Consider the following 72,089-nt stretch of genomic DNA (forward strand, 5'->3'; position numbering starts at 1 on the left):
ACTGGTGCAAGGTGGTATCTCAATGTGGTTTTAATTTGAATCTCACTGATGGCTAGTGATGATGAATATTTTTTCATGTGTCTGATAGCCATTTGTATGTCTTCATTGGAGAAGTGTCTGTTCATATCTTCTGCCCATTTTTTGATATGATTATCTGTTTTGTGTGTGTTGAGTTTGAGAAGTTCTTTATAGATCCTGGATATCAACCTTTTGTCTGTACTGTCATTTGCAAATATCTTCTCCCATTCCATGGGTTGCTTTATTTCAACTTTAGCATTTTGAGGTCCACACTCTTCTAAGGAGAATTCCTACTGATATGTCAATGGTTAATCTATCATTCTTCAAAGATAATCTTTCTTTTCCCTCTGACTGCTTTAGGGTTTTTGTCTCTGGTTTTCTTAAGTTTTCCTATGACTGGAGAGGTGGATTTGTTTTTATTTAACCTCCTTGAGATTGAGTGAACCTTTTGAATCTGTGCATTGGGTGTTTCATCAATTCTCACTCATATTCCCTTCAAATATTTTCTTTGGCCCATTTATTCTCTCCATTCATTCTAGGATTCTGATCAAGTGGACTCAAATTCTATTTTCTACATCTCTCATCCTCTCTACATTTCCTATATTTTTACATATTTGTGCTGTGCTCTCCAGTATTTTTTTTTCTGTTCTATCTTCCAAGTCACAAATTCTGTCTTTTGTTTGTATTCAATCTTTTACTGAATTAAAGTTTTTAACTTCAGTTTTTGCTTTTTTTCATCTCTAGACATTATTTGGTTCTTTTAAAGTTTGTGATTTTTTTCTTTTATGATTTCCTATTCCTGGTAGAAACTTTAAAGTTTATGATTTACTTTTATATCATGGTAAGCATAGTTGATAGTTGATCTAAAACACGTGTCTGAAAAGTCTTGTCTGGAACCGCTATTAGGCTTGTTGTCAATTTCTGTTGCTTAGAGAGTTCCAGGACCTGGTTCAATATTACAGAGAGATTTTGAGCTTGCTTCTCTCGGTTCTCTATAGTATGTTTGATTGGGATGACTTCAAGCCAGTTTAAGTTCTGAGGGTCACTAGTCCATCTAGACCTTGTTTAGCTGGTGTGCAAAGACATGGGAGGTTTGCTCTGTTATCACAACAACATGAGGAGGTTTCCTTTTGCTTTTCTTATTCATTTTCCTTTCCTAATTGGTTCAAAACCACAGCATTCCATTCTTTAGTTATCAGAGGTTAAAGTAACTATAGGGCATCAAGCTCTGGTTTGTTCTGACGGAGGGTGGGGTTCAATATAAAGGTCTTCCACATGATTCCTCCCACCTATAATGGTTTGTCCTGACAAAGAATCAAAAGACAAGTATTTGCGATAGTAGTTCATACTTTCTTAACATAGGTAATGTTGGTGCTCTAATATTCCATTCTGTTTGCTTATTACTAGAACTACAACTTCTATTACTGTTCTTAAATCTACACCCCTGTTTACCCCGTTCACCATGTTAAGTCTAGGTGTGATTTTCTTTTTTTTTTTTCTTCATGAAAGTAGTTCATTTGACTTTTCATTTGTGGATTGCATCTTTCACCAGTTCTGGAATATTCTCAATTATGACTTCAAGTATTATGTCTACTATGCTTTGTATATCCTCTTTCCAGAACTCCAGTTACACTTATGTTATACTATAACTCTGTCCTCATCATTTCTTAATCTGGCATTCATGTTTCTCACTCCTTCTATGTGCTACTATATTACTATCCTAGAGCTGTTGGAATAAAGCTCCACAATTTGTTGGCTTCAAACAAGAGAATCATTCTCTCATGATTTTGAAGGCTAGAAGTCCAAAATCAACATGTCTCCGGGTGTTGGTTCCTTCTGGACACCCTGAGGAAGAATTTGTCCCATGTTATTCTCCTACCTTCTGGTAGTTCTTGGCAATCCTGTGTTTCCTGGCTTTAGACACATTGTTCCAATCTCTGCCTCTGTCTTCACATGGCCTTGCCCTATGGGTCTTCTCTGTATCTGAGTTAAAAATATCCCTCTCTTTTCTCTTATGAGGACATAAAACATTGTATTTAGGGCTCACCCTAAATATAGGATGATCTCACCTCAATATTACTAATTTAATCACATCCACAAGGACCCTATTTCTAAATAAAATTTTATTTACTAGTACTGGGGACTAGTACTAGAATTTGGACATAAAATTTTTGGGACTAAGTTCAACCCACTATAGCTACATTCTAATTAATTTATTCATATAAATCTTCCCATTTATTAATTTTGCTTTACTTGTATCAAATTTGCTTTCAAATTGTTAATTTAAATTTCAAAAATTTCAACCACTGTATTTTCTTCTTTCAAAATGATTACTCTTTCTTTCAGTTATTCTCTGCACATATTTTAAAGCTGTTCTTTGTTTTCTTAAATATAAAAAAATGGCTATATATTTGTTTTGAGTAAGTAAGTATAATATCTGAAGTTTTATGGGTCCATTGCTATTGTTTGTTGTTTCCCTAGGCTTGTAGTTCCTTGTTTTCTCATATTTTTAGTGAATTTTAATTGTGAGTAGTTCAATTTATCTAAAAATTTGCTTCTTGAGATTCATGGAGACCAGGTATTATTATTACTATTATTATTATTATTATTATTATTATTATTATTATTATTAATTTTTCCAAGTTTTAATTTAAATTCCAGTTAGTTAACATACAGTGTAATATTAGTTTCAGGTGTAGGATTTAATTTTTTTAATTTACTTATTTTTCAGAGAGAGAGAGAGAGAGAGCACACAGGCAGGCAGAGAGGCCCGCAGAGGCAGAGGGAGAAGCAGGCTCCTTGCTGAGCAAGGAGCCCGATGCAGGACTCGATCCCAGGACACCAGGATCATGACCTGAGCCGAAGGCAGCTGCTTAACCAACTGAGCCATCCAGGCATCCCAGGTATAGGATTTAATGATTCATCACTTACATACAATACCCAGTGCTTATGACAACAGACCTGATATTAGCGTGGACTAATTCAGAAAGTGTGTGCATTTTGCTTCTGCCAGAGCCTAGGGTAACTTCTTGTTTGGACTACTTTAAACTAAATTTTAGTTGAGATTTTGCAGATGAATCAGACACTTTAAGTTTTCACTTTGAGTCAATGTAATGGCCAGATTATGGATGCAGCTTTTTAGGGATGTTGCTTTCCTCTGCTATATTGCCAAGTTGCAGACAGATTTTCATGCAATCTTTTGAGAAAATGAGTGGTATTTCTAGTTTACTCTTATACTAAGGTATAGCAATTTGGTGCCTCAGACTTAAAAGAGGAAAGATCTCTGCTTAGACTCTCCACCTTAGACCCTGAAATTTGCCATGTACCCTATGTGCCATGAAAACTGAAATCCAAGTTCACCTAGTTTGACAAATGTCCTCGAATTTCTCTTACCCCTCTGGTTCCCATCATCTCAAAGTTTCTGGCTCTAGTATTCCTTACTTTCATTCCACCTCAACAGTTCTCATAATATATTGTTTTAAAGCTTTTATCTAGCACTTTAGTTGTCTATAGTTGGAAGTTTAGTCTATCTTATCAGAAACAGAAATCTTCTTTTTCTATTTGAGTCAATTTGGATGGTTCCTATTATTTTAGAAAAATGTTTATAGCAAGTACAGCTTCTTTTCAAAATGATTGGCCTAGATTTTTTTTATCATGTAGTTTTATGGGTTTTAAAATTTGAGCTGTATTGTGGTTATGGCACAATCTTTATTTATAGTTAATTTTTTTCTTTTCTCATTGTTTCTAACTTAGGCCAATAATTAATAGAGACAAATTAATAGCAATTAAAATAAAATGTAATAAGATCCGTGAAGTTTCTATGAGTGCATTATGGAGGTATTCACAAAAGACATTTTGTCAAGATTTAAATGGGGAGATGTGTGGAAAGCTCTTAGCACTCTATCTCTTACTTGTAAAGACCTCAATAGATGCTAAACTTAATACCAGGGAAACCTTCCTTAGGGCAAAGGAATTATCCAGAGTGATCATTGGATGAATGGGAAAAATAAGTCTGTATAAATAAAGCTCAGAGCAAGTAAATAAACTTCAATAGAACTAAAGTTAGAATAAAACAGCAAGAACTGGAGGGCTAAGGGTGGGACATATCATATAGGTCCTGGTAGACATAATAAGGAATCTGAATTTTATCCCAAGAGAAACATAGTATTGAAGATTTCCCTATAACTACCACTAAAATGACCAATTTTCCTTAAACAGAGGTGAAAGATCCCACACAAAACTTGAAGAACAAAACCCAGTTCTTCTGTCCTTTTCTCTGCCTTCTCTACATTTGATTCTGTATTTAGGTATGTTCTGATTTTATGCCTTATTACATATGGTTATTAGATAATTTAATTTAGCTTATAGAAAATCCTATTAAGCTTTTCCTGCCCAAAAGACATGTGGCTGGTAACCTCTAAAATGACCCCCAATGATTTCTGCTCTCTGGTAACCTCCTGACCCTGAGTATGGGCTGAAATTTTGACTCACTTCTAAGGAATATAATATGGCAGGATTGATGTGATGGCACTACTGAGTTAGACTGTAAAAGGATTGTGGCTTGTTTGGGGCGCTGTATTTCATGTTCTCTCTTGGATGTTTTGTAATGGGGGAAATCAACTGTGATGTCATAAGGCAACCCTGTGGAAGGTGGCATGTGGCAAAGAACTGAGGCCTACCAAGAGGCATATGAAAGATCTTGAATGTATATCATTTTCCAGTTGAGCCTTCAGATGAATGTAGCCCTGGTTGACAGGGCTGATTGATTAATTGGTTGATTGTAGTCATGTGAGAGACTATGAACCAGAATCACTCAGCTAAGCTGCTCCCAGATTCATCACACACAGAAAATGTAAGATAGTAAGTACATGTTCTCAGCCCCTAAGTTTTGGAATAATTTCTTATGCAACAATGGATAACTAATATATCCAGCTTGCTGGCAGGGCAATCAGTCCGAGTCACAGAAAACATTTGAGATATAGGAATGAGAATGTAATGATTGAGATCATAAGCTGTTTTATTTATTGAAGAGATAAAATAGTACATTAACAAAACCTTATTTGATAGAAAAATAATACCAGAACTCTTACAAATGTGATTATCAGCTAAACCACTAGAGATGCCAATCCTGCTAAGTTCTTCCATAGCTATGTAACTCAAAGGCTAAGAGACTGGCTGAAGTCAGGGTATGAATCACTGGGCAGTTACTTCTGGAAAGACAAAGAATCAATAAGGTCCTTTAATAAGGAAGTTGCAAAGTTTCTCTTTGGAGAAAGAGTACTCTGTCATTCCTATAGTGAAGGCCCAGGCCCAGCCAAAAGGAAGCAGAGGGTCGTGACAACGATCCAAAGAGTCTGGCCCCAGAGCTCCCTTCAGCTTCTCTTTTGCTTGGCTTTGGAGAGTGGACTGGGCATGATTTAGAGGCTGGAGCCTTATTTGACAACAAGCAGATGCAAAAATTCAAGTCCCAAACTCATCCTTTGATCTTGAGCCATTAGTGCAGGTTCTTTTGTCTTCTCATGTCCAAAAAATGCTCAGGTATTAGTGTCACCACCTTGAGGGACATAGCTGCCTCATGAGTGGGTAAATCATTGTTCTGGTGTTCGAGATGGGAAATGTCTGGCTAATACCTTCTTTTCTGGTTTTATGATACAGGGACCAAAACAGGGAAAAGATGAGAAGGGGACAAAGACACCAGGCCAAGAGGTGACCATTTAAGCCTTCATGGTAATAACTGATTTTGGGTTTCCAAAGATGAAATAAGCCTCTCCAGCACAAGGCAGTATCATGTCACAGCCCTAGGGCCTGGCTGGTTTTATCAATCTGGCAGTTCAAGGTCAGCGCAAAGGACATCCCCAACACCTGAGAAAAGAGTTGAGAAAATGTGAAGTCTTCATAGGAGGAGCCATGTCTCCCACACCCCTGGGATTAGCCCCAAAAAAGAGTGTCCATCACACTGGAACCACCCTTCATGCCATTATTCCCCAATTCCTTCTCTATTCTCTCCTTTTGCTTTAGAATGGTAGTGGGGGTGATGGTGTCAGAACAGTAGAGGATAGAGTGTTGGGGCATCTTCATCTCCTTAAGAAGTCACTTTTGTAGTCAAGTACTGCACAAGTCAAAACTTTGTGCAATGAGTCATCTCTCCCTGTGCCCTGAGATTCCCTAGTTTCCAAGCAGAGAAAAATTATTTCCCTCTGAGCTTCTTGATTACATCTTAGCTCTTCTGTGACATACCCAAAATACTTGAGTATAAAATTAGTAGAAATGTCACATAATAAAAAAGAAGACAAAACTATCCCCAATTCACCCCTGACTTACCATGCTAAGCAGAGAAATTATGATGATGATTTTTATCATCAGCTCCTGCTTGGCATACAAGGCCAGTTACTCACAAAGAATGCTATTCTATCACAAGCTTTTACACACCAGCTCAGTGAATGACCAAAGTAGAGGTCTGCCTGATTATTTTTAATTTGACTATGAAGCACTCATATCTCTTAGTGATAAGTTGACCAGATCTTGCAGCATATTTTCTGTATGCCTTAAATTGGTAATGACATCATTTGCTACCTGCCTGGGGAAACTCACATTTATTGAGCATGTACTATGTATCTGGTACTGTTCTAAAACTTTACTTGACTTACCTAATTTAATCTTCACAATAGTCCCATGATTAAGTTCTTACCTGAATCACACATACACAGATAGTGATGATTCCAATGTGCAGGAAGTTGGAGTGAAACCACAGTTTTGCTTGTGCATAGCAACCCTAGAAAAAATTACAATTACAAAGGATACCAGTCTATTATTTGACTTGATAAGGAACCTAATTTCAGAAGATAGTTCATATTTTGCTTTATGCCAAAAGACTTAGGCCATTTTTATTTTCTTTCTGTGTATGGAGAAACATGCATAAAGCAAAGAATATTAAACTACAGACTTTTCTGGTCCTGTTATCATCATAGTAGCACCTAACGCCGAAGTCCTAGATTTCTACATACAGAGTTAAACTGGCTCCTGAGAGGCATTTCAGCAATAGATGTCCTTATGTTCTTTAAACATCCCCTGCTGACTTGGGACAAATAAATGGGGAGATAGCCTATGCAATTCTAGGGTTGGTTGCATTTCAGCTTCTGCTGAAATCTGAATCTATCATGGCCCTATACCAAGCTCCAGGCCAGGGCTAGTTGGTGAGTATCTCAATCTTTCTTCATAGACCTAAAAATTTCTGGAGATTTTCAAACAACCCTAAGGTGGATAATACCAGGTAACAGGAATTTAGGAACTTAATCTTGGAATATAATCTTGGCTTCTTCTCTCACCCTAGTCTGGAGGTCTAACATTACACAATGAAAAAAAAATAAGTGGGCAGGTTGTTTCAATAGTTCTACCAACTCTCTCTCCCCCAACTCCAGACTCTTTTACTAATGATTCATTTTACCAAGAGGCTGGATGTTGCCATTTCCAAAGAAGAAAAGCAGAGAAACAGGAAAAGGGGGAGGTTTTCTACCTCAACTTTATAATTTTCACTTTCAACCATAAGACCTACTTCTTGCTCAAGAAAAATGTAGATACAATCCTCTGCCACTATCACATAAACTTTTCCCATCTAATGTAATAGTTTAGGGTAGCAAGATTTGTGATGGCATCTCTAGTCTAATGAGCTTTTTCCTTTCTTTCCTTTTGTCTAGTTATCTGGACAACTTTTGTCTAATTTGTCTAGTAACCTGGGTTTTCTCCCTGGCCTCTATTTTATCCAAGGTTCCTTGTTTCTGGCTGGGAGGACTAAGTCCTGTATGACTGGAGTTTCTAAGATAACTGAAAGTTTAACCAAAGAGGATAAAACAGAAAAGTTGCCAAAAAATTACCTGAACTTGTGGATTTGAGGGACAAGATGCTGGTGGGTGACCGCCCCAATCACTTGTGCCATTTACACCACAACATTGCAGCTAAAAGCCAAACCCCCCAAAAACATGATGGTTAGAAAGTTAGCAGAAGGACAACTGTAACTTGGAGAAAAGGTGGGCCCTTCAGATCTGACTGTAGTGGAAAATACAGAATTAGCTTACTACTATGGCTCCTTAGAACAAAATATTCAGATCCATTATACCATTTCATTCACATAAATCTTCAAGTAGAAAGGTCATGTTTAACTTATTCACATTTTACAGATGAAAAATTAAGTACACAGGGGATTCAGTCTGACATGTTTGGGTCTTCCTTAGATCTTAGTAGGGCTTAGACAGTGAGCCTACCTGAGAATGTGAAGGATGAGAGAATGTAGAGAACTTTGTACCAATCAGACAGATTCGTGTTTGTGACCGCTAAACATTCTTTTGGACCTAGGGGCTGCAGACATTAGATTCTGGACCTTTCAAGAAAGGAAGTTCCTTTAGCCTCCAGGCACTGAGGTTGGAAAATTAAGTCTGGGCTAAGCTGAGGAGGATTCCATATGTACTCACAAATGACTGGATGGAATCCCATGTTGCTTTGGTGCTGTTGTTCGAGTGGTATTGCTGGAAGCTCTCAGTCAGGCTCGTAGACACATAATTATTCAGCTGAGTGGGGCATATTCCAGCAGAGAAGACATAAAATGCAGGTGAATTCAAGGAACAAGCAATTTCTAATAATGGCTGGTGGTTCCATTTGATCCTCCCTTCCAAAAGATCTCCTCAAAGCTAAGGAAGTGAGGAGCGGGAGTTTATATACAGGGAAAAGTGCCTCGACTAAAATAGCATTGCAGGAAGAAGTTCATAGTAGCCTCTTGTCTTTCCAGAACTCTAGTTTTTCAGAGGAAGACAATCAAAGCATGGGCTCTCTTAGGCATGGAGACAGACATTTTCTACTGCCAGACACATGGAGGGAAGGAAGTAGGTGGAGGATAAACTATTTACTTTTCTTCCTATTCATCCTTCAAAGCATGAATCAATTGCAATCTTTCTTGAAATTCCTCCCCCCGCTCCATTTACAGTTAATTTCTTTCTTCCATCCTTCCACTTTGCCTCTATCTCTATTACAGGACTTCTTCTCCCCAGTCAGAAATACAACAATTTGTTCTTTATAGCTTACCTTCTGATCATACACGAAGAGCAGGATGGCCATGGTCACCTCAGCAAGGAGGATAATCAGCAGCAGGAAAAAGAACTGAGGCAAAATAGAGACATGCTCATAGCACTGATCCTAGTTGTTCCCTCACTCCCACTGCACCCTGGGAGCATCCAGACGTGTCTCCACACGTGTACAGAAGTTCCTATTTCTGCTTCCTCAGGCCTTCATAAGCCTTTTGTTTTGTGAGGGATATGTGTCATTCTTGTACAACTAGACTCCAAGTCTTTAGAGGGCAGATCAGCTGTCTTCTAACTTTATTCTCCTCTTTGCATGTGCCTATACGGCTCCATGCACATAACGAGTATGCAATATTATTTGTTGAATCAGTGAAGCAATTTTGACATCAGCTTTTTGAAACAGTTGAGCAAAAGAGCAGTAAACTAAACTATATGTCTTTAGTTTGGGGCCTGGTCCTTTCTGCAAGATCAGGGCTAGTTTAGGGTTGGGATCAGGTGATGGTGGAAGTTGAGAGGAGCCCTGTACAGATGTGGAGAAGAGGTATTCTAATCACAGTCCTAATACTTAGTTATCCCTAGCTGTAGATGCTTACTCCCTTTAAGCTAATCACACACAGCAGAAAACATATTGTCACTTATTCTACTTCACCTTTTTAATCCCAACATTAATTTTGACTACTTAAACCTGTTTAATCTTTTCCCTATGTCTATCAGCTCCCATCTTTTGCCATTAATCTGGGAACTAAGAACAGGAACTTTTTATTCTATGTCTTGGTTCCAGTTTAAGAGTTGACCCATAAGGGAAAGAAAATTAACCAGATAACCTAAGGAAGAACCAAGGTGACTGGGAACCCTTACTAAGGATGGGGTACTACTGTTATATCAAGCACTGTTCTGGGTCCACTTAGAGATACAAGGAGCTCTTCTTTCATAGAGCTTACAGGTAAAACCTAGGCCTAAATGTGCTCTTCAGGAGTCTTAACTGACAGGGAACAACAGAAGAGCTCTAGCATCTCTCATGTTAGATCACCTAGGTCCTCACTTAAGCTGGATCATCATACCATCATGTATCCTGTGCAGATCTGAGATAGAGAAGCATCTTCTGTCATTTTAGGAGGGTCACAATACTCAGAAGAATCTAGAGACTATATTTTCCATTAGTAGTGACTCTGATTCAGATCCTAAAAATACATACTGATGTGAAAGCATTTAGGCAGATGCATAACACTTGATTTCAACCAAACATGGAGAAATAAAATGTCATAAAGGGAAATTATGACAAGGGTCATTATTAACACTGTACAATGAATCCCAAGGAGGATAGCAATGTCCTCTTCCATGTATCCCTAGGACCCCAGTCAGAAACAAAATACTATTGCTCTAGACAGATTTGGCCAGCTTAAAGTGCCAATCCTATGTTCCTATGATTTCCCTGTGCCCATAGGTTAGCTACCAAGGAATGTCTTGCCTGGGACTTAAGGTATCATGTTTCTCTACTTAGGGTACCACATCTGCTGCAAGATACTCACCGACATAAGCAGGCACTTGTTCTCCTTGATGGAGCCCATGCAGCCCAGGAAGGCAACCACCATGATAATGGAGCCCACGATGACAAATGCATTGCCCAGTGTGAGGGAGGGGAACAGGTTGAAATTGTTGTGGATCAGGAAATAGATCCCAAAGCCCAAAATGCAGCAGCCACAGAACTGAAAGAAAGAATCCCACAACATTCTTGAATATCTGCTCACATTTTCACTTGAGATTAGGGTGGGGGGGTGGGGTAACCACATGATGGGTATTAAGGAGGCACATGTTGTTATGAGCACTGGGTCTTCTGTGGAACAAATGACTTGTTGAACACTACATCAGAAACTTATGATGTACTATATGTTGGCTAATGAACATAAAAAAATTTTTTTTAACTTTCCCACCAAAGAATAAAAAAAAATCTATCAAGATTCTCATGAAGAACCTCTTTACCCAGCTTTCCCCTGCGCCTAGAAAAGAAGTGATCCTACTTTCCTCCTGTGATGTCCCACTCATGCTTCGTCTTACCCATATAAGAAACCAAGGGAAGCTCACTGTGAGTAATATAGTATCTTCAAGCTTCAGCTGTCCTACTCCTTGTTCCCACAACATCTTACACATGGTCTTCCCTTTGGAAACCACAACAATATAGAGGGGATGCCTGGTTGAGAAGTTTATCTTGCTAGGCAGAAAACTAGAGAAGCCAAACTTTTCAGAATCTTCTCATAGACACATGAGTGCAAACTTGATCCTATGTTTGAAATTCAATTGCTAAATTTGGTGCGGTGAAACCTTCCCAGAAAAGGTGACCTCCCTTTCAATCAGTTATTCATCCAAGGGATTAAGGGAGGGAGGGGAGCAGGAAAGTGTTATTTATTCACAGAATAGAGGGTCTCAGGTTTCTCACCCATAGATGTCAGCAGTGAGCAGTAGTAGCCTAAAGTCCCCAGAGAGAGGAATAGCATGCCAATAGATCTGCACTGGATAATGATGTGGTACATATACACAATGGAATATTATTCAGCTATCAGAAAGGATGAATACCCACCATTTGCATTGACATGGATGGAACTGGAGGGGATTATGTTAAGTGAAAAAAGTCAAACAGAGAAAGACAATTATCATATGATTTCACTCATATGAGGAACATAAGGAATAGCATGGAAGAAGACCATAGGGGAAGGGAGGGAAAATTGAAGTGGTGGGGGGAATCAGAGAGGGAGATGAACCCTGAGACTATGGACTCTGCGAAACAATCTGAAGGTTTCAGAGGGCACAGGTATGGGGAGATGGGGCAGCTGGGTGATGGGTATTAAGGAGAGCATAGGTTCTGATGAGCACTGGGTGTTATATGCAACTACTGAATCATTGAACATTACACCAAAAACTAATTATGTACTATATGGTGGCTGACTGAACATAATTTTAAAAAGATAACTGCATGGTACTTTTCAATTTTACAGACTTATACAATGGCAGGATGGGAAGAGGGGAAATTATTACTCTCTTGTTTTAAGCTGGGTATGCCATGTGGACATGCATGGGTTGCTCTCCATACCAGGATCTTCAGTAGAGGAGAGAGAAATAAAATGGAGCCGGGAGGAGATGAGCTCCTCATGCTCAGAAGAGGCACACTCACCCAAAAGAGCAGGTTGAAGAAAAACAGAACGTACTTCAGCAACTTCAAGCCACTCATGCCCATGCTGGGATATTTTTACCCTAAAAAGTGAAAGGAAAAAAAGGGGAAATAAGTTACCTGGCTCTATAAGGTGGCACCGGTGAGCAGACAGCATAAATGTTCAGAGTTCAAGATCTGCAGCATGACCTTGGGTTTGAGCTGTGAGTATCCTCTGGGAAGTTTCCCCAAACTCCCTGTTTTTTCAGTCTCTGAACTAAGGTACCAATTGGTTTATCTTAGACACTCACTTTTGCTTCAATTCGCAAGCCAAGAATACTTATCACTGAATTAAGCACTGTAGAGGAAAGCAATAGAGTTGCTTTTGGAGGAGTGAGTCATAGTAACACAATCTAGGCCAATGATCAGAGAAGAGTGCTTGGATATTTACTCAAGAAAGCAGGCTAGGGGTCAGGAATTAATCAGCTGTGGAGGACAGTGACTTGATCAACCAGTTCCTTAAATGTCCTGAGATGTATATATATACTACATTTGGTTTATAAAACTCTCCACATGAAAGTGGGGGAACATACATATGTATGATTCATTCTTCTACTGAAGAAGCATTTATGATGTTTTTTATTCTAGATACTGTGGGAGATATAACTGACTAAGTAGTAGCTATCATCCAGGAGATGTCAATCTTATAGTAGAGATAAAACTAGCTATCAAATATCCAATGGAGAAATGAAGAGATAGCAATGTGAGCTTGATTTAAAAAAAAATATATATATATATATAATTTCATTTTCTCAGCAAGGCATTAATGTGCAAACCCTCACCCTCAATTCTAGAGATCTGAATACACAATTTTGAATTTTCTCTCAGACACAATTTGGCTTTATAGAGTAACTCATATTTTAAAACCACACATAAACCTGCTATATAAAGCAGAATGCTATTTTATTGGGGTTTTTTTCCTGTTAGAGATATGCCTTTTCTAGTATATAGATTGCTTACACAATCTATTGCCTGTACTCTTAATAGTATCAAGCTATCCAGAAATCAGATGGTCTTGAGGGATAGGTCATCTAGGCTATTAATAAGCCTGATGAGCTATTTGTGTTCCACAAGAAAATAATTTCTGTTGAAAAGACCAAATATATATTTATCTCATATTATTTTCCTTTTATTTTGTCCTTCTCCTTCCCTTTCCCCTTCTTATTTGACCCTCAGTATTATTCTTAATTCTTCACCAATATTTTAGCCAAGTTAAAGTAAAATTGATTATATTATAAGTGTGTTTGTATATACTTGGGAAGTTAATATGATGACTTACTACATAGGCTTTGAGGTCAAACTTGAATTCAACTCTCACATATGCCACTAAAGAGCTACATGAGATTTGGAAATTTACTTAACATTTCTAGTCACAGTTTATTCCTATGTAAAATGAGGGGAAATACTTACACCTCCTAGGGTGGATGGGAAAATGAAATGATCTTACAACAGAGACTGATATACCACTGTACTCAGTAAATGGAACCCATGATTATTTTGTCTTAAAGGAACTCTCTGGGAAGGGAGAAATGGAAGTATACTATAAAATTCCATTATGTGGTATGGTAATGTTATTTGAAGATAGACTTGTGATGAATTTATGATGTACAGTATAAACCATAAGGCAGCCTCTAAAATAGCAAAATGGGGAATTAATAAGTCACCAAAGGACTAATAAATAAAACTTAAAAAAAATAAGCCAGCAAAGGAGATAAAAAAATTTTTAAATACTGGATTAGTTGAAAGAAGCCTGAAAAAAAAAGAGGAAAAGGAAACTGCTACGGTCTGAATGTTTGTGTTCCCACAACATTTACATGTTGAAATCCTAATGCCCATGATGGTGTAGGGACATAAGGTTTTGGGACACAGTTAGGTTATGAGGGTGGAACTCTCCTAAATGGGATTAGAGATCTTATAAAAGAGACCCCAGAAAGCTTCCTAGCTCCTTCCATCTTGTGAGGATACAACAAAAAGTCTGCAACCCAAAAGAGTGGTCTCACTTGACCACATTAGCATCATGATCTTAGAATTCCAGCCTCCAGAACTGTGGGAAATATATTTCTGTTGTTTATAAATTACCCAGTCTGTAGTATATTGTGCTTCAGCAACCTGCAAAGACTAAGACAAAAACAAAGAACAGAAAACAAATAGAAAACAGAAAACAAATAGAAAGATGGGACAAAGAGAAAACAAATATGCTCAACTCTATCCATATTAATAGCAAGTAAATGAAATAGTCTAAGTACTCCAGGTGTGCCCCAAGATAGCCAATTGGGTTAAAGAATATTCAGTAATGAATTATCAGAAAAAGAAGAAAACAATCCCATTTAAAAACAGCATGAAAAAGAATAAATGCTTAGGAGTAAGTTTAAACAAAGTGGTAAAAGATCTAGACACTGAAAACTAGACATTGATGAAAGAAATGTAAGAAGACACAAATAAATGGAAAGATATTCCATGCTTCTGGATTGAAAGAATATTGTAATGTAAGGGCCTACTTAATCAGAGGGAGCCATTTTGTTGTTTATACAGTAAACTTAGATTGACCCTATGCAGTAAACTTAGATTGACCCTGCCCCTCCCAGAGGAACTTACTTGCAAAGCCCAGATAAGGGGCGGGTCAGGCCAGGAAGAGACAACCAATCAGTGGGGTGTGCATACTGTTTCCCTAGCTACCAGTCCCAGGTAGCAAAGCCCGGATACAAGGGCGGGTCAGGCCAGGTGGAGACATCCAATCAGTGGGGCACGCATATATCTACTAGGGTGAATTGTAATTCAATTGGCCACCTGTGTGTGACCTAACATGACTGTGCAGTTTTCTCTGTGGATTGTAATCTCATTGGCCACCTGTGTGTAGCCAGGCTCAACCCACATGGCCTTTACTCTTTAAAAGTTAGCCTGTGAGGCAGGGAGGGGTTGCCTCTTTGCAAGAGACAGCCCTGATTGGTCAGTTTGATTCTCAATGCTTGGCGCGATATAAAGATTTGCTTGACCTTCGCTTTGTATCAGTCTCGCTCCTTTGATTACCAACCCTAACAATTGTTAGTCTATACTACCCAAAGTGATCCACAGATTAAATGCAATATGTGTAAGCATTTCAGCGGAATTTTTCACAGATACAGAATAAACTATCCTAAAATTTATGTAGGATCATAGAAGACCCTGAATAGCCAAAGGTATCTTGAGGAAGAAAAACAAAACTAGAAACATTACACTTCCTGATTTCAAATTATATTACAAAGCTGTACTAATCAAAATAATATGACATTAGCATAAGAACAAACACATAAACCAATAGAACAGATTAGGATGCCCAGAAATAAATCCATGCATAAACAGTTAATTTATTTATAGCAAAGGAGCCAAGAATATATGGTGGGGAAAAGACAGTTTCTTCAATAAATGGTGTTGGGAAAGTGGTCAAGCACAAGCAAATGAATGAAATAAAACCACTGTCTTACACCAATCACAAAAATAAAATCAAAATGGATTATAGACTTGATACAAAAATAGTGATTTGAAGGGGGCACATGTACCCCAATGTTTATAGCAGCAATATCCACAGTAGCCAAAATACGGGAAGATCCTAAATGTCCATCAAGATATGAATGGATAAAGAAGATATGGGAGAGATATACAATGGAATATTACTCAGCCATCAAAAAGAAGGAAATCTTACTATTTGTAACGATGTGGATGGAACCAGATGACATTATGCTAAGTGATATAAGTCAGTTGGAGAAAGACAAATACCATATGATTTCACCTATACATGGAATTTAAGAAACAAAACAGATGAGTATAGGTGAAGGGAAAAAAAATAAAATAGGATAAAAACAGAAAGGGAGGCAAACCATGAAAGATGCTGAACTCTAGGAAACAAACAGGGTTGCTGGAGGGGAAGTGAGTGGGGGGATAGGATAATTTGGGGATGAGCATTAAGGAGGGCACTTAATGTAATGAGCACTAGGTGTTATATGCAACTGAAGAATGACTAAATTCTATACCTGAAATTAATGCACTATATGTTACTTAATTGAATTTAAATAAAAAACTAAAAAATGGATTATAGACTTGAATGTAAGACTTGAAACAACAAAACTCCTGGAAGTAAACATAAAGTGTAAGCACCTTGACATTGGCCTTGGCAAGAATTTCTTGGATATAACACCAAAAACAAATGAAACAAATGCAAAGATAAATAGATGGGTCTGCACAGCAAAGGAAACCATCAACAAAATGAACAGGCAACCTATTTAGTGGGAGAAAATATTTGCAACATATATCTGATAAGAGATTAATATCCACAATATATAAAGAACTTATACAATTCAATAACAGGAAGCAAAAACAAATGTATGGTTTACAAATGGGCAGGGGAAGTGAATAGACATTTTTCTGAAAAAAGCCATACAAGTGGCCAGCAGGTATAAAAAAGATGCTTAACATTACTAATCATCAAGATGGAAAATGCAAGTCAAAACTGCAATGAGTTATCACCTCATACCTGTTAGGACAGTTATCAGCAAAAAGATATAACAAGTGGTGAGAGGATATGGAGAAAGACAACCCTCATGCACCATTGGTGGGACTGTAAATTGGTTACAAGCACTATGGAAAACAGTATGGAGGTTTCTCAAAAAATTAAAAATAGAACTATTCTACAACTCAGCAATTCCACTTCTGGGCCTACATCCAAAGGAAAGGAAATCATGGTCTCAAAAAGATATCTGCACCCCCATGTTTATTGTAACATTACTTACACTAGCCAAGACATGGAAACAATGTATGCCTATTGACATTTCAGTTTTCAAAAATGTGGTATAGGTTGCCTGGGTGGCTCAGTTGTTTGGGTGTCTGCCCTCGGCTCTCATTGTGTTACGGGATCCTGGGACTGAGTCCCGCATTGGGCTCCTCACTCAGCGGGCAACTTGCTTCTCCCTCTGCCTGCTGCTCCCCGTGCTGCACTCTCTCTCTCTCTGACAAATAAATAAATAAAATCTTTTAAAAATGTTGTATAAATATACATAAGAGTATTATTCAGCCATGAGAAAGAAGGAAATCCTACCGTTTGTGACAACATCGATGGACCTTGAGGGAATTCTCTCAAAATCCAGAAGACAAACAATCCCATTTGAAAATGGACAAAAGAATAAAAAGGACAAAAGACCTGAACAGATAGTTCACCAAAGAAGATACACAGATGGAAAATATGTACATGAAAAATAACTCTACTTCATTAATCATTAGGGAAATGTAAATTAAAACCAAAATGAGATACCGCTGTCTCCCTCCCAGAGTGGCTAAAATTAGAAGAAAAAGACAAAAAAATGACTATACCAGGGGTTGATAAGGATGTGGTTAGTGAGAGTCCAAAATGGTATATCCATTTTGAAAAACATTTTGCCAGTTTTGTGAAAAGTTAAACATATACTTACATGATTCAGCCATTCCACTCCAAGGTATTTATCAAGAGAACAAAAAGCATATGACCATACAAAGTCTTGTACAGGAATGTTCATTGCAGTTTTATTTGTAATAGCCAAAATCCGGAAACAGCCAAAAGGGCCATCAACAGATAAATGGAAAAACAAATGGTGATATACCTATCAAACGGTATACTACTCAGGAATGAATACAAGTGAACTGCTGATATACAACACAGCATAGATGAATCTCAAAATAAGTTTGGTGGATGAGCAAAACTAGACAAAGAAAAGAGTACATACTGTATGACTCCAGGTATATAAATTTTAGAGATGAAATGAAAACTAATGTATAGCAACAGAAAGCAAATCAATGATTAGGGACTGAGGCAGAGGAAAGCAGTGGTGGTGGTGGGGGTTAGGTAAATAAAAGGAGAGAAGGGACAGACAGGAGAAAGGGATTACAACAGACCATGACTGATCTTTTGGAAGTGATGAATGTTTGTTATCTTGATGTAGTGATGGTTTTATGTATGTATGTGTACACAAAATGTCCTTTCTAATTTGCCCCTGTCCATCTCTCCAAATTCATGGCAATATACTCTGGCTTATATTTTATTTTTAAAATTTTTTTTTAATTTATAAAAGCACTTTAGATATGCATGCCATGTAAAAATGCTGTACATACTAACATATACAACTCGATGAGTTTGGGATAAGTGTACACTCATGAAACCATCACCACCATCCAAACCATAGACATACCTATCATTTCTTGAAGTTTCCTTCCATCACATTATTATTATTTTTATTTTTTGTGGTAGTAATACTTAATATAAATCTACCCTCTTAGCAAATTTTGAATGTACAATACTGTATTGTTAGCTATAGTCACTATATTGTAGAGTATATTTCCAGAACTTACTTATTTTGGGTAACTAAAACTTTGTGCCCTTTGACCATCACCTCCCTATTCACCTCTCTCCCAAACTGGTAGCAACCACCATTTGACCCTATGCTTTCGTGAGTTTGACTATCTTATATTCCACATAAGTGACACCATACAGTATTTGTCTTCCTCTGTTGTGCTTGTTTCACTTAGCATAATGTCTTCCAGGTCCATCTATGATGTCACAAGTGTCAAGAATTCCTTCTTTTTTAAGATTAAATAATATTCCATTGTGAGTATGTACCACATTTCCTTATGCATTCATACATTAATGAACATTTAGATTGGCTTCATAATATTCATATTATGAATAATGCTGCAAAATGAGAATGCAGGTGTCTCTTTGGGATACTGATTTCAGTTCACTTGATTATATATCCAGAAGTGGGATTGCTGGATCATATTCTATTTTGAACTTTTCGTGGCTCCATAAGAGCTCTACCTATTTATATTTCTACCAACTGTGTGCCAGGCTTCATTTTCTCCACATCCTTGCCAACACTTCTTTTAAAAAAATTATTCATTTGTTTACTTATGGTGGTAGAAGAGCAATTACTATTTTTGTTTGTTTCAAGTTTTTTTTTTAATGTTATGTTAGAAACCACACAGTACATCATTAGTTTTTGATGTAGTGTTCCATGATTCATTGTTTGCATATAACACCCATGGCTGAGTGCAATACATGTCCTCCTTAATACCCATAACCAGTCTAATGCATTTCCCCCTCCTTTATAAAGCCCTCACTTTGATTTCCAGAGTCCATAGTCTCCCATGATTCATCTCCCCCTCTGATTCACCCCTTCATTTTTCCTTTGCTTCTCCTAATGTTCTCCATGCTATTCCTTATGTTCCACAAATAAATGAAACCATATGATAATTGACTTTCTCTGCTTGACTTATTTCACTTAGCATAATATCCTCTAGCTTCATCCATGTTGACGCAAAAGTTGGGTATTCATCCTTTCTGATGAGTAATATTCCAGTGTATATATGGACCACATCTTCTTTATCCATTTGTCTGTTGAAGGGCATCTTGGGCTTTTCCACAGTTCAGCTATTGTGGACATTTCTCCTATGAACATTGGGATGCATGTGGCCCTTCTTTTCACTACATCCGTATCTTTGGGGTAAATACCCTGTAGTGCAATTACTGGGTCATAAGGTAGCTCTGTGGTTAAATTTTTGAGGAACTTCCCCACTGTTTTCCAAAATGGCTGCACCAATTTGCATTCCCACCAACAGTGTAAGAGTGTCCCTTTCTCCACATCCTCTCTGACATTTATTGTTTCCTGCCTTGTTAATTTTTGCCATTCTAACTGGTGGAAGGTGGTATCTCAATGTGGTTTTTATTTGAATTTCCCTAATGGCTAATGATGTTGAATATTTTTTTCATGTGTCTGTTAGCCATTTGTATGTCTTCTTTGGAGAACTGTTTGTTCACGTCTTCTGCCCATTTCTTGGCTGGTTCATTTGTTTTTTGGGTGTTAAATTTGAGAAGTTCTTTGTAGATCTTGGATACCAGCCCTTTATCTGTAGTGTCATTTGCAAACATCTTCTTCCATTTTGTGGGATGCCTCTTAGTTTTGTTGACTGTTTCCTTTGCTGTACAGAAGTTTTTTATCTTGATGAAGTCCCAAAAGTTCATTTTCACTTTTGTTTCCTTTGCCTTTGGGGATGTGTCTTGAAAGAAGTTGCTATGGCCAGTGTCGAAGAGGTTACTACTTATGCTCTCCTCTAGGATTTTGATGGATTCCTATCTCACATTGAGGTCTTTCATCCATTTTGAGTTTATCTTTATATATGGTGTAAGAGAATGATCAAGTTTCATTCTGTATACAGCTCTCCAATTTTCCCAGCACCATTTATTGAAAAAACTGTCTTTTTTTCACTGGATATTTTTTCCTGATTTTTTTGAAGATTAGTTGACCATAGAGTTGAGGATCTATATCTGGGCTGTCTATTCTGTTCCATTGACTAATATGTCTGTTTTTGTGCCCATACCATGCGGTCTTGGTGATCACAGCTTTGTAATATAGCTTGAAACCAGGCAACATGATGCTCCCAGCTTTGGTTTTTTTCCCCCCAACATTTCCTTGGTGATTCAGGGTCTTTTCTGGTTCCATACAAATTTCAGGATTGTTTGTTCCAGCAGTTTGAAAAATGCCATTGGTATTTTGATTGGGATGGCATTGAAAGTGTAGATTGTACTGGGCAGCATAGACATTTTAAAAATGTTTATTCTCCTGATCCATGAGCATGGAATGGTTTTCTGTCTTTTTGTGTCTTCAGTTTCTTTCATGAGTGTTCTGTAGTTTCTAGAATATAGGTCCTTCACCCCTTTGTTTAGGTTTATTCCAACCTTTTGGTTTTTGGTGCTATTGTAAATGGAATCAAGTCCCTAATTTATCTTTCTACAGTTTCATTATTAGTGGATAGGAAAGCAACTGATTTCTGTACATTGATTTTTTTATCCTGTCACATTGCTGAATTGCTGCATGAGTTCTGGTAATTTAGGGATGGAGTCTTTTGGGTTTTACACATAAAGTATCATGTCATCTGAGAAAAGAAAGAGTTTGATATGCCACAACAGAATGACTAGGAGGAGGAATTCCCAACAAAGAAAAGAACAAAAGAGACAATGGCCTCTCCCACAGATGCAAGGGATATAAGCAAGATGTCAGAAATAGACTACAGGGTAACAGTTATGAAGACAATAGTTAGGCTGGAGAAAACCATTAATAACCACATAGATTCTCTAAGGACAGAAATGAGAGCTCATCAGGCTGAACTTAAAAATGCTACAAATGAGATGCAGTCAAAACTATATACTCTAACAGCTAGGGTAAATGAGGTAGAAGAAAAATTAGTGATCCAGTAGACAAACTGATAGAGAGGAAGGAGCAGAAGGAGGCCTGGAACAAACACCTTAAAATCCATGAAAACAGAATTAGATAAATAAATGACACCATGGAACACTCCAGTGTCAGAATTATTGAGATCCCTGAGGGCATGGGGGGGGGGGACTAGAAGATATATTTGAACAAACCCTGAGAACTTCCCTTACCTGGGGAGTGAAACAAGCATTTATGTCCTAGAGGCAGAGAGGACCCCTCCCAAGATCAAGAAGAGCAGACTGACCCCAGGCATGTAATAATAAAACTTGCAGGTCTTAGAACCAAGGAAACCACCTTAAGGGCAGTTAGAGGGGAGAGATTCCTTACATACAGAGGAAGGAATATCAAAATAATGTCAGACCTGTCCACAGAGACCTGGCAAGCCAGAAAGGGCTGGCAAGACATATTCAGGGTACTAAATGAGAAGAATACGCAGCCATGAATACTTTATCAGGCAAGGCTGTCATTCAGAATAGGCAGAGAGATAAAGAGCTTCCAGGGCCAGCAGAAACTGAAAGAATATGTGACCAGTTAGCCGGCCCTGCAAGAAATATTAAGGGGGGGGTTCTGTAGAAGGAGAAAGACCCCAAGAGTGATATGGAACAGAAATTTACAGAGACAATCTACAAAAACAAGTACTTCACAGGCAACATGATGACAATAAAATCATATCTTTCAATAATCACTCTCAACATGAACAGCCTAAATGCTCCCATGAAATGGCACAGGGTTACAGATTGGATAAAAAGACAGGACCCATCCATATGCTGTCTTAAAGAGACTCATTTTGAACCTAAAGATACATCTAGACTGAAACTAAAGGGTAGAGAACAATTTTGCATACCAATGGACCTCAAAAGAAAGCTGAGGTAGCAATTGTCATTTCAGACAAATTAGATTTTAAGCTAAGGACTGTAGTTAGATAAGAAGGACACTATATCATTCTTTTTTTTTTTTTTTGACACTATATCATTCTTAAAGGGTCTATCCATCAAGAGGATCTAACAACTATAAATATCTATGCCCCCAACATGGGAGAAGCCAACTACATAAGCCAACTGTTAACCAAATAAAGAGACATATTGATAATAATATGTTAATAGTAGGACACCTCAGCACTCCACTCAGCAACAGACAGATCATCTAAGCAGAAAATCAACAAAGAAGAGCTTTGAATGGCACACTGGACCAGATGGACCTCACAGATACATACAGAACATTCTACCCTAAAGCAACAGGATACTCATTCTTCTTGAGTGCACATGGAACTTCCTCCAGAATAGACCACATACTGGGTCACAAATCAGGTCTCAACCTATAGTAAAAAACCGAGATTATTCCCTGCATATTCTCAGACCACAATGCTTTGAAACTGGAATTCAATCATAAGAAAAAAATTAGGGGGTGCCTGGGTGGCTCAGTGGGTTGATCCTCTGCCTTTGGCTCAGGTCATGATCTCAGGGTCCTGGGATCGAGCCCTGCATTGGGCTCTCTGCTCAGCAGGGAACCTGCTTCGACCTCTCTCTCTGCCTGCCTCTCTGCCTACTTGTGATGTCTGTCAAATAAATGCATAAAATCTTTAAAAAAATTGGAAGAAATTCACACACTTGGAAGCTAAAGATCATCCTGCTTAAGACTGTTTGGGTCAGGGATGCCTGGGCGGTTCAGTCGGTCGGACAGCTGCCTTTGGTTCGGGTCATGATCGGGGTTCTGGGATTGAGCCCCACATCAGGCTCCCTGCTCAGTGGAGAGCCTGCTTCTCCCTCTCCCTTTGCCTGCTGCTCTGCCTACTTGTAGTCTCTTTCTCTGGGTCAAATAAATAAAAGTCACTTTAAAAATCTTCTAAAAAAGAATGGGTCAACCAGGAAATCAAAGAAGAACTTAAATAATTCATGAACACCACAGAGAATGAAAACACATTGGTCCAAAACCTATGGGATACTGCAAAGGTGGTCCTAAGAGGAAAATACATAGCCATCCAAGCCTCAGTCAAAAAAATAGAAAAACCCCGAATTCACCAACTAACTTTACACCTTAAAGAACTGGAGAAATAACAATTAAGCCTAACCCACACACAAGAAGTGAAATAATTAAGATTAGAGCAGAGCTCAATGAATTAGAAAACAGAAACACAGTAGAACAGATCAAGGAAATAAGAAGCTTGTTCTTTGAAAGAATTAGTAAGATTGATAAACCTCTGGCCAGACTTATCCAAAAGAAAAGAGAAAGGACCCAAATTAATAAAATTATGAATGAAAGGAGAAAGATCATGACTAACACCAAGGAAATAGAAACAGTTATCAGAAATTGTTCTCAACAACTATATGTTAATAAATTAAGCAAACTGGAAGAAATGGATGCCTTCCTATAAACCTATAAACTACCAAGACTGAAACAAGAAGAAATTGACAAACTGAATATAGACCAATAACCAAAAATGAGATTGATGTAGAGTTCAGTTATTCATCAGTTGCATATAACACCCAGTGCTCATCATATCACATGCCCTCCTTAGTGTCCTTCATCCCAAAGATTTCATTCTTTTTGATGGCTGAGTAATATTCGATTGTACCTATACACCACATCTTCTTTATCCATTCATCAGTTGAGGGACACTTGGGTTCTTTCCATAATTTGGCTATTGCTGATGGTGCTGCTATCTTAAAACCTAGCAATCAACATTGACTATTTCAGTGCCTCCTTTTTCACTTGTGCTCATGGGGTTCTTTGCTGAAATTTGCTGTTTTCTCTCCCTCAGAACCCTTAATTTAGTAAGCCACTATTCATCCTGACATTCAACCCCAGTGTCACTCTTCCAGGAAACCCTCTTTGATTATATCTGTTTCTCTGCACCCAAACCCATTCCCCACAAGGAGTGCCCCTAATACCTGCACATCCCAGTTACTGCCCTCGGCTCTTCGTTTTATAATTATCTCTTCCCTCTCTAGAATGTGAGCTCCTTGAGAGTAGGAGCTAGTTTATTCATTTTTTAATCCTTGAGATCTAATACAGTCCCCTGATTACACTAAAAAGAGTAAGATTGTTCAATAAGCCTGTGTCAATTAACTGAATAATCTGGTATGGTGGAATGAACATGACACTACAGCATCAGAGGCCTTGAGCTTGAAAATTATCCTACCGATAGACCCATCTTTTGGATGTGGGCAGATGACTTACACAGAAGCTTGGGCTAGATGCCTCCTAGGGTCACCACAGCCCCAACCTCCTGGGATCCCAAGATCACCTCTTCAGATCCCTGTAATCAAATGGTCTACAGAGAACCAACAAATGAAGTGCCCACAGACCTGTGGGTATCCCTACTGAATTTTCCCCTCACAGATAGGAAGAAGAACCTCTTCTTTCTCCTTCCCTTATTTTCCATTTGCTCAGACTCCCACTGGTTGAAAGAGAAACCTGCCCATTTGGTGAAGATTGTCACTACTTTTACCACGTGCATGGCCCTAGTTTTCTTATTAACCCAGACAGAATGAGACTCCATTTCCCCTTCCTTTCTTCACTGTGACTGCATCAGCTATTGGGCTCTTGCCCCTGCCAACCCAACTGCCTGGAAGAACTGACACCTCTTTGCAGTCAAAATCTGCTCCATGACTCATGGCTCTGTGAAGAAAGTCCCTGACGTCAGCTTCCAGGAAACCCCTGTGACCAAACTCCAGTTAACTGTGGCCAGGGATGAAGTTCACTTTTCAGTTCCCTCCAAGCAAATGTCTTTGGCTAGTAAACTGTCTTGTGGATTTCTAGCTCAATCCCTCCTTTTTTTTTTTTTTTTTTTGGCCCATCCTTGCAGGGCCATCATACCTAGTCCTGAATTAATTTTTTAGAAGTAGCTAAGGTTGGGAAAGAAACTTCAGGAAGCTATCAATTCAATCCAGTCTTATGCGATCCAATCTTGGAGCCACAGCAAGACAGCTTTGGTGTTATGCAGACTATTATATTTATGAGATGTTAATACATGTTCCCCGAATGAAAACAAGCAAACAAAACCATAAAGAATCACTATATTGTGCACCTGAAACTAAAATTATGCTGTATGGTAACTAACCAAAAAAAAAATCCTTTTTTCAAAAAAAATTTTTTAAAAGATTTTATTTATTTATTTGACAGACAGAAATCACAAGTAGGCAGAGAGGCAGGCAGAGAGAGAGAGGAGGAAGCAGGCTCCCCGCCAAGCAGAGATCCTGATGTGGGGCTTGATGGGATCATGACGTGAGCTGAAGGCAGAGGCCTTAACCCGCTGAGCCACCCAGGTGCCCCAACTAACCAAAATTTAAGTAAAAACTTTAAAAAAAAGGTATAAAAGGAATCCATGGTAAAATAAATTTGAAAATAAATAGGATTAAATAAAAATAAAATAAAAAGCAGTAAACAGTTCTTTTAATGAATGACTTTGGAGAAACTCATTATATGCTATGTACATTGTTACTACAAACCTATTCTTATTTTGAAGATTACTTATAACTGCTCAGAGAACATAGTGTTCCACAGAATAGAGTTTGATAAACACTAGTTGCAGAATCAGACAGATCTAATTTTGAATTCTGGCAGTGCTACATGCCAGAAATGTGGCCTTGGGCAACTAGTGTAATCTCTCTACTTTCACAATTTCCTCATCTTTTTAAAAATGGTGATATCAGGGGTGGGAGGTTGGGGCAACCTGAGGGTTTTGAAGGGTCAGGGGTGGGAGGTTGGGGGAACAGGTGGTGGGTAATGGAGAGGGCACGTTTTGCATGGAGCACTGGGTGTTGTGCAAAAAGAATGAATACTGTTACGCTGAAAAAATAAATAAAATGAGAAAAAAAAAAATGGTGATATCCACATACAGCTCACATGTGGTTCAAGGGGTTAAAAGAGATAACATCTTCTAGATGGCTCAGAATCAGAGTGCCTGGTTCAGTGAGCACTGACTAAAAGATCAAGTTTAGAGATTCCTTACCATAAGGGTAACCCTGGGCTTTCTGCTAGATTTTCAGAAATAAAATACAGCAGGGGCTAGAAAACCTTTAATAACTTTTTGCTCGTTTCATTTTTTGGTAAATACCTAAAAAAAAAAGTTTGTGCCCCCTCTGTAAAAAAAAATTCAAACAATAAAGAAAGTACAAAGTCGAAAGCATAAAATCTTCTGAAATCTCATGTCCAGAAAGAACCACCATTGACATTTTGGGTGAACACCTTTCCAGACATTTCTCCCTATATACAGATCTATTTGTCAGCTTACACAGAAAAACAAGGTACTCAATAAGGTGACTTTTGGCTTCCTATCCTCTTCTACCCAGTGCCTGTGAAGCTTTTTGGTTCATCAGTGAAGAACAGTGGAAACTTGATTAACAAAAGATTTTTCTAAATAGGGAAGAAAATCTGTTCTCTATGAGGGTCCCCCAAATAAGGACAAAATAAATTTAAATAGATGATAGAGTTCACTGAACCCTGCAAAATGCTGAATGTTTCACAAGTGTTTTTTATTTATAATCCTCTTATCAACCCTGTAACTTAGGTGTCAACAGCCCCACTTTGCAAACAGGAAATCCAAGGCTCAGTCAACCCACTTAACAGCACCAGTTCACCCAGCTAATGAACAGCAAACACAGGGCACAAGGCAAGGTCTCTCAGCCTCCCATACCACCTTCCTTCCACTGCCCCAGGCCCCATTTTGTGCCTCTCACTTCCAAACCCAACTCAAGCCCTGCAGCTTGATGAGCCTCAGGAGGACTCCTTCCAACTTCCAGAGTGAATCTCTGTGAGCAGTGGCTGAGAGGAATAGGGGTTATGCAAGTATGTCTCTCTGAGGGAATAATAAGCAATCACAGGGGGAAAGGTGATACTAAAATAAAACCAAACCAAACCAGCATTTATGCATTGTTTTCCTCTCATCTCTCCCTCATTTTGTCAAAGGAATGTGTTTGTCATCTTAATCCTCCCCAAAATTGTGATCTGGTAAAAGCTTTCCTTTCAAAGCTGTTATTGGGGAGACGAATGGGTGATTTGTGCAGGAAAGAAAGAAGAAAGAAGCAAAGAGGAGAGAAAAAATGAGGAAAGACAAATTCAGATGATCTCGGAAGCTCATTTCCTAGAAGTTCTCTTTCCTTACCCTCAAAATATGTAGAATTTTGCTGTGGAGGATCCCTCTCCTGGAGACCCATCTATGGTGCTTTTAGGCAAGTATTTTCAAGTGTGAGCAAGGTTCTCTGTAGGCTAATAAAATCCACTTCTGGGGCACCTGGATGGCTCAGTGGATTAAAGCCTCTGCCCTCTGTCATGGTCCCAGGGTCCTGGGATCGAGCCCCACATCGGACTCTCTGCTTAGAGAGTCATGAAACCATCTCATGAAACCATCTAATTTCTCCTCTCTCTCTGACTACGTCTCTACCTACTTGTGATCTCTGTCAAATAAATAAATAAAATCTTAAGGGGAAAAAAAGCCACTTCTGTGGTATCCCCATCAAAAATCTGAATAACCTGAATCTAGTCATGAAGAAACATGAGACAAACCAAATAAAGAGATATTCTAGAAAATAGCTTGTATACACACTTCAAGAATATCAATGTCATGAAACACAAGGAAAGACAAAGGAACTATTCCCGGTAGAAGGAGACTAAAGAAACAGGACCGTTAAAAGCAAGGTATGATCAGAGATTTCCAGTCACTATAAGGATACCAATGGGCAACTGATGGAATCTGAATAGAATCTATAGATTGGTAACAGTATTGTATCAGTGTCAATTTCCTGATTTTCATTATTATAAAGTAGTGTGTAAGAGAATGTTTTTGTTCATAGAAAATACACAGTAAGGACTCCTGGGTGGCTCAGTCAGCTAAGGGTCTGCCTCCAGCTAAGGTCATGCTCTCAGGGTCCTGGGATCGAACCCCGAAGCTGGCTCCTTGCTCAGCAGGGAGTCTGCTTCTCCCTCTCTCTCTGTCCCTCCCCCACCTTGTGCGCTTGCGCGATCTCTCTCTCTCGCTTTGTCTCTCTGTCTCTAGCTCTTCACACTATCAAATAAATAAATAAAATCTTTAAAAAAAAAGAAAACACACAACAAAGCACTCTGTGGGAAAGGATATCATGCCAGCAATTACTCCCAAATGAGAAAGCCAAGGAAGGATAAATAAAATGTGATAAAATATTAATACTTGGGAAATCTAGGTGAAGGGGGGTATTCAGAAATTCTTGGTACAAGTTTTTCAAGTTTTCTATAAGTCTGAATTAAGAGAAAATGTTGAATATGAGTAAATGATCTAAGGAATCCTGATCTTTAAGTCATTACGTTATAATTCCCTGATAGCATAAATACTGAGATTCCACAAGAGCTGTTTTTAGAAGAACAAACTGTAGGAAAATTCTTTAAGGCCTCTATTTGTTCCTAATAGGGAGTGAGTATCAAGCCACGAGTTCAAACTGAAAAGATGTGAGGTACCAAAATAATTTCTCACTCCCATTCATCAGTCTAGTTCTCCTGAAATATAAAACGTCAAACAAAATGTGACAAATTAAGCGTATTTCAAATATTCCATTTGCTAGCATATTGACTTCAGGTCAATTGGATTTATGATTGGGTTGTATTTTTTATGTTTGCTTATGTTAAAATGCACTGGAAATCTATGCAAACAAAGAACACAGTCTAATGATGCTTATTTAGTAGGACGTTTATAAGAAAAGAAAGTATAGTGTGTAATGGGGAGGAAAGAACATTCCATGGAGAATCGGGAATTACTATTTAACTTGTTTTAAGACTTTGGACAAGTTTCACCTTACCTGAAAAATAAGCAGTTTGGAATGTTATTAGGATAGCTAATGTTTACTGAGTTGAACACTTCATTTGAACCTAATATAATCCCAAATTCCATTTAAGTAACAACATTCTAACACTTGGAAAATAGGGCTCTTCTTTAAGTGGTTATAGAAATGTAGCCTTGTGGCACTTTTCCTTAACAACAGTTCTTGGCCATTGCTGTGATGTACTGATGTTCCTGCTTGGGAAGGACCAGTCCCATGTGCTGGTGACCTGGGGAATGAAGAGGGGACTTGCCTCTGTGTCGCAACCCAGAGATCAATGGCCTCCACTCTGGGAGGGCTCACCCAATGGCTTTGGAAATGGCTTCCTTCTTCTCAAAGCCTGTGTCCAGACAGCCTTCCCACATTCACCCTCCAGCTGCAATCCTTGCCTCTGCCCCAGCCTTCACCCCCGCAGGCCCGCTTTGTGTAGTGGTCTCATTTCTCTGTTCCTTTACTTGGGTGCTCTGAACCTGAGGTAGCAGCTGGGCCCCGGAGCTTTCTGAGGGCATGTACCTAGTTTGCTAAACCCGGGATGGCCTGCACACACTTGGTGCTAGCTTGGTACAGGAAGTACGGGGGAGGGGGGTCCTAATGTAGGAACACAAACCAAACCACTGTAACTAAATCAGCACAGCGTTTTCCAGAACAGAAGCTGAGAGACCGGGGCCAGAACCTCGTGAAGAGCTCCAAACTTCACCCTAACTTGGGGGAAATGGAGATTAAGGAGTAAGAAAGCTACCCCTTCACCCTCATTTCAAGCCACATCCCATCAATTCTGATGTCTCAGGCACAGCCACGGCCAGGCCTAGACCTCGGACCTGCCTGGTTGTTTGGTCTTGCCTCTCACTTCCAGGTGCTAGGTTCTAGAACCAAGTAGAAGAGAGAGATTTCCACTTCCTGTGCTCCTGCTCACTTGCCTCAGATGCATCTGGGGCGGGGGCAGGTCACACTCTTTGAGTGTGCATGTGCTGTGCCCCATCTGGAATGCTGTTACCCCCAGTCTCCATAGCGAACTCATATTTCTTTGAAAATGAACCCAAGCAGTCACTTCGTCTCCAAGGCACACTCCTACACTCCTCCCACATTTTGTGCACACTCCTTGTCCACTATCAAAAAGATCGCCTTGTGTTATATTGGTGTGTTGAGTCTGTTCTCCACACCAGAATCTACAAAGTCTTCGAGATTGCTAAGCACGTCAGTTATCTCCGGGTTCCGGGACTTAATACCTAGCTGTTTGTAAGCTGTGGGGTGGACAGGAAAAGGGTAACAGACTTCATATCTGGAGTCTGAACCTCTCTGGGTGGTCAGAGATCAACCCGAGGGCACCAGAAACCAAAGACCAATGGATTTGACCTTGTCTGTCTGTGCTGGTTGATTACCAAAGATGAAGTAGCTTCAGCAACAGTAGCTACAAAGGAATGGGCTTTGAATCATTTCCCACGGGTATAAAGGCGCCCAATTCTTTCATTTAAAAGCTAAGTACTCTTTTTTTTTTTAAGATTTTTATTTATTTATTTGACAGACAGAGATCACAACTAGGCAGAGAGGCAGGCAGAGAGAGAGAGGAGGAAGCAGGCTACCTGCTAAGCAGAGAGCCTGATGTGGGGCTCAATCCCAGGACCCTGCGATCATGACCTGAGCAGAAGGCAGAGACTTTAACCCACTTAGTCACCCAGGCGCCCCTAAAAGCTAAGTACTCATAATTGGCCCACACAGAAAACAACACAGGAAATCAAGCTTCAGTACAGTCTCTGCTCCAAACCAACCGCAATTTCAAAACAGTGCAGATTCCGGTGGAGATTGAGAAAGCAAAACTTCTTTGTTTAACCAGCAGCTAAGATTCCTTTTGCTCAAGTCTCTTCCAAAGCAGCGATATATTTTATCTTCCATAGGAGTTCCTGAAGGTCAGGACTATTTTAGGGAGACTATTTTTGTCTCCCCGCCAGAATCTTCCAAAGCAGAGTGCTTGGCCCCAGGAGTCACTTAATGCATGATCATTTAAAAAAATTCGTTAAAAAGTCTGGTCTTGGGGCACCTGGCTGGCTCAGTTGGTAGAGCATGCGACTCTTGATCTCAAGGTTGTGAGTTAAGGATTACTTAAAAACCCAACCTTAAGGGGCACCTGAGTGGCTCTGTTGGTCAAATGTTTGATTCTTGGTTTCAGCTCAGGTCTTGATCTCGGGGTTGTGGAATAGAGCCCTGCATCTTGTTCCATGCTCAGTGCCTGCTTAAGATTCTCTTCCTCTGCTCCTCCACCCCACCCGCAAACTGCACACACACACTCTCTCATAAATAAGATCTTTAAAAAAAAATCTTGAAAAAATAAAATAGAAAATCTGATCTTTATTTTTAAATTCATGGCTCAATGGCCCCTGAGGTGCTTTGGGAATCTACAGCCCTTGGAGGTGTTGCCATCCCTCATTGTTAGGTCGGTTAGTAATGGTCTTCAAGGGCTTTTCTCTCCCCCAAGGGCATAATCAGTTGAGATTCCTGCAGGTCTGAGAAGGAGAAAGCTCTGATTTAGTGTTTCCTATGGTGTCCTGACCTCTAGTAATGACTAGGGTGGTCACAGAAAGCCAGAACCAAAGCTTGACTTTGACCTTCTGAGTCCATGAGACCCCAGTCAGTAGTTACAGGGCATGAATTAGAAATCATTACAATATCAATTTTTTAAAAAGATTTTATTTATTTATTTGACACACAGAGAGAGATCACAAGTAGGCAGAGAGGCAGGCAGAGAGAGAGAGAGCGGAGGAAGCAGGCTTCGTGCTGAGCAGAGAGCCCGATGCGGGGCTCGATCCCAGGACCCTGAGATCATGACCTGAGCCGAAGGCAGCGGCTTAACCCATTGAGCCACCCAGGCGCCCCACAATATCAAATTTTGTTGGTTGGTGCTGGTCACATTATATTTATCAATATTTATGGTTTGTATACCAAGGACAAGTTTATTTGGCAGAACTCTGAGGACCACAATGTTCATTCTGCTGTTTGAAAAAAATCAATCTAAGCATCTCTTCAGGGTGTTCAATTTTTACCTCTTGATACACAGGCAGTGGAAATGCCCTGCATTCCTGACTCCAAGCTATTTAGTGGCTCTGGAGAATCACAGTAAGAGGCATGAAAATTGGTCGAATGAAGAACTGCCATCTCTCAGCTGCCTTTCTAAATGGCTCTGGCCCTTGGTTCTCTCCTCACTCTAAAATCACAAGATCTATCTTCTAAGAGACCTGAGCATGTATGAAATCTCCCCAATGTCATGTCCCGCAGAAGGCTCCAGGTATCAGAAATGACTACACACAGAAATTCAAGTTCTGAAGCAATTTAAGCCCACGAATGTCCTGGCCCAAAGAAGTTTCAGATAATGGGAACCCAGTTAATGAAAAGTCTCTATGGCCAGCTTGTCATTTGAGGGGTGCCAAAATCTTAATCTTTTGATTTTCCTGCACTAAGTATTTGTGAAATAGGAGTTCCAGGAGATTTTGAACTTACTGAAGAGGTGTACAGACAATCCTAAGAGAGCCCATCCCACATAATACAGTTCAGGTCTTGTCAAGCCAGATCAAAATGTTACCCAACTTACCTTTTGCAGGCACTCACTCTTCCTCAGTCTTTTAGGCAGGATTGGTGATTATCCTTGAGGTGGTCACAACAAGGCTGGTAACACGGATGTCCGGGGCTATTTGTATAAAAGGAGAAGTGAAGGGAAAATAAATGTGCTCACACTGTGACAACAGGAAGCCCAGTTGATGAGAAGGAGGAAGTGAGGCTCAGCCTGCTCTTTTTAGCCTTAGAGATGTAATCCTTCCCCTGTGGCTTTTTAGACACCTACTCTCATGACCCACCCAAATATGTAAACTTGTTTCTATGAAACACTGGAAAAGTCAAAGACCAAGCTGGTCAAGGCACTCATCGGTGAGCCCTAGCGGGTTCTGGGATGATTTGGGCATTAATTTCTGTCTAGAAGAAGTCAGTGCTTCTCAGTCAAGATGGCAACTCAATCCACACTCAATGTGTGGATTGTTCGAGAATAAGTATGCCTGGGGCACCTGGGTGGCTCCGTCAGTTAAGCATCTGCCTTCGGCTCAGGTCATGATCCGAGGGTCCTGGGATCGAGCCCCACGCCTGGCTCCCTACTCAGCAGGGGGGTCTGCTTCTCCCTCTCCCTCTTCCCTGCTTGTGCTCTGTCTCTCTCTCAAATAAATAAATGAAGTATTTTTTTTTTTTTTAAGAAGAAGTATGCCTGGCCCTCCATTTGGCAGGTGGAAACTAGAGTAGAACCTGAGAATAATTATTTTTGGAAGTTTACTAGGACTGAGACAGGAATGTCTCTTAAGCCTCTTGGCCTTCTCCCCACCCTCCCTCCAGCTGCCTTCCGGAAGATCTCTAGTTTCCTGTTGGATTGGGATGCCATTTTCAGACACCTGTGTCTCAGAAGCTGGACTTCCCTTGCAAAAGGATATTGCCAAGGGTAAACCCCAAGGCACAATCCAAGGGACACTGGTAGAAATGATTTGGTTAGTAAAGGGAGCCCCAGATTTAGAACCCAAACTTCTGAGTTTCGATCCCAGCTTTATGTCTGTTAGCTCTGCTGTCCTGAGCAAATCTCAACCTCTCAGCTTTAGTTTATTAATGGCAACATCTAATAATAATCCCGCTAGATAGTTACCGTTATTTCCCCATTTATAGATGAGAAAACAGAGGCTCAAAGAGGTTATATATTTAGCACAAGATTATACAGATAAGAAATAGACGTTGGGGGGCGCCTGGGTGGCTAAGTGAGCTGTGTGACCCACTCTTGATTTTGGCTCGGGTCATGATCTTAGAGTCATGGGATTGAGCCCCACGTCGGGCTCCATGCTCAATGCAGAGTCTGCTTCTCCCTCTCCCTCTGCACCTGCACCCCACCCTGGCTTGTGCGCTCTCTTTCTCCCCCACTCTTTCTTTAAAAATAAATAAATAAAACCTTTAAGAAAAAGTTACAGCAGTTGGGACTCAAATTCATAGTCACAGAGAATGCTATTTTAGAAACCCTATGACCAGTAGATTTTGAAAATCTTATTTCCAGTTTTCTCTCTGCTTTGTCTATGCAGATTTTCTTAGAATGAAACCATTAAGGGCTAGGTGATAACCCCAACATATCCCGAGTCATCAGTGAAATGCAGAACCTACCACTGAGCCACAGTTTTAGGTTTTTTTTAATCTGATAAAGGAAGACATGGACATTCTCCCCAGTGATCGACTTAGAAACACGCATCTGGGAAGGCAAGCTTTCTCTGTCTTCCTTTACCCTGACACATCCAGATTCTGCAATCACCTCTGACCAGGGCTGGCTTGTGGAGAATGCTGAGTTCAAGGGGAAATGGATCCTGACTGCGGAACATGTCAGTCCTTAATGTTCTCTAAGTGCACAGATTCCTCCAAACTTATGAGATCATGGAACAGCAAGTGTGTGTGTGTGTGTACAGTTTTTCTCAGGGAACAGTTTTTCAGCATCACTGCATTGTAGGAAATGCTGTCATCAATTCTCCTCTCTTCATCTGGCATCAGTCTGAGGAGTTGGTGTCCCTTTCTCAGGGCTGCTGTCACCATGATGGGTCCCTGCAGTTGGGGGTCTAAGAAAAGACTTCTTCCCAGGCTCCCATTCTCTGTGGCTTCCATTACTATCTCTTTGTGCCCAAGAGTCACAGATCTACGTGTGTGATCTGAGTTCTCATTGAGCTTCATGTACGTGCTTGAAATTCCCTACACAACATTCAGCTTGAGAAGCCAGGCATTCTCCTGCTGAAACCTCCTCCTCTCCTGTATTCAATCATCTAAGGGAAAGACCCCACTCATTGCCCTGTTGCCCAAGTCAGGCTTCCTCTTGGGCTAGCCTCTTTCCCACATTGTGGCATATGACCGTCCACCAAGTCCTAGAAATTGTATCTTTCCCTCACTATTTCTCCAGTCAGACAACTTCTGTCCAATTCCAGAGCCATACACTAATCCTTATCTCTCACCTGGTTCACTGCATCCCAGGCTCCTACAAGATCAGCCTGGGTGTTTTCTCACTCAACCCTTACAAGGAAATCTTTCTAAAAATGATAGTTGAATCATGTCGTTCCCCAGTTTACAGTTCCTCCCTGGTTTCAACCCTTAGGTTTTTGATTTGGTTTTGTTTTTGTTAAATAAGCTCTACACCCAGTGCATAAGAAGTGTTCCCCTTGGGCCAAAGACCTGCGATTTCCACATGGAAGTTATGACTGTCTTGTTAGAGTTCTATCTTCTTTGAACTCAAGTGGGGATGGATGCAAGAGAACCCACAGAGACCATATGACACTGTAGCACAGATGAAATGAGTCTGAGCTCAGAGAGAACAGAGTGACAGGTCTGTCGCAAACACCATTACTCTCTGTGTTGTCTGAAGCAGCTATGAATTCCTCTCCTGACCCCATCCTGCCTTGACTGTACATCTACCTTCCCTCCTATCCATTAGCAAAGGACCCCACTGCCCTAGGACAAGAATCAGGAACTCAGCTCACTAAATAACATCCCCTTTGCTTCTCCTCAGAGTGACAAGAGGCTCCTTTTGCAGGCCCATTCACTCCTAAGCTTCAAAGTACAAATATGCCCAAGTGTGGCCTTGTTAACTTGGGGTATCCTGTGCCCCACAAGGACAGGTATCCTCGATAAGCCATTGTCACTGGCAAATGTCGCTTTGGGACCCGACTTACAGATGACAAGTCAGTTATAAAGATTTTGAGGCTTAAAAAATACAGTGCATGGGGGGCGCCTGGGTGGCTCAGTCAGTTAACCATCTGCCTTCAGTTTGGGCTGTGATCCTGGGGTCCTAGGATTGAGTCCTGCATCAGGCTCCCTGCTCAGCCGGGAGTTTCCTTCTACCTCTTCCTCTGCCCCTCCTCTCTCTCATGTGGGCTCTCTCTCTCTCTCTCTCAAATAAATGGATAAAGTCTTAAAAAAATACTGTGCAGGTAACTGTGACACAGAATCATCTGTAGAAGCTGGTCACCCCAGAAGCTGTGGCTTTCTGTAAATTCTCTTTCCTTATCTTCCTCTCCGTCAGGGCGTACTAACTGTCCTTGGACTCACAGGGCATAAATTAATCCAACTGTGAACTCCCTGATTTTGTGTATCTTTCCAGCAGGGAAAGTAAGGGAAGCTAAATTGAAAAGGTCTAGCTAAAAAAAAAAAAGTGTGTGTGTTGTGTATGTATGTGTAAGTATACATATTTAGCAGCAAAACTCTCTTCATTCAAATAAAGCTTAAAATGGAACAGTCATAACTAAGACAGAAGAAAGCAGAACTGCTCAGAGAATGCAGGGGTGGGGCTCATCCTATCCCCCCTTTCGTGGCTTCTTGGCTTCTTGGTCCAACCCTATGGATGGAAAAGCCCTGGACAAGGGGGCCAGGCTCCTGGTTCCCTTGCCAGTGTTGGCGTTTGTTTTTAGTTGTAGGCCCAGGGCTGTGGCCCCTCCAGTCCTGGAGGCCTCACTAGCTTGGAGAAATTCTCATTGCCATGGCTCAGTAGAAATAAGAAGCCGGTTCCACTCCACAGCTCCTCTTCCCCGTTTGGGAGGCTGGGAGTTGTGGCTTCCTGCAGAACAGATAATGGGGAAATGTTTTTCTCAGCTGACAGCAATTGCACCGCCACAAATAACCTGAGGCTTCCTTACCAGATTGGACGCTGTGAACTCGGAGTAGGTACCATGTGGGGCGGGGGCAGGATGTTACCAGCTCTGTGCCCCATGATACACTACACTCTCTCCTAGCCAAGAATAGCAAAATGGGTTCCCCTTTCTGCACATCCAGAATGCAAGCTGGTGCAGCCACTTTAGAAAACAGTGTGGAGATTCCTCAAAAAATTAAAAATAGAGCTACCCTATGACCCTGCGATCACACTACTGGGTATTTACTCCAAAGATACAGATGTAGTGAAAAGAAGGACCATCTGTACCCCGATGTTCATAGCAGCAATGGCCACAATCGCCAAACTGTGGAAAGAGCTGAGATGCCCTTCAACACATGAATGGATAAAGATGTGGTTCATATATACAATGGAATATTACTCAGCCATCAGAAAGGATGAATACCCAACTTTTGTATCCACATGGACGGGACTGGAGGACATTATTCCGAGTGAAATAAGTCAAGCAGAGAGAGAGTCAATTATCATATGGTTTCACTTACTTGTGGAACATAAGGAATAACATGGAGGACATTAGGAAAGGAAAGGAAAAGTGAATTGGGGGAAATTAGGGGGAGAAATGAAACATGAGAGACTGTGGACTCTGAGAAACAAACTGAGGGTTTTAGAGGGGAGGGGGTGGGGGGATGGGTGAGCCTGGTGATGGGTATTAAGGAGGGCATGTATTGCATGGAGCATTGGGTGTGGTACAAAAACAATAAATCTTGGAACACTGCATCAAAAACTAATGATGTATTTTATGGTGACTAACTTAGCACAACTAAAATAAAAAAGAATAGCAAAATGGTAATCTTGCAGGCAATTCGGGCATACCCCGGGAGCTCCTTCTCATCTCTGGGCAAGGAGAACAACCAGAGATGACAGGTGGTATGGTATAGGGGAGAGAGGCCTGGACACAGAAACAGAAGTGCTGGATTCTAGTTTTTGTTCTATAATTACCCAGGGAAAGTCCGCTTAATCCCCTAAGGGCTCACTTCCCTGTCTGTGAAAGAAAATAGACCAGGCAATCCACACATTTTCTTTGGGCCTTAAACATTCTGAACATTTATTACTTTAGAATATCGAAAATGAATTCCTGAAATATAGTTATTTAGTTAGCATCTGGTGCGGAAGGTGGAGACTTCTAGTTCTTATCTAGCATTTGTGCTCTTATTTAGCAGCAGTATGAAAAAAGTACGGCATTTCCGCCCTTACCGGAGAATGGCTAGGACCAGTGAGTTCAGGTAATTTGCCCAAAGCACACTGCTAAAAAGTGGCAGAGCCCAAATGGAAAAACTTGCCCGTGACACCAAAGCCTGCTCACCCGTTCAGCTATCCAGCTTCCCTTAGGCTAATCTGATGTTCTAAAACTTGCTCCCCTTGTGGATAATTGAAAGCTCACAATGTTTACTTTCACCAGGAATATCACAAGGTTCTCTCTCAATACTTTCCAGGTTTATAGAAAAGGAGCAAGAAGAGGACAATCCTCCATAAAGCAAAGCTTGAGAGTTTTCAGACACCCAGCATAGACTCCTATGTGCTGTTTCCCCGACAGGGTTTGGAGTAACCTCCATGAATGGTGTACATAATCTCTTAAGTAAAACAAACAAACAAACAAAAAACCACCACCACAACAACCCCTAATGCTTCAAGAGAAAGGTTTAGACAAGACCTATTTGTATCCTCAGCATTGGGAGCCTAATCCAAGGAACCAGAGGCAGGCAGCATCTCAGTGTGTATTTCTGATGTCAGCTTTTCTACTCTGAAGGCAACTCAACATTTTAGAGTTGCATAGAGCAAAAAACAAACACGTGCCCACTACACCCTATGTTCTAAGTACTGAGAGTGCTTGCCAGTGGGAAGGGGAATGAGTGTGGGCAAGAGCCTGGTAGAAGGAAGTGGCATTGGGAGACAAAGCCCCAGCTCCTGGCTGAGCCTGCCCCTAAGGCAGCACGGGAGATGGATGGAGCCCTGCAGATATCCTTGTGGGTTGTGGGTCCTTTGCCGAGCCGCATCTTTCCAAAGTTTCACTTCTCACCGGGAAGCTCTAGAGTGGGAGGGATTAGAAAATGCTCTATCTAGACAAAATCTACATCAGAGAAGGAAACCGAAGCTCCAAAAGCTCCAAATTATTATTTTTTTGCTCCAAATTCTTGATGGATAACTGATATCTTGTGACTAGAGCTATTATTATTTTTAAGTTTATTTTTGGAGTAGTTTAAGGTTCTTGGCAAAATGGAGTGAAAAGTACAGAGAACTCATATATATCCCCTGGCTGCTGTGAGAATTAGTAGAAAACCTTGTTTAGAATGGAGTCAGGAGGCCAGCAGGAGCTCTCACACCCTACCACTACTTGTCAATTGCGGCCCCAACAGAAGAGTTGGATACTTGGGCTTAGATACTTTATTACTATACAGGCGGGAGTGGGGGGGAGGCTCTTTCCTTGCCTGGCACCAGCCCACCCAATAAGAAACTGCCACAACTCAGCCAATGAAAAGTCACTACACTTCTAACTCCCAGTTTAACCCAATGGATTTTTTGTTTAGGAGAGCCTTCCCGACTTCCCACTCTCCTCTATAAAAAAGCCTTCCTCTCTTTTGTTCTTTGGACTTGCCTATGGTTTGCTGTATCTTACTTGTTGGGTTTTGCAACCAAAAATGCGGTACATTTTTCATACTGCTGCTAAATAATAGGCTAGTCTCAAACCCATTTTTGTTGGCGAGATAACTGACAGTTTTATATTTAAGGTTAACATTACTTGGTGATCTGAAGCGGGAGACCCCCAACTCTGAGGCTGGTGAGCAAGCAGGTGCCTGTACCCACAGATCCAGCTGAGCTCCCTGCTTTCTTGCCCACCCGTGAGTTCGGGGATAAGTTTTCTCCTAGATTTCAGCTTTGTTCTCTTTTGTGTTTGAGCTCTCCAGGCCTGTCACAAGCATGCTATGAAGGTGCCCACACGAGTTGTGTCTTTCCAGCATCAGCTTTATTCAGTCATGACACAAGGTTAGCATAACTGTAACAGGGTCTTATCAGTCTTGGGGCTTTGCAGGTCTCTTCCAGTTCTGGTGATTATAAACTTTGAGTTCTTCCAGGCTGTCTTGGCTTTGCTGGTTATCAGGTCTGGATGCCGTCAGGAGGTGCTGGTTTTGGTGCTAAGTGGTCTTGGCTGCAACACCCCTGGTTGCTTATGTCACTGCTTAACATGAGTCACTGCTTGACAGGGGTGACTCCATCTTGCTTTCTACATTGCACCTGGTGATTCCGCATGACTAATCTATCAGGGTCATTCAGGAATCAAATACATCTTTAACCAGGTCAGCACATGGTTTTATTTGGCTAACTTGGGTGAAGGCAAATCCAAGTCATCCAATCATGGTTCCAATCAAACAAAATCAAATCAATCTCAAATCATATGAAATGTCAACTGACATCATAAAATGAAAATGACACCGAATAAAACAAGTTAGATTGAATTAAATGAAGGTAAATCACTTTAAAGTAAAGTAAAATTAATTATTAAATCAAATATCAATCCAATCAGATTATAAAGTCAAATCAGAATACTCAAACCCAAAGTCACATTTAATAAGAAGTCAAGTAAAAAAAAAACTAATCTAAATCTGAATTTAATTACCTTAATTACTATAAATTAGATAATCAAGAAAGCAGTCAAATCAAATGAAAATCATATTAAGTACAGGTAGGTAGAAGCCCCAATATACATATGGAATCTTCAAATAGGGTCTTGGTGCATACATAAAAGAATGGCAAGGGTGTGGTTAACTTTAGTAATTTTTGTAATTTTCCCTTCTTAAGCCTGAATGTACTTAACATTCTTTTTTTTTTTTAAGATTTTATTTATTTATTTGATGGACAGAGATCACAAGTAGGCAGAGAGGCAGGCAGAGAGAGATGGGGGGGAAGCAGGCTCTCTGCTGAGCAGAGCGCCTGACGCAGGGCTCAATCCCAGGACCCTGAGATCATGACCTGAGCTGAAGGCAGAGGCTTTAACCCACTGAGCCACCCAGGTGCCCCTGTACTTAACATTCTAATAGCATGTTTAATAAGATATGGAATAGGGGTGCCTGGGTGGCTCAGTGGGTTAAGTCTCTGCCTTTGGCTCAGGTCATGATTTCAGGGTCCTGGGATCGAGTGCAGCATCAGGCTCCCTTTGCCTGCCTCTCTGACTACTTGTGATCTCTCTCTCTCTCTCTCTGTTAAATAAATAAATAAATAAAATCTTAAAAAAAATATATATGGAATATAAATAATAGTTAAAAACAATACAAGGATTTCTTTAATGGATTCCCAAATGTGAGTAGAGAAATAATTTCATTCCATCTTTAAGTATTTTAAAGGGTTGTAGTCAGACCATAAGCCAGAACAAATCACATGTTCAAAAGGTTTTGTTAACAATTCTAGAAACATCTAGGAACATTTCTTAGGTAGATTTTGTGTATCTGTTTACTGCAGCTAGATTGTTAATGAGTGCCAAGGCCACAGTAGCAGCCCGTGCAGCTGGTAGAGTGGGTTAGCTTGTGGATCAAGGTTTCGAGGGCTGCTTTGAGTCCTTCTAAGCTTTCATCTAAAATTTTTCAATAATGTCAGTTTTTACCCAAAGCAGTTCTGTTATTTAAGTATGATAGGATTTTGGAAAATCTTTACACGAATATTCTGAGATAAAAGTACCCAACTTGGTAACATTATGAAGTATCACATAAATAGCATACAATATATTGATGTACTCACTGTCCATGGTAAAGGGCATCCTTCATCTTAGTGTGATTAAAACACATGACCTCTGAGAAGTTCTTTGCATAAATCATCCAGTTAAAATGTCCCATGTCTAAGAATAAATTTTCTATGGATGTTCTTGTTGAAGGATGAAGATTAGCATTGATTTCTAATTCACGGCAGGCACAATGTCATTAGACCATTGAAATATCATCTCTTTGGGTAGTAAATATCCATCAATCCATAAGAGTGTGTGGGTTGCTAAAAGAGCTGTGTTGCCACATACTTGTCATATGTGTATGTGTCATATGCTAGTAGACTTTGACCCTTCCTACGTCTAAACAATGAAAGTTTACATTGTCCTGTATTGTCAATACCTCATGGTCCGGGGGGTGTCTCACTGTAAGAGAGACTGTCCAGATCAAAGAATGCATTTTGTCTGTTACGATGTTTCTGATATCATTCCATGCTCTCAGTAGGTTATTGAGTTTGTAGCAGCAATTTTTATTGAGTTACTGAGTTTGTACCAGCAATTTTTAAATTGTTCCCTTATGTAGAAATTTCTTTTTTTTTAAAGATTTTATTTATTTATTTGACACAGAGAGAGAGAGAGAGAGAGCACAACCAGGGGGAGCAGCAGGCTGAGGGAGAAGGAGAAGCAAACTCTCCATAGAGCAAGGAGCCTGAGCTCCAATGCAGAGCTCAATCCCAGCACCCTGGAATCATGACCTGAGCTGAAGGCACAGGCTTAACCTACTGAGCCACCCAGGCATCCCTCTTATGTAGAAATTTCTAAGATTGAGTAAATTATGTTGGAAAGCTTGGACCTCATGATCCATGTCACAGTTAAAGTCCACTTGCTAGGCAGTAACCATGCACAGTTGAGACAATAGGATGTAGTTCTCTGCGTGCTGGGGAGATTTTGGAACCTAAATTGCCTACTGCATTAAGTTGGGATTTCACATTTTTTTTAGTGTAAATGAAATGTAAGTAACTTCTGTTAATGGCCTGGATTTCTATTTCTTGAATTCCAGAAATCATTTAGAGATGATGCCTCTTCCTACCAGGATTGTAGGGGTGCTCTAAATTTAATCTTGTCAGTGGGTAGTACATCGGGCAATTCCTGGGTGACTGTTCCCAGCTCTGTTGCATAAATCTTACATTCAGGTTCTATATGAAACAAATTGAATTGTTCCTTGTGGAAGGTTATTTGAACTCTCTGTGGCATAGGTTTGTATCCAGTTCTCATAGGGTTAAGTAATACAGGTTCGAACATACTTGGTTTGAGAATTTTTGGTGTTGAGTTGGTAATGCCTTGTGTCCATTATGGTTTCCAGTGGAGGGTTCTCATACAATGTGTAGTATTCCCATATCCCCTCTCAGTAATACATGGGCCTGAACTATTGGGTGATACATCCCATTGGTTGTAGGTAATTACTTTAGCTGCATAAATTGGTATTGATGAATCAGTTCTCATTATATTCTCATAGATAGGGTGCTGTGCCGACCATGTGAGTTCTACCCATTGTGCATCTGATGGCTGGATCCATGAAAAGACATATTTTTGCATACCTGGATCAATCCGTGTCACTAAGTCTGCATTAAAATCAATTCCTAGTGTTTCCCACCATGCTCATGGTCTTCTTTGTATAACTGAGGTTTTGTTCACCAAAGGAGAGTAAAAATATATTGAATCTAATTGTTCTAATGTACATGCCAGTATGATCCCTTCCTTTGTTATGTTATATGGGTTGGCTTTAGATCTGGATATTAAGGTAACATTATAGTGTTGGCAATTGAGTTGTGTCTTATGCTAGGTAGGTGTGAAAGGACCTACGGTGGTGGGACTCAGGTGCAAGGCTATGAAAACGTTATCTAAAGAATGATCACAGGAAGAGACTGAACTACCCCATTTACCTCTCATGTGCTGAAACTCATTTGGGTATGATTGTGTAGGTGTCATAGACTGTTTTGGGAGCCGTTTGGCCTTAACTACAGGGTGATCAGATTTCCAACAATTAGTTATATCAACCGGTAGTTTGTAAGTTGTGATGTTAGCTTGCAGTAGGGGCCTCATAACAGGTAATCCCTAAAGCCATAAACATTATCTCTAGAAATATTCCACTGTATAATATTGCATTCAATTTTTGATAAGCCTGGATCATATCCAAAAGTGTTATCCCTTGAAGAGATGTCAATTCCATGAAGGTGTGAAACAATAATGATATATTCTGTGAGGATGTCTTCAAGGATTGTGGTGTTGTGTGGCATGCGCGTGTAACCTTTGTGTCATCATTCCATTGTATACTGTATCCTGGGCTATTGAAGTACAACTTAAATTCAGCTATCTCATTAAGCGGGAGTTGTCTGGTCATGGTATTGTTCAAGAGTTTTGATTCTGTTCCATTATGATTTGTTAGGCAAAAAGTTTCAAAGACTGACTTTGAGGTTATCTTTCCTGCTCTAGGGCAATTTATCCTTCCGGGTAATGTCCATGTCCTGTAAACCAATGTTTTATAGGGTGAATTGTTCCAAATGGTTAGTTCAGGTGCTGGTTTTCTGAATATTCTGCATAAGAGTGTCCCATTATGTGTGCTGCTGCTATAAGGTTCAGTTGAAAGCGTTCACGAATAGGTTTTAAAAAGCACTGGTCTTATAGCATTGTCCCTGTGTAAATGTGTGGTAAAATTACCTTTAAAGCCCCTTAGGCAGGCCAGTGTCCATTTATGGAATAATTGTTTCATCTAATAATGTGTGTTTTTTGGTTCATGTAAATCAGGTCTAGCTTGATGTGTGAAGTTGTTATCTGGCTGTGTAAGCAGCATTGGGCCTATTTTTAATTTCGAATCTAAGTCTGTATGTGCAAATGTTCCATTTCCTCTTCTCTAAAATTCTCCAGATGTTAAGTAGGTTGATGAAATCTTGGGGTACCAAGTGCCATGTGTGGTGTTGTTGCATTGTGTATCTTTTTTTTTAAAGATTTTATTTATTTATTTGACAGAGAAAGACACAGCGAGAGAGGGAACACAAGCAGGGGGAGTGGGAGAGGGAGAAGCAGGCTCCCCGCCAAGCAGGGATCCCAATGCAGGTCTTGATCCCAGGACCCTTGGATCATGACCTGAGCCAAAGGCAGATGCTTAACGACTAAGCCACCCAGGCACCCTGCATTGCTAAAACAAAAATTGCCAAAAAATGGTAAGTCTGGAAAACTTGTTAAATAATAGTCATAATATGTAATGTTATGGGTATGTTGTTATGATCCTTTGGGTATCTGGTTGGCAATGGAACCTTGTCTAGGGGTGGGTTAAAGTATGGAAAATGATATAATTGGGGCTTAGTACTTATGGTACTTTCAGGATATTCATATTTTGTCATATTCATTAATACTAGTAGTATTTTCAGGATATTTGTATTCATCATATATATCTTATTATTCTAAACTTGGTTGGTCCCCAAATTCTAAACCTGGTTGGTCCCCAAATTCATACTTCGTGTTGACAAGGGATTTGTGCAGGTATATTATAACGTTAATACATGTGATATCTTGGACATCCTGCAGTGTGAATGGCTCTGTGTTGGGTACATATGCTTGTGTGGTGAGATTATGTAGGATGATACTAATTAATGTTTTTATTTTTTTAATTTTTCTGATTTCTGAAAATTTTCTTTTCAAGGATAGGTTATATATTCTCAAAATTGTTTTTTAGAGGAGGGTATGTCTATCCTTTTTTGTTTCCAGTAAGAATTTTCTTTTTTTAAGCTTTATTTGAATTCCCATTAGTATAAATTCCCGTTAGTAACATAGCATAATATTAGCTTCAGGTGTACAATGTAGTGACTCAACACTTATATACAATACTCAGTGCTCATCACAAGTGCACCCCTTAATCCCTATCACCTGTTTAACCCAGCCTCCCACCCACCTCCCCTCTGGAAGCCATCAATTTGTTAAGAGTTTATTTCTTGGTTTGCCCCCTTCCTCTTTTTTTTTCCTTTGCTCATTTGTTTTGTTCTTAAATTCCACATATGAGTGAAATCATACAGTATTTGTCTTTCTCTGACTGGCTTATTTTGCTTAGCATAATATTCTTTTGCTCCATCCAAGTACTTGCAAAAGGCAAGGTCCCATTCTTTTTTATGACTGAGTAGTATTCCAGTGTGTGTGTGTGTGTGTGTGTGTGTGTGTGTGTGTGTGTGTGTATAGTTGTGTGTGTATAATATGTAATATATAAATATAATGTATAAATTATATATTATATATGGTATATATGTATTATATATATATTATATATATATTATATTATATATATTATATATATAATATATATTATATTATATATATATAACATAAATTATATAATACCTATATAAGCTGTGTGTGTGTGTGTGTGTGTGTGTGTGTGTGTGTGTGTGTATATATATATATATAATATACATTATATACACACACCACATCTTCTTTATCCATTCACCAATTGAAGGACACTTGGGTGGTTTCCATAATTTGGCTATTGTAGATAATGCTGCTTATAAACATCATGGTGCATGTATCCCTTCAAATGAGCATTTTTGTATTCTTTTGAGTAAATACCTAGTAGAGCAATTGCTGGGTCATAGGGTAGCTCTACCTTTCACTTTTTGAGGAACTTCCATCCTGCACCAGTTTGCATCCCCATCAACAGTGCAAGAGGGTTCCCCTTTCCCCACATCCTCATCAACTCCTCTTGTTTCTTGTGTTGTTGATTTTAGCCATTCTGACAGGTGTGAGGTGGTGTATTATTATAGTTTTGATTTGTATTTCCCTGAAGATGAGTGATGTTGAGCATTTTTCATGTGTCTGTTGGTTGCATGTCTTTTTTTTTTAAAGATTTTATTTCTGTGTTTGATAAAGAGGGGGAACTGTGGGCAGGGGGAACTGCGGGCAGGGGGAGAGGGAGAAGCAGGCTCCTCGCAAAGCAGAGAGCCCAGTGCAGGGTTTGACGCCAGACCCTGGGATCATGACCTGAGCTGAAGACAGTTCCTTAGCCACCTGAGCCACCCAGGTGCCTCACCCATATGTCTTCTTTGGAAAAAATGTCTATTCGAGTCTTTGATTTAATTTATGTATTTGACAGAGAGAGAGAGATCACAAGTAGGCAGAGAGGCAGGCAGAGGGGGAAGGGGAAGCAGGCCGCCTGCTGCCCAGGGAGCCCGATGTGGGGCTTGATCCCAGGACCCTGAGATCATGACCTGAGCCAAAGGCAGAGGCTTAACCCACTGAGCCACCCAGGTGCCCATCTTCTGCCCATTTTCAATTGGAATATTTAGTCAGGAATAAGACATGGATGTCCACTCTCACCACTGTTATTTAACATAGTATTGGAACATAGTTCCTAGCCACAGCAATCAGACAATAAGAAGAAATAAAAGGCATCCAAATCAGCAAGGAAATAGTAAAACTTTCACTATTTGCAGATCACATGATGCCCTATATAGAAAACCCAAAAGACTCCACCAAAAAAATTGCTAGAACTGATATATGAATTCAGTAAAGTCACAGGATACAAAATCAATGTACAGAAATCTGTTGCATTTCTATACACCAATAATGAACTGGCAGGAAGAGAAATTAAGGAATCAATCCTATTTACAATGGCACTAAAAACCTTAAGATACTTAGGAATAAACCTAACCAAAGAGGTGAAAGACCTGTCCTCTGGAAACTATAAAACACTGACAAAAGACATTGAAGACAATGAAAAGAAATGGAAAGACAGTCCACGTCATGGATTAGAAGAAATATTGTTAAACTGTGCTTACTTACCCAAAGCCATCTACACATTTAGTGCAATCCCTATCAAAATACCATCAGCATTTTTCACAGAGCTAGAACGAATAATCCTAAAATTTCCATGAAACCAGAAAAGACACAGGATAGCTGAAGGAATGATGAAAAAGAAAACCAAAGCTGGGGGCATCACAATTCCAGACTTCAAGCTCTCTTACAAAGCTGTCATCATCAAGACAGTATGCTACTGGCACACAAACAGACACATAGATCAGTAGGACAGAGTAGAGAGCCCAGAAATAGACCCTCAACTCTATGGTCAACTAATCTTCTACAAAGCAGGAAAGAATGTCCAGTGGGAAAAAGACAGTCTCTTCAACAAATGATGTTAGGAAAACTGGACAGCCACATGCAGAAGAATGAAACTGGACCATTTCCTTACACCACACACAACAATAAATCCAAATGGATGACAGACCTAAATGTGAGACAGGAATCCATTACAGTCTTAGAGGAGAACACAAGCAGTAATCTCTTTGACGTTAGCCATAGCAACCTCTTACTAGATATGTCTCCTGAACCAAGGGAAAGAAAAGCAAAAATGAACTATTGGGAACTCATCAAGATTAAAAGCTTCCTCACAGTGAAGGAAACAATGAACAAAACTCAAAGGCAGCCTATGGAATGGGAGAAGATATTTGCAAATGACTTATCTGATAAAGGATTAGTGTCCAAAATACATAAAGAACTTATAAAACTCAACACCCCTCCAAAAATCATACTCATTTTTTTTATTTAATGGATGTGGTTAATTCCATGTTTTTAGGTATTTTGATAGATATAGCACTGAATGTCTAGATTGCTTTGAGTAGCATATGTCCATTAGGTTTTATTTTATTTTATTTATTTCCTTTTATTTTACTTTAATTTTTATTATGTTATGTTAGTCACCATGAATACTTCATTAGTTTTTGATGTAGTGTTCCATGATTTATTGTTTGCATATAAGACCCAGTACTCATTGCAATATGTGCCCTCCTTAATACCCATCACCATGTTAACCCTTCCCCCTCTGAAACGCTGGGTTTGTTTCCTGGAGTCCTTAGTCTCTCATGGCTCATCTCCCCCTCTGATTTCCCCCTCTTCATTTTCCCCTTCCTTCTCCTAATGTCCTCCATACTATTCCTTATGTTCCACATTTAAGTGAAGCCATATGATAATTGTCTTTCTCTGCTTGACTTATTTCACTCAGCATAATCCCCTCCAGTTCTGTCCATGCCGATGAAAATGGTGAGTATTCATTCTTTCTGATGGGTGAGTAATATTCCATTGTATATATGGACCACATCTTCTTTATCCATTCATCTGGTGAAGGGTATCTCAACTCAACACCCAAAAAACAAATAACCAAGTCAAAAAATGGGCAGAAGACATGAACAGACACTTCTCCAATGAAGACGTACAAATGGCTAACAGACGCATGAAAAAATGTTCAACATCATTTTCAAATAAAAACCACATTGAGAGACCACCTTATACCAGTTAGAATGGCAAAAATTAACAAGGCAGGAAACAACAAATGTTGGAGAGGATGTGGAGAAAGGGGAACTCTCTTACATTGTTGGTGGGAATGCAATTTGGTACGGCCACTCTGGAAAACAGTATGGAGGGTCCTCAAGATGCTATAAATAGAGATTCCCTATGACCCAGCAATTGCATTACTAGATATTTACCCCAAAGATACAGATGTAGTGAAAAGAAGGGGCACATGCACTCCAATGTTCATAGAAGAATGTCCATTAGGCTTTTTAAAAAGATTTTTAAAAGATTTATTTATTTATTCATGAGAGAGAGAGAGAGACAGTTAGAGGGAGAAGCAGGCTCCCCATTGAACAGGGAACCTGAAGCAGGACTCAATCCCAAGACCCCAGGACCATGATCTGAGCAAAGGCAGATGCTTAACCATCTGAGCCACCCAGCTGCCCTCCATTAGGTTTTAATACTAGCCTTATAGGACTATTAAAACTGGATGACATCCCTGGAATGATTATGCCCCCTTTTAATAAATCCATTATCTTATCTGTTATTTCCTTATGTTCCCTTTTAATGGGTGTTGTTCAGTAAGTGATACCCTCTTGGGATCTTGAGAGCTCTATGGGATCTATTTTCACTTGTGCCAAGCATGGCTTCTTATTTTTCATTTCTTTTTTTTTTTTAAGATTTTATTTATTTATCTGACAGAGAGAGAGATCACAAGTAGGCAGAGAGGCAGACAGAGAGAGAGGAGGAAGCAAGCTCCCTGCGGAGCAGAGAGCCCGATGCGGGGCTAGATCCCAGGACCCTGAGATCATGACCTGAGCCGAAGGCAGCGGCTTAATCCACTGAGCCACCCAGGCGCCCCTTTTCACTTCTTTTTAATGGCATCCCTTCTTCATATAACTTTGGAATCAGATTCATTCCTATAATGTTTTCCAGTGGCAGCACATTCACAAAGGTGTATTTTATGGCTTCTCCATCATAGCACTTCTGTTTCTATGGGTATTCCTTATTTTTCCTCCCAAACCTCCAGTGTTTATAGTTTTTCCTTTATTGGATCTCTCTCTCTTTAATAGCGATATTTGAGATCCTGTATCTACTAAAAATGTATCTATTATTATCTTTTCTTATTCTCAATGCTAATTGTAGATATGACCTATTTTTTTGTTTGTTTATTTACAGCACAACAGTGTTCATTGTTTTGGCATCACACCCAGTGCTCCATGCAGTACGTGCCCTCCCTATTACCCACCACATGGTTCCTCAACCTCCCACCCCCCCCGCCCCTTCAAAACCCTCTGGTTGTTTTTCAGAGTCCATAGTCTCTCATGGTTCATCTCCCCTTCCAGTTTCCCTCAACTCCCTCTCCTCTCCTTCTCCCCATGTCCTCCATGTTATTTGTTATACTCCACAAATAAGTGAGATATGACCTATTATCCCTGATTCTGGTGACCTACTGTTCCACCCTGGGGTTCTCTAGTATTTTGGTAAAAAAAAAGCTTTGGTAAAGACCCCTTTGTCCTTTTATCAGTAATTCTGCTCTTCTCTTGGTGGTTCATTTTTATTTTTTTTAAAAGGATTTTATTTATTTGCGAGAGAAAGAGAGAGAGAGAGAGGAAGAGAGAGAGAGAGAGATCACAAGCAGGGAGGAGAGGTAGAGGGAGAAGCAGAGTCCTCCATGCAGGACTCCATCCCAGGCCCCTGGAATCATGACCTGAGCCAAAGACAGACGTTTAACCCACTCAGCCACCCAGGCGCCCTCTCTTGGTGGTTTAAATGAGACGTTTCTTTTCTCTCCTCTTATGTCTTGATTTCTGTATGCATTTCTCTTAACTTTCTCATTTCTTTGTTTCCTGTTCATTTACTGATTTCTATTGCCTGTGCTTCCTTGTTGATATTTTCCTTGGTTTCTTCCTGGATATTTGTGGTTATACTCTTTATTTTCTCTTCTTTGATTATTTGATAATTCTGTGTTCTAGGTCTATCAAATGGTCTGTTTTGTTCCCAGACACCTGCACAGTAGTGTTCAATGTAAACCTCTGCTGTGATCTGTTTCTCTCAGTGGATGTTTGCATGTATTTTCATTTGTATTAACAATGCTTGGAGGTGTCATTGAGGTCATGATGTTCTCACATCTCTTAAAATCCTCATCCAGTGGATTTGGGGGCTTCCTGGGCCATAAATATTATCTTATGTGTGACTGATAGCTCAGCCAACAATCTAAATGTGTCTATTACATCTTGAGTGTTGTGGCATCCTGCTAATGTGTTCATAAATGAATTTTTTTTCATTCTCTGGGGCTCTTTTGATCTCTTCAGTGGCAGTCATCTCAGATGGTTTTGGGAATCTTCTCTGAGTGTTATATCATTGCCAGAATAGCCAATTTTGACAATGTAATCCAGCCTGTTCTAGATCAGTCCAATTTAATTTACCTCCAGATTTGATGGAATCTAGATAGGAGTTCTTCCCTTTCCATGCCAAAAGGATAGAATCTTTGTGACATATTTCACTGTTACTTCCATAATTGCATGGTTTAATGAGGGGGTTTCCACTAAAAAAGGCACTTGATACATTTCTGTCCCTGATAGTGCTATAATCACCACCCCTCCCAAATTATTAGTCCTCTGGGTCCTCAGGATGGGGGTCCTGCAGTTCCAAGTGTGGTGCATCCTTTAAACTGAAATTATTCATTGATTTCTCCTTCCTTATCTGTTAGCTAGCTCTTTCCCCCTTTGTTGGTCCTGGTCTTGCTGCAAGATGGTTTTCATCAGTAAGATGGGAACCTCTGCAGTGAGCACTTGGGATACTCAGAGTTTTACACTTTTAGGATCCTTCAGATTTATGATTACATCTCCTAGAGTTCTGTCTGTGAGTTTCTCTCTGACTTCCAACTCCATGGGGTACCCAGGGTCTTCTATACAAAGTAATGACATCTGGCCTCTTGGCCCTCTCTACCATCTTTTTAAAGCATTCACATAGTGTCAGACATGGAATAGTCAGCACCTGGAGTGTCTGACAGTTTGTTGCAAGAGTCCTCCCTCTTTACAGGGGTTTAATTAGTCTTGGGGCTTTGCAGGCCTTGACAGAGGTGAACTCTATCTTGCTCTCTGTAAGTCTTATTTGGGATCTGTTTTAAGGCATTGTTTTTTTGTTTTTCCTCTGAGAGTACTCATTAGGGACTTTGGGCCAACTTCTTTTAGGAATCATACTGTTCCTGATGGAAATGTGTGATGGTGGTTGGTCTGATTCCTTCAAGGACTGGGCTGTTCCTGTTGAAACTGTGCTGTTTAGGAATTTGTCTCTTTACTTTAGCAAAAGACTTCTGACAAATGGCATCCTAGTGAATGCCTTGAGGACATTCGGCCCCTTGGGACATGGGCTGGTTTTACATTTAAAAGATATGGTCTCGGGAAGGAATCAAGATAGCAGAGGAGTAGCAGGCTGAGATGACATCAGGTAGCAGATCAGCTAGATAGTTTATCAAACCATTCCAAACACCTACAAATCCAACAGGAGATCGAAGAGAAGAAGAGCAGTAATTCCAGGAACAGGAAAGTGACCACTTTCTGGAAGGTAGGACATGAGGAGAAGTGAATCCAAAGCAATGGGAAGATAGACCACTGGGGGAGGGACCAGCTCCTGGCAAGCGGAGCACAAAATCAGAACTTTTAAAAGTCTGCTCCCGTGAGAGACATCACTCCAGAGGCTAAGTGGGGGTAAAGCCCTCATGGGGACAGCATGGTCTCAGGTCCCACGGGGTCACAGAAAGATCAGGAGTGTTTGAGTTTCACAGAGCTCGCAGGTATTAGAGCAGGGAAGCCGACTACAGAGACGGAACCAAGGAATGAGCTCTCAACTCAGGGTTACCTTAAACTGTGATCCGTGGCATAGTCATGCCACTGCTTTTGGTGAGTAGGGACCCCACAAGTGGCAGATTCGGGAAGACCCTCCCTGGAAGAGTGGCAGGGATCTGCTGGGTTTGGAGACTCCAGGCAGGGCTGTGTGCCAGAGACAGAGATGCTTGGTCATAGGCCAGATGAGCTCGGATCATGGCCGGAGACCAGGGAGACAGGAGTGATTGAGCACTTTTCTTTGAGGGCGCATTGAGGAGTGGGACCCTGAGCTATTGGCTACTCCAGGCTGGAGACTGGGAGGCCGACATTTTCATTCCTGTCCTCCAGAGCTCTACAGAAAGCGTTCAGGGGAAAAAAAGCTTCCGAGAGTGAACCCAAGCAGATTACTTAGCCCAGCCCCTGGCAAGGGCTGAGCAATTGCACCTCAGGCAAAGACACTTGAGAATCACTACAAAGGCCCTTCCCCTCAGAAGATCAGCAAGAACATCCAGCCAAGACCAAGCTTATTGATCAAGGAGAACAACAGAATTCCAGAGGAGGGGAAAGCAAAACATGGAATTCATGGCTTTCTCTCCATGATTCTTTAGTCTTGCAAAGTTAATTAATTTTTTTATTTTATTTTTTTCTTATTCTATTTTTTTAACTTTTTCTCTTTCCTCTTTTAATGTTTTTTAACTAGTTTATCTTAACAATATCTTTCTTAAAAAATCTTTTTGAACCTTCATTAATATAGTCAAATTTTATCCTTCATTGTATCTAATTTTATTTTTTGTATACACATAGGGTTTTTTTCTTCTAAAAAATTTTGGGATACAACTTCTTTTAATAGATCAAAATGTACCCTAAATCTAGCACAGGGCTTTGTTCTAGTCTCCAGCCTGAGTAAATTCTCTTCATGTTCTTTTTTTTCTTTTCCCAACCAACTTATCTTATTAATTCCTTTTTTAAAGAATTAAAAAAAAAATTCATCCTTACAGTCATATTCCATCCCTTCATTGTGTTTACTCTTGTGTGTTTGTGTGTGTGTGTGTGTGTGTGTGTGTGTGTGTATAAAATTTCTTTAAAATTTTGGGAGGTAATTGCTTCTAAGAGACCAAAATACTCCCAAAATTAAGTGGACGGTTCTGTTCTATTCACCAGTCTAATATATATTTTTTCTTTTTCTTTTTTTTTAAGTTCTTTTTAACCTCCCGTCTTCTCCCCACGATTTGGGGTCTCTTCTGATTTGGTTAATGCACATTTTTCTGGAGTCTTTGCCACCCATTTATTATTTTATTCTCTCATTCATATATTCTTATCTGGATAAAATGACAAGGTGGAAAACTCACCACAAAAACAAAAACAAGAAACAAGAGGCAGTACCGAAGGGTAGGGACCTAATCAATATGGATGTTGGTAATATGTTAGAACTAGAGTTCAGAATGACAATTCTCTAGGTACTAGCTGAACATGGAAAAGGCATGGGAGATATTAGAAAAGCCCTTTCTGGAGAAATAAAAGAACTAAAATCAAACCAAGCAGAAATCAAAAAAGCTATTAATGAGATGCAATAAAAAATAGAGGCTCTTATTGCTAGGATGAATGAGGCAGAAGAGAGAATTAGTGATATAGAAGACCAAATGACAGGGGCGCCTGGGTGGCTCAGTGGATTAAGCCACTGTCTTCGGCTCAGGTCATGATCTCAGGGTCCTGGGATCGAGCCCCGCATCGGGCTCTCTGCTCTGCAGGGAGACTGCTTCCTCCTCTCTCTCTGCCTGCCTCTCTGCCTACTTGTGATCTCTCTCTCTGTCAAATAAATAAATAAAATCTTTAAAAAAAAAAAAAGAAGACCAAATGACGGAGAATAATGAAGCTGAGCAAGAGAGAGACAAACAACTACTGGACCACAAGGGGAGAATTTGAGATATAAGTGATACCATAAGATGAAAAACATTAGAATAATTGGGATTCCAAAAGAAGAAAGAAATGGGGGGAGGGGGCAGAAGGTATATTGGAGTGCATTATTGTAGAGAATTTCCCTAATATGGCAAAGGGAACAAGCATCAAAATCCAGGAGGTGCAGAGAACCCCCCTCAAAATCAGTAAGAATATGTCCACACCCCATCATCTAATAGTAAAATTTACAAGTCTTAGTGACAAAAAGAAAAGTCCTGAAAGCAGCTCAAGCAAGAAGTCTGTAACATATAATGGTAAAACTACTAGATTGGCAGCAGACTTATCCACAGAGACCTGGCAGGCCAGAAAGAACTGGCATGATATATTCAGAGCACTAAATGAGAAAAAGATGCAGCCAAGAATACTATATGCAGCTAGGCTATCATTGAAAATAGAAGGAGAGATAAAAAGTTTCCAGGACAAACAAAAACTGAAAGAATTTGCAAACACCAAACCAGCTCTACACGAAATATTGAAAGGGGTCCTCTAAGCAAAGAGAGAGCCTAAAAGTAGTAGATCAGAAAGGAACAGAGACAATATACAGTAACAGTCACCTTACAGGCAATACAATGGCACTAAATTCATATCTCTCAATAGTTACCCTGAATGTGAATGGGCTAAATGCACCAACCAAAAGACACAGGGGATCAGAATGGATTAAAAAAAACCCATCAATATGCTGTCTATAAGAAACTCATTTTAGACCCAAAGACACCTCCAGATTTAAAGTGACAGGGTGGAAAACAATTTACCATGCTAATGGACATCAAAAGAAAGCTGGGGTGGCAATCCTTATGTCAGACAAATTAGATCTTAAGCCAAAGACTATAATGAGAAATGAGGAAGGACACTACATCATATGTAAGGGGTCTGTCCAACAAGAAGATCTAACAACTTTAATTATCTATGCTTCTAACATGGGAGCAGCCAACTATATAAACCAATTAATAACAAAATCAAAGAAACACATCAACAATAATACAAAAATAGTAGGAGACTTTAACACCCCCCTCAGTAAGATGGACAGATCATCCAAGCAAAAAATCAACAAGGAAATAAAGGCCTTAAATGACACACTGGACCAGATGGACATCATAGATATATTCAGAATGTTCCATCCCAAAGCAACAGAATACACATTCTTCTCTAGTGCACATGGCACATTCTCCAGAATAGATCACATCCTGGGTTACAAATCAGGTCTCAACCAGTACCAAAAGATTGGGCTCATTCCTGCTTATTTTCAGACCACAATGCTCTGAAGCTAGAACTCAATCACAAGAGTAAATTTGGAAAGAACCTGAATACATGGAGGCTAAAGAGCATCCTTCTAAAGAATGAATGGGTCAACCAGAAAATTAAAGAAGAATTTTAAAAATTCATGGGAACAAATGATAATGAAAACACAACTGTTCAAAATCTGTGGGACACAGTAAAGGCAGTCCTGAGAGGAAAATATATAGTGATACAAGCTTTTCTCAAGAAAGAAGAAAGATCTCAAATACACAACCTAACCTTACACCTAAAGGAGCTGAAGAAGGAACAACAAAGAAAGCCTAAACCCAGCAGGAGAAGAGAAATAATAAAGATCAGAGCAGAAATCAATGAAGAAGAAACCAAAAGACAAAAACAAAAACAAAAACAAAAACCCATAATAGAACAAATCAACAAAACTAGGAGCTGGTTCTTTGAAAGAATTAATAAGATTGATAAACCCCTGGCCAGACTTATCAAAAAGAAAAGAGAAAGGATGCAAATAAATAAAATCATGAGTGAAAGAGAGAAAACAACCAACACCAAAGAAATACAAACAATTATAAGAACATCTTATGAGCAACTATACACCAGCTAATTTGACAATCTGGAAGAAATGGATGCATTCCTAAAGACATATAAACTACCACAACTGAACCAGGAAGAAATAGAAAATCTGAACAGACCCATAACCAGTAAGGAGATTGAAGCAGTCATCAAAAATCTCCCAACAAATAAGAGCCCAGGGCCAGATGGCTTCCCAGGGGAATTCTACGAAGCATTTATAGAAGAATTAATTCCTATTCTCCTGAAAATGTTTCAAAAAATAGAAATGGAAGGAAGACTTCCAAACTCATTTTATGAGGCCAGCATTAGTTACCTTGATCCCAATATCAGACAAAGATCCCATCAAAAAAGAGAATTACAGACCAATATCCTTGAATACTGATGCAAAAATTCTCACCAAAATACTAGCCAATAGGATCCAAGAGTACATTAAAAGGATTATTCACCAGAACCAAGTGGGATTTATTCCAGGGTTGCAAGGTTGGTTCAACATCTGCAAATCAATCAATGTGATACAATACATTAATAAAAGAAAGAACAAGAACCATATAATACTCTCAATAGATGCTGAAAAAGCATTTAACAAAGTACAGCATCCTTTCTTAATCAAAACTTCAAATGTAATCTTCAAAGTGTAGGGATAGAGGGTACATACCTCAATATCATCAAAGCCATCTATGAAAAACCCACAGTGAATATCATTCTTAATGGCAAAAAACTGAGAGTTTTTCCACTAAGGTCAGGAACATGGCAGGGATGTCCATTATCACCACTGCTATTCAGCATAGTACTAGAAGTCCTAGCCTCAGCAATCAGACAACAAAAAGAAATTAATGGCATCCAAATCAGCAAAGAAGAAGTCAAACTATCACTCTTTGCAGATGATATGATACTTTATGTGGAAAACCCAAAAGTCTCCACTCCAAATCTTCCAGAACTTGTACAGGAATTCAGTAAAGTGTCAGGATATAAAATCAATGCACAGAAATCAGTTGCATTTCTATACACCAACAACAAGACAGAAAAAAGAGAAATTAAGGAGTCAGTCCCATTTACAGTTGCACCCAAAATCATAAGATACCTAGGAATAAACCTAACCAAAGAGGCAAAGAATCTGTACTCAGAAAACTATAAAGTACTCATGAAAAAATTGAGGAAGACATAAAGAAATGGAAAAATGTTCCATGCTCATGGATTGGAAGAACAAATATTGTGAAAATGTCTATGCTACCTAAAGCAATCTATACGCTTAATGCAATCCCTATCAAAATACCATCCATTTTTTTCAAGGATATGGAACAAATAATCCTAAAATTTGTATGGAACCAGAAAAGACCTCAAATAGCCAGAGGAATGTTGAAAAAGAAAGCCAAAGTTGGTGGCATCACAATTCCAGACTTCAAGCTCTATTACAAAGCTATCTTCATCAAGACAGTACTGGCACACAAATAGACACATAGATCAATGGGACAGAATAGAAAGCCCAGAAATAGATCCTCAACTCTTTTTTCAACTAATATTCAACAAAGCAGGAAAGAATGTCCAATGGGAAAAAGACAGTCTCTTCAACAAATGGTGTTGGGAAAATTGGACAGCCACGTGCAGAAAAATGAAACTGGACCATTTCCTTACACCACACACAAAAATAGACTCCAACTGGATGAAGGACCTCAATGTGAGAAAGGAATCCATCAAAATCCTTGAGGAGAACACGGACAGCAACCTCTTTGACCTCAGCTGCAGCAACTTCTTCCTAGAAACATTACCAAAGGCAAGGGAAGGAAGGGCAAAAATGAACTATTGGGACTTCATCAAGATCAAAATCTTTTGCACAGCAAAGGAAACAGTCAACAAAACCAAAAGATAACTGACAGAATGGGAGAAGATATTTGCAAACAATATATCAGATAAAGGGCTAGCATCCAAAACCTATAAAGAACTTATCAAACTCAACACCCAAAGAACAAATAATCCAATCAAGAAATGGGCAGAGGACATGAACAGACATTTCTGCAAAGAAAACATCCAGATGGCCAACAGACACACAAAAGTGCTCCACATCACTCTGCATCAGAGAAATACAAATCAAAACCCAATGAGGTACTACCTCACACCAGTCAGAATGGCTAAAATTAATAAGTCAGGAAACGACAGATGCTGGCGAGGATGCGGAGAAAGGGGAACCCTCTTACACTGTTGATGGGAATGCAAGCTCGTGCAACAACTCTGGAAAACAGCATGGAGGTTCCTCAAAAAGTTGAAAATAAAGCTACCCTATGACCCAGCAATTGCACTACTGAGTATTTACCCTAAAGATACAAATGCAGTGATCTGAAGGGAGATGTGCACCCGAATGTTTATAGCAACAATGTCCACAATAGCCAAACTATGGAAAGAACCTAGATGTCCAGCAACAGATGAATGGATAAAGAAGATGTATATATTTATACAATGGAATACTATGCAGCCATCAAAAGAAATGAAATCTTGCCATTTGCAACAGCATGGATGGAACTAGAGGGTATTATGCTGAGCAAAATAAGTCAATCAGAGAAAGACAATTATCATATGATCTCCCTGATATGAGGAAGTTGAGAGGCAATGTGAGGGATTTGGGGGGTAGAAAAGGAATAAATGAAATAAGATGGGATCGGGAGGGAGACAAACCATTAGAGACTCTTAATCTAATAAAACAAACTGAGGGTTGTGGAGGGGGAGAAGGGTAGGGAGAGGTGTTTGGGTTATGGACATTGGGGAGGATGTGTCCTACGATGAGTGCTGTGAAGTGTAAACCTGGAGATTCACAGACCTGTACCCCTGGAGCTAATAATACATTATATGTCAATAAAAAATTTTTAAAATTAAAAAAAGTAAAAATAAACATTTTTTCTTGGAAAAACAAATGGTCCCTGCTCCTGTATATTTATAACTAAGTGGACTGACTTAACCAAAATAACTTAGAACTTCAATGGCTATTATGGAAAATTGCAATCTCCCCAAACTTGTTTTACTCGAAATTAAATTAGAGAGCTGTGGCTCCAAAAAGAACAGGCAAACAAAAAACCTGAAAGGGATTCCTATTTTAAACAGTACCTTGAGGCTTCCAGACACTTTCAGAATTCTAAGTCTGCCTCTTTGCAAAATACTATTTCTAAATTAACTGAGGCAAACAATTGAAAGTCGTCAAAAAGACTTCAGAGGCCTCCCCTGCTACCCCCACCCCTAGCCTGCTGGCCATCTTCTTTGTCCACAGGCAGGTGGCAGCCACTTTGTGCTCAGGCCCCACCCCTGGCACCATCTCTGCCAAACTGTGTTTTCCACTGAATCTTTCTCTGCTCCCTTCTCTTCTGAGCCCATTCAGAACGGAATGGGAACTGCCCAGTCTGGATTCAGGTCATATGACAGACTGGTTCTCTTATATTCTTGATGAGTCACCAAAGAGAAAGACTGGAAAAATTCTCAGTTTTCAACTCAGGCAAAGCCAACCCACCTTCACCCCTAGTTTCTACTGTCGTTGCAAAAAGCCAAGGCATTGGAAAAAATGTTGTCATGAATTTAAGTGCTCAAGGCGCTTTCCACCTTCTAGTTGGCCTTTCCACTTGCCTCACAATTCTCAGCGATGGGGCTATAGGGGCTCTTCCCAATCCTCCTCTTCAATCAACTTGGAGAAATCACTCTCCAGATTGGGAATTAGTCTCCATCCCTACTGACATGGAAGCTGCACTTTCAGGTTTTAAGCCCACTGCTATACAGTCGGCTCTGCCTCAAAGTATTAAAACAGTTCAAGTTGTGGGGGTCTCTAATACACCTCAACCAGTTCCTGTCTCTGAACCTATTTCCTTTTTTTTTCCATTTTATTTATTTTTTCAACATAACAGTATTCATTCTTTTTGCACAACACCCAGTGCTCCATGCAAAACGTGCCCTCCCCATTACCCACCACCTGTTCCCCCAACCTCCCACCCCTGACCCTTCAAAACCCTCAGGTTGTTTTTCAGAGTCCATAGTCTCTTATGTGAACCATACCACCCTGAACGCGCCCGATCTTGTCTGAACCTATTTCCTTTTGTGTAGGCTCTTTGAGAGACAGATCCCCTTTTCTCCATAGTTACTCTACCTCCTTCATGTGTTGGGCTGAGATTACTTAGAAAAATATCATGCCAGAATTTCTTTCTCCCAGGAGGGGGGAATAATTCTAGAATTTGACAATAGTCATCAAAATAGCCAACCAGGGGAATTAAATAATCCTCTGACAGCCTTTATTTGTTCTGTCTCTGATGACACTATAGCTGAGTCTAGGGACACTGATTATTTATTCCTGTTGAATCAGATACCATTTTCTTTATGGGCAAAAGCCTTAACTGATAGAACTGTGAGTTCTGATATTGGCAGAACTCACAGTGTACCTGCCTTCAAGATTCAAATAGATACCTCAAAACCTCTTCCCATAATTAATCAATACCCTATAAATAAAGATGCTCTTCATGGCATCAAACCCATAATAGAAGATTACAAGTCTCAGGGCCTCATTATCACTTGTTCTGGTCTCATAATGCCCCTATTTTACTTGTGAAATAACCCAGTGACAGAAGAAGGAAGTTTTCCCAGCACCTCTGAGCTATAAATACCATTGTTATCCCTTGGCACCCTGTTTTTCCTAACCACACTATGCTATTAATATTCTCTCGCTAAAAGCAAATTTTTCACTGTCATTGATCTATGTGGTATATTTTTAGTATTCTAGTTGATAAAGACAGCCAATATCTTTTTGCTTTCACGTGGGAAGGATGGAAATACATCTGGACAGTAGTGCCTCAGGATTTCACAGAGAATCCTTCTTTCTTTTCACAAATCTTAGGAGCTGATTTGGATGGTAGAAAGTTTTCTACAGGCTCCACTTTGTTATAATACATCATGATTTGCTTTTCTGCTCCCCTTCTCAAAACACTGTCCAGGAAGATAGCTTCTATCTGCTAAGACTTTTGGCCTTAAAGGGACATAAAGTTGCCAAAGAAAAATTGCAGTTTGCTCAATCTCAGGTTTGATACTTAAGGCACCTGATCTCAGAATAAGAACTACATTTGGATCTAGGTGCTTAATGCTGACAGATTACCTTTTGAGTCCCTGTGATAATTTATAGGAAATTCCTTAACCAATGCACGTTTTTCATGGTTTATGGGTAGTTCTTATTTAAAGGATAAACATGGTAAACATTAGGTTGGTTATGTTATTTTAGCTCCTTTTGAAGTCATTGAAACAGCACCTCTACATTTGAATGCTTCCCTGACACACTGAGTTATGTGCCCTTACTCAATCTTGTCAATAGTTGGTATGCCTGTGGGATAGCCCATGATGTTGGAATATTATGGAATCAACAAGGTGTCCTAAACGTCAACGGGAATACAATTTAAAATGGTTCCTATGTTCAAAATTTATTATATATATATATATATATATATATACTCATATACATATATATGTATATATACACACACACACACAAATACACACACACACACACACTTACTTTTGTCAGCTTTTTTGGCTATTAAGGTTCCTGGGCATTCCAGACTCAACTCCCTGGAGGCCAAAGTAATCTATCTCAGTGTTATTTCCACCAAAATTACTAATCTCAAGGAAACTAGTAGTCAAATTTCTGTTATGACCCAAAGGGATAGTCTCCCAAATGATAAATTTTGGAAAATTTGACAAGAGATACCCAACCGTTGGTTCCATAGAGGGAAAAAAACAATATTGGAAACCTAGTCATTGTTAGCTTGATTACAAAAAGGGGGGGCCTTTCTCCTGTAGACATGCCAATGCTGCTTCTGTTAGAAAAGATTATCTTTACCTGAGGAATCTTTCTCAAACCTCATTGTGATCAGGGAACCCATTTGACGAGTCAGGTGCTTTGACAATGCTGTGTTATTTGGCTGGTTTTATACTTTCCTTATGCATAGCATCCTAAACATTCAGAGTTAGTCACATATGCACTAAATTAGGCACTAGGACTCAACCAGAAAAATTTGTAGAGACCCTCCAGACACCTTGGCTGAAAGCCTTGCCATTGGATCTTTTAAATCTCAGATCCATCCCCATAGGAACTCATAGTCTCCTCCTTTGAGATAGTCACAGAATGTCCAATGCACTTGTCCTCTGTCTCCTTTGACCCACCCACAGTTGATAAAAGGAGATAGAGGTATACTTCAACAGTGTAAGGTTCTAACTGCTTCTATTAAAAATAGCACGTTTGGTGGGTGCCTGAGTGGCTTACTCAGTTGAGCATCCAACTCTTGATCTCAGCTCAGGTCTTGATCTCAGGGTTGTGAGTTCAGCCCACACATTGGGCTCCATGCTGGGTATGGAGCTTAATTTAAAAAAAAATAGCCATGCTTGGTGGAGCAGTCTTTTCATAGTGCAGTCCTAGAAGACAATGACCTTAAGTATCTTGCAATGACCTTGAACATAGTGCAGTCCTAGAAGACAGTGACCTTAAGCATCTTGTAACCTAGAGATTTCATCTGTTGGAAAAAAATGCCCCCAGAAAGACTCTTCAACCTCATCGGACATGCCCTTATCAGGAACTGCTAACCCACCCTTGTGCCACCAAACCCCAGGGAATAGGTTCCTGAATCTGTGTGATGCATCTAAAGCAAGTCCCAATGCCTGACTGGAATTACACACCATCTGGTGATCTGAAAGTAAAGATTTTGAGGAATTGAAGCAGGCATCTGATGAGAGCTTTCCCAAGGTGTCCAGACCAGGCTTGTATACATTTTCTCACTGTGCTTCTTCCCTCTTCTGCATGGGAGCACAGTGCCTTCTCTGCATTTCCCAAGCCCTCGCAAAAGGGGGAGAATTTTTCTTTCAATTATGGCCTCTTGGTAATAGCCTCATCATCCTGGGACAAGTTAATTTTTCATTTGCTTTTTCTGCAGGGTTAGAAAGTTCAGAATTCAAAAAATTCACATGAATTGTCCAAATTCATGGTCTCTGAATTTTCAGTCTTACTATGTTGTCGATAATACATTTGGTCCTAAATAGTTCTTTTGTGATAACAACATTCCTTTAAAGTGTCTTTGAAGTTTTCAAAAACTTCATCAGCTATGGCTTTGTTTATACCTATACTGTATCTTCCCAAATGCCCTTGGTTAACTCTTTCAGGTACTCTCATAATATTTACTACTCTGCTTTTATGACTTCCAGGAGGAATTCTATGGGAGTTTGCCTTCATAAGGAGAACCTTTTCTCCCATAAGTCAGATTAAGTGCTAACAAATATTTCAGTTGCCTACTTTTCAGCTAGAATCCTGGTTTAGAACCATCGCACAATTCGAAATTGTTGTTTCTTCTCCTATTTTTCAGAATTATTTTACATTTTATATTTTGTTGCCTGTCAAAACTTTTCTAAATTTTTAAATTTTTTAAATTTAAAATAAAAAAATGTTGTACACAATAAAGTGATGCTATCTTGGTGCTCTGAGATGATCTCTAAAGTGATCGTGACAAGATATGGGCTTTAAGTTGGAGCGCCTGAGAGTTTTTCCCTCCTAACCTTCCTTGTTACTCAAATGTGATCTTATGTGGTTTCCAACTGCTATGCACTTTACCTCTATTGTAGGATGTGACAACCAAGAAGGGTATTTCCTGGCACTGAGGGGCAAAACCACTAAATTGGAAAACCTGACTCTTGACCAGCGATGCTTTGGAAGAGAGAGATCTTAATCAAAAGATCGAAAGGGGGAAGGGTGAAAATAAAAGGAAATCTCATTTAGAATGGTGTTGGGAGACCAGCAGAGGGAGCCTTCATGCTCTACCAGTCATTATTTGGTGACCCAACTGGGTGAGATGGATCTTGCACATGGATACTACTTGACTACCCGAGCAGGAGGAAGAAAGGCTCTCTTCTGCTCCTGCAACAGTCCAGCTAATGAGAAGCCACTGTACTTTGAACTCCCTGTTAACCACAATGGAGGTTTTATTGGTAACAGTCTTCCCACTTAAAGGAGTGTTCCTCTCCTGTTCTGCATATTTGGCAATAGCCCTGCCATATCTTCTTCATCTGGATAGCTATCTGCTATTCCCAAATAAACCCATTTTCATTGGTCAGATAACTGGCAGTTTTATTTTTAAGGTTAATATGCCACACTTGCAGTCTCCCCCATTATCAACATTTCCCATCAGAGTGGCACATTTGTTCCACCCAGTGAACCTATGTAATTTACACTCATGTCCTCTTGGTTGTGTACACTCTGTTGATTCTGCCAAATGTATAATGACAGGTATCTACTCTGTAGTAGCATACAGAACAGCTTCACTGCCCTAAAATCCTGTGTTCTCTATTCATCCCTCCCCTGACCCTAACCTCTGTGAACTACTGGTATTTTTACATTCTCCATAGTTTTGCCTTTCTGTAGCATGTCATATAGTTGGGATCCTATGGTGTTATGATTGACTTCTTTCCCTTAATAACATTCATTTCAGAATTTGAGACCTCATTACTTTTTAGCATTGAATAATATTCCATTGTCTGAATATACCAGTTTATTTTTCCATTCATCTGTTGAAGGACATCTCGGTGGCTCCCAAGTTTGGAAAATTATGAATAAAGCTGCAATAAATATCCGTGTGAAGTTTTTCTGTGTAGACATAAGTTTAAACTCATTTGGGTAAATACCAAGGAGTGTGATAACTGGATTGCGTAGTAAAAGTTTTATAAGAAACTTCCAAACTGTCTTTTAAAGTGGCCACGCCATTTTGTATTCCCGCCCGCAATGAATGAGGGTTCCTGTGGCTCCATGTCTTCACCGGCATTTGGTGATGTCAGTGTTCTGGATTTGGGCCATTCTAAGAGGCAAGTACTAATCATCTTATTTTTTAAAATTTTGAATTACAAGTGTAGTTTTAGATTTCTGTATGTAGTTTGACATTAGTTATCTGATTAACGTTTGTCATTTCCCTAGAGACTGTGGGCTTTGTGAAGGCAGGGACTGCTTCTGGTTTTGTTCTTGTTATCACCTATGTGTAGGTGCCTCAGGGCTGCCTCAGACATAGTAGACCATGATGAATATTTGAGTAAATGAGCAACCAGCTTTAGCAGTTCATTTGGAAGGTGATCTTTTGCACAAGGATCCAGATCTACTGAAGATAAGGGAGCAGAACTTGACCTACTGAAACCATTCCTGGGACCCTAGTTCACCTGAGGCTATCAGAACTCTGCAGCACCCGCAGCCATGTTTGGAGACATCCTGTCATCTGGATTTAAGAATTCCTAGTACAGGTGGTACCATTTACATAGAATCTAAATTACTCAATCCAATCCATTGTCCCTTGGATGAATATCCAAATTTTCCTTTTTGCCTCAGCTGAGGAGGAAATCTGGGTTCTTACTCAAGCACATCTTCAGGGCTCCATGGATGTCTCTGTTTCTCAGGCTGTATATGATGGGGTTGAACATGGGTGTCAGGATGGTGTAGAGCAGAGAGAATCCTTTGCGCAAGAGTTGTGAAGAATTGGCTGAAGGCACAAGGTATGTGGCAATGAGTGTCCCATAGAACACCGTGACCACAGTGAGGTGGGAGGAACAGGTGGAGAAGGCCTTTCTCCGGCCTGTGCCAGATGGAATTCTTAGGATAGCAAAAAGAATGCAGGAGTAAGAGGCAGTGATGAGGAGAAATGGAACCAGAGTTACTGCTGAGGAGGTGGCGAAGGCGATGGTCTCTGTCAGTGAGGTGTCCATGCAAGAGAGATGGACGAGAGGGGTGAAGTCACAGAAGAAGTGATCAATCTCATTGGGTCCACAGAAGGTTAGTCTAGACAGCAGGACCAAAGTGATTGCTGTAAGGAGGAAGCAGCAGAGCCATGAGCTGGCACCCAGCCTAATGCAAAGGGGGCCAGTCATGAGGACAGGATAGCGGAGAGGTTGGCAGATGGCCAAGTATCGGTCATAGGCCATCACAGCGAGCAGGAGACACTCTGTTGCAGCCAGAGATCCAAAGAAGTAGAATTGGGTCAGGCATCCAGCCACAGAGATGGCCTTCTGTTCGGCTATTATAATCAGCAACATCTTGGGGACAATATTGGAGGTATAGCAGATCTCTAGAAAGGACAGGTTCACCAGAAAGAAGTACATGGGGGTGTGGAGGTTCTGGCTGAGCAAAACTAGCAGAACAATAAGGATGTTTCCGGAAACAATTAAGACATAGAAAGCAAAAAACATCACAAAGAGGAAAATATTTAGCTGTCGGTTGGAGGAGAGTCCTCGAAGCACAAATTCCACTATGGTCGTTTGGTTTTCCCAGGGCAGGATTACCATGCCTTGGCTTCCCTAGGACACCCAGTGATAAGACGCGCAAAGTGCAGAAAGTAGCTTACATATAGACCATGGTCTGACAGTGGGTGATTTTCATTTCCTGCTCAGGTTTTTGGAAGGGTTTTTATTTCAGTAGAGGAGTATCATCTTTTTTCCCAAAGCCTGAAATGGCAAAGAAAAGAATTTTCAATAAGAACTCATGACAGCTCCAACCCCTACTTCTTCTCCTGCCTGTGTCTTCATTTCATCAGGAGTAATGTCAGGCTTTGGGGAAAGCAGGACATTGAAGGAAGGGGAAGAAGAATACAAAGAGGAGGAAGGACAGAAGAAAAACAAAGGGAAGAAGAATCATCTGCTGTGTGCTCACTCTGAATGCACTATGGTAACTTGGGGAATTTGGGAAAGAAAAGAAGATCTAAAAAGGAAGGTAGGCACATTCCAAAGAGTTTATGAAGGCTCAGTCAGAACCTAGAAAATGAAGGGCCCAGGACAAAGAATCCTCCACTCCCTCCTCAGGCACTGGTTATACAGGGAACCTATCCTACCTATGGTCCCTATCATATCTGCTATGCATTTTTCTCCTTCCAGCTTCTCAGGAAGTTGAGAGGTAAGTTTCTTTTTTCTGTTACAGTTTCCAGAACATTAGCAAGAGAAAATCATGTGCATGCATTTGCTGGTGTAACACAGAGGCAGGGGTGCTTTCTCTCACAGTTTTAAAAATCAGGTCATTAAAAAAATTTTGTGAGTGACCTGGGTGGCTCAGTTGGTTAAGCGTCTGTCTTGAGCTCAGGTCATGATCTCCGTGTCCTGGGAGCAGGGAGTCTTCTCCCTCTCCCTCTGCCTTCTTCCCCTGCTTGTGCTTGTGCTTCTACTAATCTCTCTCTTCTTTTTCTCTCTCTCTCTCTCTCTCATGCACATGCACTTTCCCCCCTCTCAAATAAATAATAAAATCTTTTTTATTTATTTGACAGACAGAGATCACAGATAGGCAGAGAGGCAGGCAGAGAGAGAGAGAGAGGAGGAAGCAGGCTCCCCGCTGAGCAGAGAGCCTGATGCAGGGCTCAATCCCAGGACCCTGGGATCATGACCTGAGCTGAAGTGCCTGCCTTTGGCTTAGGTCATGATCGTAGGGTCCTGGGATTGAACCCCACATTGGGCTCTCTGCTCAGCGGGAAGCCTGCTTCTCCCTCTCTCTCTCTCCCTGCTTGTGTTCCCTCTCTTGCTGTGTCTCTCTCTGTCAAATAAATAAATAAAGTCTTTTTTAAAAAAAGATTTTATGTTGGGCAGCAGTAAATGGGAGAAGATTCAGAACCAGGTGGCCTAAGGCACTGTGTACAGCCAGCCAATGGAGTATAAGGTAGCCACAGGTTCTTTTGAATGAGATAAGAGGGCCCAGGTCTCCTCCTCAATTCCATCTTGGTCCAAGCCATAGGCCCCATCCGAAAGTTCTGGACAGAGAGACTTACCCAAGAAATACTGCTATCCTCAGATAGGGCCAGAGGCTGAAACCATTTGACTCTTCTCAACCCCCTTGTACTTATTACCTTCTTTAAAAAGAAAAAAAAAGATTTTATTTATTTATTTTTGAGAGAGAGAGAAAGAGCAAGCAAGAGCTCAAGAGTGGGGGTAGGGAAAGCAGACTCCCTGTTGAGCGGAGAGCTCAACTTCGAGCTTGAGCCCAGGACACTGGAATCATGACCTGAGCTGATGGCAGGCAGGCACTTAACCAACTGAGCCACCCACATGTCCCTGGATCCATTACCTTTTAAGAGTAGAGGGGCGGCTGGGTGGCTCAGTGGATTAAAGCCTCTGCCTTCAGCTCAGGTCATGATCCCAGGGTCCTGGGATCGAGCCCTGCATCAGGCTCTCTGCTCAGCAGGCAGCCTGCTTCCCCCTCTCTCACTGCCTGCCTCTCTGCCTACTTGTGCTCTCTATCTCTCTCTGTCAAATAAGTAAATAAAATCTTTTTAAAAAGAAAGAAAGAAAAAGATAGTTGTGGAGAAAATGAATGCCTGCAGGTGGAGGTGGGAAGCCCCATGTGCAGGTACGGAAAGCACCAGGGTAATAAAATGTTTGTTACCAGGCCAGAGAGCCCTATACAAAGCCAAGGGTATGGCTTCATAAGGGTCAGACTTTGAAACAAGTTATTTAACTTCTCTGAGACACAGTCTCTTATCCATAAAATGGGATACCAGGAGGGAGAAGAACTTAACATGTGCCTAGAATGTGCAAAAACATAAATGCAAAGGCTGCGAGATTGCTGGCTGTTCTGGGCTGCCAATGTTATGTAAGTTCACCAAGAAATTGCCTTTACTTTGAAGGGGCGTTGGCAACAAGTGCCGTTTGTTTGGCAACTTCCTGCAGTGTTTGTGCATGTAATTGTGGGAGTCAGGAAGCTCTTCCAGCGATTTCATCATACTAAGAGCTCCCGGCAGTACATGAATCCTATTTTAAAATTGACCCAGTGTCCTCGGCATCCTTCGGTGGGGCCCCAGTCCTAGCTTTCCAAGTGACTTGCTGAACTAACCTGGAATTTGCGCTGAGAGTGCTGGTGCCCAGGGGACGCTTGGCCACTGGCCACTGGCCACTGGTGACTCAGATTCTGAGCCCGTTGAGCGGAGTGTGGAGAAGGCACAAAGAGACACCTTCTCTCCATCCCTGAAAAGCACAAATAAGGATCTGAGATCTCAGAGGAAGGGCTTTGGTCTGACCGTGCACAGCCAGACTCCTGGTTGCTGCTGCGTTTTCCACTAATGAGAAGGACATCATTGGATCCCAGGCGTGTCCTTAGTGCTGAAATCATAGACTGCTGTCATTGCAGCAACCTTCTGGTAGGTGATTACCCTGACTTGTTTTCCTTCCTTTCCAGATGAAGTCACAGGGAAGTTAAATCACTTACCCACGGTCTTCAGCTAGAAAGTGGCAGAGATGAGTTCGGACTTGCCCTCAGTCCTTCACTCCTAACCACAGACACTGCTTTCCTGGGGCTTGGGTACATAAGATAGTTTGCATTGTATCACAGAAGCGGGAAGAGGAAACCACAAAGCATGGTTTTAACTTTAGGGAAGGTGAGGGCTGCATTGTTGGCTGATAAAGCGGCCATCCCATACAGGGTCACGAACCCTAGCGACCTCTACCTGTCACCTGGACTTGCTTTCACACGGCTACTTTGCTGTCCTTTCTTTATAATCTTAAAAAAATAATCAAGTCAGCCTCTTACCTTAAAAAAAAATCCAAGAGCACTTGAGAACCGGCCCAGGGAATTACCACTTCCCTTCTACCAGGAGGTTAATGACATTTCTGCTGCGGGGCTGTGGCACCAGCTGGATGCAGTGCAGAGATGTGATGAAGAATGGAAAGCCAGTGAAAGGTAGGGCAGAACTAACTATGGATGCCTTGTTGAGAGCTCGGGCTCTAACACTAAACAGGCCTGGATTCCAGTCCCTGCTTGACCATGCAGAGATGTAAGCAAAGACATTTTATAACCTTTAAGGGAAGAAGAACTCTGCTGTCTCCAGGGGGTGCAACTGAGGACTCGTAGGGCAACAGAGAGGTCGGTGATCCTGGCCAACCTACCCTAGCGCACAGCCACTATCTCTTGCTCTTCTCTTCTTAGCAGAAGTGAGGAAATCATGCCCTTATGTTAACTCTGCTCCTGTATGCTTCTCGTTCTAGAGCCACAGCCCAAACAACATGTCTGTAATTCATGTGGGCCCAGGGCTGGGGTCAGAGTAAGGGCTCAGTTAGTGGTAGAGTTTTCTCCCTCCCCCCTCCTCTCCTCTTCACCTCTTTCTCTTGCCCTCCCCTATTTTCTCCCCAGTTACATCCACTCAGTTTGTGCTATCTAAATGTAGGCAGTCTCTTTTAGGAATCCCTTCACTGGAGATGTTCAACATGAATAAATATGAAAACAATTAAAGGAGACTTAAGCACTAGAGAATTATTGGGGTTTGATGATTTTTCACATCGCTTCTAAACTTGAGGTTTTTTGCTAATTGGGAAACATTCCATTCCTCCCAAGACACACCCAAAGCAAATTTGTAGGAAAGAGAGGAGAGTTCTCATGAAGCAAAGTAAAAACAAATCGTAAGGAATCACAGGTTTTGCTGCTTCCACTAACCAAAAAGCAAGGGAGAGCAGGAATGGACTCGGGTACTGTCTGAGTGTGATCCTTTCTCTTAGCTGAATTAAGTGGTCCATCAACTAACAAATCAATTCAGCCAACACTTGGCTTGTTGATGAGGGCTCTTGACTCTTGGCAGCGGCTGGTGAATTCAGGTGAACAGCTGGTCAACCAGATAGATTGATTTTGTTACTACCACTGATAATTGATTTAATGTGCTAGGAAATTGTACCCCCAGCCTTAGTTAGCAAAGAACAGATTCAAAACAGGAAACACAGAAGACAAGATGAGAGGTGGGCAGAAGAGATGAGCTTTACCTCTGCCTCAAAGGGGTCCACTCCTGCTGCGGGGAGCCAGGCCACAGGGAAGGGACCATGGCATGTCCACCTCCCCTGGATTCAGAGAATTGGGCTACACATCTAGAATCCTGCTTTTATCCAGAGAGCTACCTCCCTTGACAAAAACTGAATTGGGGCTGTCTTTCCACATGAACCTAGGAGGCCACTTGAATTTTGCTCCCATCTCAAGCTTCCTCTGTGTAAACTGGAGTTCCTCTGTGGGCAAAGCCATCACCTCCTCCCCTGACACTGCTGCTCATGGGCATTTCCCAAATGACTCTGGTGGGGAACTGCTGTTTGTTTTGCAAATTATGTGAAGCCAGGTTATTACTTTCACCTTAGAGGAAATCTTTTTTCCTTTGCTTTGTGTTAAGCTTCTATCTTAATCATGACTATTTGTTTTATAGTACCTGTATAAAGAACTTTAATTTAGTGATGAAAAATGCATAGTTATATTATTCTTTGGAGAGTGGATTAAAACAGTATTTTGAAAGAAGTATCAATTTTCTTTTATCCTCTGGAAAAATATGGCTGGGCATCTCCTTATTGTGTAGGTTTGGTAGGGAACTGAAACAAATATCTGTGATAGCAAACATTTATTGTCAAAGCCAGTAGCTAGGATTCTAAAGAACTTGTGTCCTC

At 40.3% G+C, this 72,089-nt stretch overlaps 2 protein-coding genes across 2 annotated transcripts; both read right to left on the reverse strand.

Annotated features, from left to right (window-relative positions):
• Positions 1–5,003: 5,003 nt before the first annotated feature.
• On the reverse strand, positions 5,004–33,077 carry CD53 (CD53 molecule). Its single transcript, XM_045980279.1, has 8 exons — positions 32,925–33,077; positions 12,253–12,332; positions 10,616–10,792; positions 9,091–9,165; positions 8,484–8,579; positions 7,890–7,970; positions 6,707–6,790; positions 5,004–5,880 (listed from the first exon to the last, which is right to left on the reverse strand). Exons 2-8 carry the CDS (start codon positions 12,313–12,315, stop codon positions 5,809–5,811), a joined length of 648 nt encoding a protein of 215 aa, XP_045836235.1. The 5' UTR covers positions 12,316–12,332; positions 32,925–33,077; the 3' UTR covers positions 5,004–5,808.
• Positions 33,078–66,035: 32,958 nt separating this feature from the next.
• LOC123951660 (olfactory receptor 11A1-like) lies at positions 66,036–66,989 on the reverse strand. The gene has a single exon (XM_046020551.1). The coding sequence runs from the start codon at positions 66,987–66,989 to the stop codon at positions 66,036–66,038; it is 954 nt and encodes a 317-aa protein (XP_045876507.1).
• Positions 66,990–72,089: the final 5,100 nt, after the last annotated feature.

The sequence above is a fragment of the Meles meles genome, chromosome 1 (assembly GCF_922984935.1).
Source record: "Meles meles chromosome 1, mMelMel3.1 paternal haplotype, whole genome shotgun sequence".
In the NCBI taxonomy this organism is placed as follows: Eukaryota; Metazoa; Chordata; class Mammalia; order Carnivora; family Mustelidae; genus Meles; species Meles meles.

Coding starts and splice junctions, on each gene's coding strand:
- CD53 (XM_045980279.1), bottom strand. CDS start 12,315: ATGGGCATGAGTGGCTTGAAGTTGCTGAAGTACGTTCTGTTTTTCTTC. Junction 6,791..7,889: donor CCTCAAATCCACAAGTTCAG/GTAATTTTTTGG, acceptor AATTTTTTCTAG/GGTTGCTATGCACAAGCAAA. Junction 5,881..6,706: donor TCTGTGTATGTGTGATTCAG/GTAAGAACTTAA, acceptor CTCTTTTCTCAG/GTGTTGGGGATGTCCTTTGC.
- LOC123951660 (XM_046020551.1), bottom strand. CDS start 66,989: ATGGTAATCCTGCCCTGGGAAAACCAAACGACCATAGTGGAATTTGTG.